We start from the raw sequence: 72,089 nt of genomic DNA on the forward strand, positions 1-72,089 counted from the left end.
TCAAGCAAGGTTTTCTTTTCTTTCCTTTGTTTTCCTCTTTTGCAACTCTTTCAGTTTGTGCATTTGTTCATTCATTCATTCTTTCACTCGTTCATTCAGAAAATATGTATTGGACACTACAACATACTAATCACTGCATAAACATAATATTTAAAATTTAAATTATTAACCATCATAACAATAATTATTATATTTTAATGTAGTATTGATCATTTTCTTCCAGGCATCTTGCTAAGCACTTTACATGCATTATTTCATATGAACAACCATACACACTATTATTGGCCTCTATTATTGGCAGATGATAAAATTAAGGCTAAAGATGCTACACGGCCTGCCCTAGCCACACAGCTAGAAAGTAGAGATGAAACCCATGCTGAGGCCTGTTTGACTCCAAACTCTGTGCCATACCACTGCATCTTGTCCCTGCTCCCCACTCTTTCTTTTTCCTTCCCGTCTCTGGGATCAAACCAAATGGCCCAATCGAGGTGGCAGGAGAGTCAGCCAAGGTCACCCCGAGCTGAGCCCTTTTGCGGCTGCACAATCCTGCCACTCCACTGGCTCCCTTGAAGCTACCTCTCCCTGTTCCATCTGCTCTCCTAGTCCCAGCCCCAAGCTCCAAGCCCCATATATGAATGCCGGTATGACTCACAGCACCAAGATCGGTCCCTGGGAAAAAGGACTCATAAAACCTTACAGCAGTGTTATAACGTATTCTTAGCTTTCACAGGCATCCTGGGCGGCCGAAACTGGGCAGATGGGCAGGCCCCATAGACCCAGAATTGATGAGAATCGCTACAACGTTTTTGTGTGTGTGTGTGAAGACAGTACCGTCTTTTAGCTGCCTGATAGGGGAAGGGCAATACAAGAAATGAGCATTTCTTCAGCTCTTTACAGTTTAAAAAGCACTTTCACATGTAATGTCCACCAGATAAGGTAGGTATAATTTCAGAGTCACAGATAAGGAAACCAGCAGAGAGCCAGAACTCAGAATTGGGCTTTCCTTACTGAATTCAGATTTGGTGCTCTGTTCCTGGGACCAGCTGGCATGGTACTAACTCTCAGTGACCTCAGCTACATCTGCCCACAGAGACAGATCCTGGCAGCATCCTCCTCAGGTAAGGGGGCACAGTCACCTAAAGTGGACATTGACACAACCACGGAGTCTCAGTCCAGGCCCTGTTACCAGCATATCCCAGAGCAGCCTCTGAGTACATTTCTGTGACCGACACCCAAGGATAGGGGCTTTTCCACCCACATCCGTGCTGCAGAAGTCCTAGCTTGACTCCTTCACCTCCCTTCATGCTCCCTGACTGTGCTCTACAAGCCATCCCACCTTTCATGTCCAGTGCAGACCCACATTTGTGCCAGGCAAGGGGGCTCAGGGCAATGATGCGGTAACGATGCCTCACAGTTGTAATCACCCACACTATCTCATTTATTTGGATATTTCTGAGTTCCTAATGAAAAAGAAGTAAAGTGGGTCTTATCATCCCTGTTTTACAGATGGGGTAACAGGTTCAGAGAACTCAAGCAATTTTTCACATGTCACACAGCTAGTGAGTAAGAGAAACAGGATCTGAATCAGGTATTCTGATTCAACTCCAAGTTTTCCTCTCTTCTCTTCGGTAAGTTTCTGATAGTCCCAGCTTGCCCCTAATTGTTCAGTTTGCCAATATTTCCAGTTCAATGGGTTTCCTGTTTCCTCCCAAATTGAAAGCTGGAGCTGATTCTCTTAGCTACTTTGGTCCAGAATGGGCATTTTTGGGCTTGTGAGTTTTTGAGAGTGTAGCTGAGCAGTATTCCTTACGTATCCATTTCCTTACCACTGACACTAACACCAGCCCCCAGTGAACACAACAGGCACCTCTAAGATCGTCTCACTTGGCCTAATTGAGGGACCCAGTTAATTCTCCTTCATCCTCCATTTATAGATCACTAGCCATTCCACACAAGAGAACACCTAGCATGGTGTATTAGTCCATTTTCACAGTGCTGTAAAGAAATGCCCAAGACTGGGTAATTTATAAGGAAAAGAGGTTTAATTGTCTCAGAGTTCTGCATGGCTGGGGGGACCTCAGGAAACTTACAATCATGGTGGAAGAGGAAACAGGCACCTCTTACATGAGGCGAGAGAGTGGAAATCGCCACTTATGAAACCATCAACTCTCGTGAGAATTCACTCACTATCACGAGAACAGCATGGGGGAACCTGCCCCATGATCCAGTCACCTCCCACCAGGTCCTTCCCCCAACACATGGAGGTTACAATTCGAGACGAGATTTGGGTGGGGACACAGCCATACCGTATCACATGATTTCAATGTTCTTTCCCTGGAAACGTCACCATGAGGCTTCTCCCGCACTGGTTCCTTTACGGCACCCAGCTCCTTGTGTGGTAAACAGGACCCTGCACTAATCTGGCCCCTTCCTGCTCCAGGAGCCTCATGTCTCTCTGTGCCTTGCCTCCCACTGTGCCCCAGTCACTAGCACTGCCTGCAGCCTCTCCAGGGACCCTGCTGTCTCATCCTCCTTCCACACTGCTCCCTCCCACCTGGACTGCTCCCCTACATGGAAGGCCCTACCCAGGCCTCTTGGCCTGGCAAGTGCCTACTCATCTGTCAGGACACAGCTCAAATGTCACCTCCTCTGTGAAGTCTTTCGTGGTACACACCCCCATCTCCCCTGCCGTAGAAATCCATCACCCCTCCTCTGCACATTAGGCTACTCACTGAGCCCTAATTAAAAAACTAGCTCCCCGCTAGGTCTGAGAGCATTTTGAGAGCAGGAGTACTGTTTTATTTCTCTCATCATCTACAAAGCTTATCACAGAGCTTAGTAAACTGGAGATGCTATATGTGCCCTCACTGAATATAACAACACATGAACCGATAAACAGTCAATTCTACTTTACCTGTGGAAAGGAAGGAAAGCTACACCAACACGGAGCTTAAAACTTCACCTACGTCTCCATCCACAGATGCCTGGATAAGCAAAATGTGGTAAATAACATACAATGTAATTTTATTCAGGCTTAAAGAGGAAGAATATTCTGACACATGCTACAACATGGATGAAACTGGAGGAACTTGTGCTAAATGAAATAAGCCAGTCACCAACAGACAAACATTATGTAATTCCACTTATATGAGGTACCTACAGTAATCAAATTCAGAGATAGAAAGTAGAATGGCAGTTGCCAGGAGCTGGAGGAAGGGAGTAGTGGGGAGTTGGTATTTCATGGGTACAGAATTTTAGTTTTGCAAGATGAAGAGTTCTGGAAACGGATGGTGGTGATGGTTGCACAACAATATGAATGCACTTAACGCTACGGCACTGTACACTTGAAAACACTTTTTTTTTCTCTCTCTCTTTTTTTTTTTTTTGATGGTGGGGAGGGAGTCTCACTTTGTTACCCAGGCTGGAGTATAGTGGTGCAATCATAGTTCGCTGCATCCTTGAATTCCTGGGCTCAAGAGAGCCTCTCACCCTAGCCTCGCAAGCTGGCATTGCAGGCATGTACCACCATACCTGGTTGATTTTTTTTATTTTTATTTTTTAATGGGTAAGATGGGAAATTTTATGAGATATGTATTATGCCACAATTTTTAAGAATGAAAAATGATTTTCACCTATGTGTCTGAGGTCTTAGAGGGTGTGGGGGTCACCTGAAGAGCTGGAGTAAGCACTGTTTGCTCCCTGGGCCTGCTTGCTTTTCATGGAGAGAGGACGTTCTGAGGGCAGGAGAACAAAACTAGAGGGTTAGTCACTGGGACTATGTGAAAAACTATTTGTTTCTTTTTTTCTCTCTCTCCCCGGTTTTTTTTTTTGTTTTTTGTTTTTTGTTTTTTTTTTTTTGAGGGTGGGGAGTGAGTCTCACTCTGTTACCCAGGTTGGAGTACAGTGGTGCAATCATAGTTCGCTGCATACTTGAACTCCAGGGCTCAAGACATCCTCCCATCCTAGCCTCCCAAGTAGCTGGGATTACCGGCGTCTACCACCATACCTGGCTTTTTTTTTTTTGTATGTTTTTGTAGGGACAGGGTCTAGCTATATTGCCCAGGCTGGTCTCAAACTCCTGCCCCCAAGCAATCCTCCTGCCTTGGCCTCCCAAAGTGCTAGGATTACAGGAGTAAGCCACGGGACCCAGCCAGAAAAAACTATTTGGAGCAGGGGATGTCTAGATCTTAGTGGCAGCATTTTCTAGGAACTGGTACCTGTACCAAGCTGGTCAAAACTTTACAGAGCAAGGTGCTAGGGGCTTGGAGATCAGGATAGATAAAAGGGGTAGGGATCATTCAGATAGCATCTCCCCTGAGCTGCAGAGAGTGAACAGGGAGAAGGAAATGACTAACAGTTACACTTGTAATATTCATTAACTCCCCATGGTAACTCTGTGATGTATGACCTTAAACCTAAAGCAGCTAAGACTCAGAGAGGTTGATTAAGTTGCACAAGGTCACACTGGTTAGTAGCAGAGTCTGGATTTGAATCCAGGTCTAAGTCATTGTTCATTAACAGCATTCACTGAGGTTCCTTGCCTGGAGGAGGAAAATGAGCAGGACTTGACCCTTGTCTGTTGGAGAAACACATCCTAAAAGAGTACATTGTCATTCTGTGTACTGACAGATGTGTGCCAGGCTGCACTGGGAAAGAGCGGAAAGGCTTGCTAATTGGGCCTGGGGCAATCAGGAAAGTTCCCTGGGGGCGGGGGGAGGGGTTGCAGGGGGAGGGGGAGGGTGGATGGTAGGGACAGGGAGGAGTGTAGCAGTCTGCCCCTCCCCAACAACTACAGACCATGAGGTCTCAAGTCATCCCATAGCATTTAGCACCCCAAAGTGGAATTAAACTCCATTCCAGCTCTCCCCTTCCCCATATAACCAAAGAAAAGTTGCCTCTGGCCTCTACCTCACAGAACAGCATTTGGGAGATATATACATACATACAGGTTTGTTTCTGGACTTGCACAAATGCACAGCTCTTTGTCAACTTGCAGACTGCATTTCTGGGCTGTTTTGCTTTGAACGCCTTGTGCCCTTTGGCCCCTGAGAATGCTGGGAAACCAAAATGGCAGCAGCTTCCTTGGCCTGAACCTTGAATTTTTACCAGGACTCTCACAGACATCCTCTACAACCCTGCAGTGGATAGCCAAGGTGCTGGGGGGCACCAAGCAAGCCTCCTATGCACAAGCACCAGGGAGAGAGGGTTGGCAGGAAGTCAGCCTCCCTTCTCCAGCACAAGCCGTGAGGGGGTAGGACATTTGAGGATGGAGCCTCAAATGCAGGCTGATTGTGAAGAATGTTTCACACATGGAGCTCCTGCCAGGAAAGCCTGACTCTAAAAACTCCAGTCAATGTGGTACTGTAGGGCTTATTTGTTTAGCACCTATTATTTGCAAGCTCTAGACTACCTGCTTTGGGGTTTCTAGTGGTGCCTATACCCTAGGAGGTCAACTGACAAGAACCCAACTAACTGTAATAAGGGGAAGGCTCAAAATGCCAAGAGATGCATCTCAAATGCTGTAAGAGTTCAAGGTGGGGTGGAGGGAGCAAGATGCTCCAACCCTGGTAACATCTCCAGCCAAGCCAGCCTATAAACGCAAATAGCCTAGGGGGCTGCTTTTACAGGAGAGTTGGTAGCAGATTGGATTCGTGACAGGAACCATTATTCTTCTGAAACGGAAGAGGCTATCGCCATAGACTGACCACTCCTCCCCAGGCAGGCAGCTGAAGCTGTCCCAAGCCTTGGAATTAAAAAAGAAAGAAGATGCTGATGCCCCAACTGGTCTGGAAAAACAAGATACAGGCTGGGTAGAAACAAAGTCAGGCTTCAGGATGAGATAGGCCTGGGACCAATCTTGGCTCTTCCACTCAAAACCTGCATGATCTAAGGAATGACATTGAACCTCTCTGAGCCTTAGGTTCTCCTTCTATAACATGAGGATGACAATCCTTCCATCACAGGGTTGTTATAAAAATGAAACAAAGAGGTATACTATGTAAAGTCTTTAGCCCAGACCTGGTATGTAAGCACTAACTTATTGATAGCTTGTATTATTATTAGTGTTAGTAATAGCAGCATCTTTAGTGTTATTATTACTAAGATGTGCCTGGATGTTCCTTTTGAGCCACTCATAAATTTGTTCCATATCCTAGTAGGTCCTGGAGCCTTGGAAGTCTCCCAGGACTGTGGGGAGATGCCTTATTTCTGAGCTTGGGACATTGGTGAAGGAGCCTGTGGTGCAATGTTGTCATTAGTACCTGATACAGGGTTGTCATGGGGATCAAATGAGCTAAACATACATGAAGAGCGTCTAGTACTTCCTGGCACAGAGGAAGTGACCGTGTGGTGTAGAAGTGAAGATTGAAGACTCTGGAGGCAGACTCAGGTTTGAACCCCAGCACCTATCATTCCTAGCAGTGTGACCCTGAGCAAGTTATTTAAGAGTCTATCACTCAGTTTCCTCGCCTGTGAATTGAGGAGGGAAATAATAGTGCTCATTCCATAGAGTTGTTGTGGGGATTCAACGAGGTAACACAGAGTATTGGACTTGAATCCAGAATACCCAGCTTTGAGTTCTGACTCTAGCAGTAAACAGTTGTGTAACAGTAGACAAATGACTTCACCTTTCTGAATCTGTTTCATTGCCTGAAAACTAGAGATACTAATGCCCATTCTGGCCAGGTGCAGTGGCTCACACCTGTAGTCCTAGCACTTTGGGAGGCCAAGGTGGGCAAATCAATTGAGTCCGGGAGTTCAAGACTAGCCTAGGCAACATAGTGAGATCCTGTCTCTTAAAAAAAAAAAAAAAAAAAAAAAGCTGAGTGTGGGGACAAGCCTATAGTCCCAGCTAATAGGGAGGCTGAAGCTAGAGGACGCTTAAGCCCAGGAGGTTGAGTCTGCAGTGGATCATGATCCCACCACTGCACTCAGCCTGGGTGACAGAATGAGACTTTGTCTCAAATAAAAATAAAAATATATAAATAAAAATAATGCCCATCCCACTTACCTTGATGGGTTAATGTGAGAATTAAAGCATTTTGTAAACTGTAACGAATAATAGAAGTATAATAGACAAATGGAAAAGTGAAGTTGTAAAGCAGCATTATAGTTTTCTTAGAAATACTATAATGTATACATCTTGAGGAAAAGACATATAGATAAACATATGTGCTTGTACAAACATGGAACATTTTCCAAAGACTTTTTATCTTAAACTCTTCTGTAATAATTGAATATTTAAAAACAAACAAACCAAAAAACAAACACGTTTTCCTCCCACAACTTAAAACTAAAGCAAGATCGGGTGCAGTGGCTCATGCCTGTAATCCCAGCACTTTGGGAGGCCGATGTGGGTGGGTCACCTGAGGTCAGGAGTTTGAGACCAGCCTGGCCAACATGGTGAAACCCCATCTCTACTAAAAATACAAAAATTAGCCAGGCATGGTGGTTTATGCCTGTAATCCTAGGTACTCGAGAGGCTGAGGCAAGAGAATGGCTTGAACCTGGGAGGCGGATGTTGCAGTGAGTTGAGGTTGTGCCACTGCACTCCAGCATGGGTGACAAGAGCGAAACTCCATGTCAAAAAAAAAAAGGCAATATCTCTCTGAACATTATGGAGTATTAGTAGATTGCCTAGAACTTCAGATACTTTGGGTTTTTACCTTGACTATGATGTCAAAATGAACAAGGCTGGGCATGGTGGCTCACACCTGTAATCCTTTCGGAAGCCGAGGTAGGAAGATCACTTGAACCCAGGAGTTCAAGAGCAGTCTAGGCAACATGGTGAAACTCTATTTCCACCCAAAATACAAAAATTAGCCAGGTGTGGTGGCAAGCACCGGTAGTCTCAGCTACTAGGGAGGCTGAGGCGGGAGGATCGCTTAAGCCCAGGAGTTGAGGCTGCTGTGAGCCACAATCACACCACTGCACTCCAGCCTGACAGAGTGAGACCTTGTCTCAAAGAAAAAAACAAAAACAAAAACAAAAGAAGCAGCACCCAGCCACATCCCCACTCTTGGCCTCAGTTTTGTTTTGTTTTGTTTTGTTGTTTTACATTCTCAGAGAGGGGAGTGTGGGCTGACCTCTGCAAGATGATATCAGCCAGCCTCAGTGTTTTTCATCTGAAAAATGGGACAGCCATTCCCTTTATACCACCAGCTTTATGAGGTTAGGGGTAAGATAAGGAAGTGATACCTATTAAAAATAAAAATGAAGACAAACAAAAACAAAACCCTTTTAAATCAATGTATTGCCTCAAACCTAAAATAGGTGAGCTTCTATACCTGTCTCAGGGACAGGTATTGGCCCCCACCCACAGCCCAAGGAAAAGATTAAAAACCACAGGCAGACCTCCCTTTACGGCACTTTGCTTTATTATGCTCTGCAGATTAGATTGTTTTACAAATTGAATGTTTGTGACAACCCAGCATTGAGCAGGTCTATCAGTGCCATTTGCCAACAGCACGTGCTCACTTCATGTCTCTGTGTTAGCATTTTTATCAATAAAATATTTTAAAATTAAGGTATATACTCTTTCAGACTTAATGCTATTGCACACCTAATCACCTATAGTGCAAACGTAACTTTTATACACACTGGGAAACCAAAAACTTGTGTGACTTGCTTTATTGCTATATTTGCTTTGCTATGGTCTGGAACTGAACCCGCACCACCTCCAAGGGTATGCTGGTACTGTTGGTTTTGCCCTGAGGTTTTCCGTTGGGATCCACAGTGCCTTTGATCCTACACACAGCCCCAGCAAGCCTAGGCCCCACCCCTCCCACCCAGACAACCAGGAGAAGAACCAAACCCACAGACGAGTCCAAGGATCCTGAGCCAAGGACTTCCACAAGAAGCAAACCCTCCGAGGACTGGGGACTGATCTAGGACTTCCCTCCTCAACCAGACAGCCCTGCACAGCCAAGGCGGGGGAGCCAGGAACCCAGGCTGGGAAAATGGCCTGAGCTCCCTCCTGCCTCGGTGCCTCCCTAGCTAGGGGCCACACGCTCAGAAGTCTCCTGCCCTGTCCCCGCTCCCCTTCCCTTGGGCAGCGGCTGCTTGGTATTCAGGCCACATCACCCTTGCCTGTCTCCATTTGGAAACGGCTGTGTGTGACCTCTCTCTGTGTCTCTCAGTTGCCTTTGTAGGTTGGGGGAGGGAGGGAGAGGTGTCTCCGCATTTACCTAATTAGTGGTAATTAGAAGGCAGGGCCCGGGTGCTCTCCTCGCAGCTGCTCCTAAGGACAGAAGCTGGAGGCTGGAGAGTAGCTCTAAACGGACATTGGACACACTCTGTCCCAGGGCGCTCTGGCCGGGCACCTCCCTCGGATCCCCGCCGCACTCCCCACGCAGCGGACACGCTCGTATCTCTTCCCATAGCTGCTGCTCCCAGGCGTTACTTCCGGGGCTAGCCCTGGATTCTCAGTCCCCAGAACCGCAGCCTTAGGCTATGTCAACCAGGCCTGGTTCCCATGGTAACCCAAGTCACGCCCCTAGGAGACAGCCTCTCCGGGTAATGGGCAGGCTGCCTTCCCGGAGAGCAGAGGCTTTGGTTCTAGCTACCCTTGGAGTACGTAGATCCTTGCAAAGCCGAGAAGCGGGACCAACTCCCACCCTCTGGTTGGGTCCCGATTCCTTTTCAGCTCCCTTGAGCCCAGGCAGCAAGTCCAGAACTCCAGTAGAACCTCACTCAGCTCTGATGGCGTCTCAGCACATCTATCCCTCTTCCCGCTCATCTCAGTAGGTGGAGCGGAATTAAGACGCCATGACCTGCCCCACCCCAACATTAGGCACCAGCTGTTGGGGACTGTCCATCCTGTCGATGCTTATTACTGATTCTGATCAACCTCTATGGAGATCCATTATCTCTAAACCAGGGAATGTACTATTAATTCCCATCTGTGCCGGATTACTTACAGTTAGTGGTTGGTAGTTTTCCATGGTCTCACAACACATCTTAATCAGATGGTGAGTGGGTTTAATTAGCCGAAGTATAGGTTGTATTTTTTTTATTCATATAACTACTTAATCTAATGGAAGCCTATTATCTGTGGCTTTTTCCCATGCATAATTATTGCTGTTTTTAATTGATGGTGCATCAGGGGTTGCAGCTACAATATGGCAGCTGGAACACAAAGTCGCCTCTCCCCAGAATGAAGGTTGAGAAAATGAGTTGTCAGTGAGGCATCAGATTTCTTGTTTTCATTGAGATTTGAGCTCCCATGTGGAAGCTGCCGGCTCCTGCCAAAAGAAAGGAAATGTGGTTCTCAGCTGGGCGACCCCTGGGCTTCACTGCTGCAAAATGCCCTTCAGGAGCCCTGGGGCTGGAGCCAAATCAGGAACAGATGGGAAAGAGAGCTATTTGTCAATCCAACCAGATCATAAGCAACCCTAGGGCAGGGACCAGGTCTTTTTCTTGTTCTACTTTCTCCAATTCACAGGCCCTGGGATAGGCTCGCGTACCCTGTGTGTTCTCCATACGCATGCAGCGCATTAAACACAGAGCTAAGATGGTGCAGGAAACCTGGACGCTTGCAGGGAAAGTCATTTGTCTTCAACATGAGGATGAATCTGAAGCTTTCCCTGCAGAGAGCGGGATCCACTTTCAAATTTGGACAGGGGCTTTCATCCAGTCTGCAGAAGATCCTGGCAGTTCCCATATAGAAATAAGCTCCTGCTCTTCAATAGGATGAGTTGTCAATATTTCAGTGACCATCTGGGATAGAGGGAGATCTCTAAGAACAAAAGTGTCCCATTTACCCAGATTTATAGAAGAGAGAAGCAGAAGGGCAGAATGATATCTGGTCAAAAGTAAGAGCCAGCAATTTTCTAATAACTTTAGAAAACTTTGGTTTCCTACAGATAAGCTATTTCTAGGGTTTGGTATGGGGAGCTGCCAGTTAGCAGAGCTCCCAGTTGACCCAGAATGGAAGGATTCCAGGGTCTTTGATCAATTTTCAGAGTACCTTGGGCAGAGCAGAACAGGGAGCCCTGTTCGCCCCTAGAGAAGCTGAGATATTCACAGGACAGAGCGTATCATCTGTCCTGCTCTCTTAATCCCCCCTCCTTCTTGCCTCCAGCTCTCTCCAGACCCTTAGCGTCAGTCAGAGGAAATCTGCATAGCTGGGTTCAAAGACTTATTTCCCCTCCTGCTTGTCTCTTCTTGTTAAATAATGTGACACAGAAAGGAGGCCACGGGAAGAAAAGGTGCTGGAGCTTTCTGGTTGAACGGTCTTTTCCAAGAGAGCCTGAGTTCCTGAGGCAGGAGGCCTGGACTTTCTCTCCCAGCTCACAGCCATGGTGGGCTATTGTTGAAGGTGGCTTTGGGTTGATTCCTTCTGTCCCATTTTGCAAAAATATTTGTACAGAGACTTCTGCGCCTGACCCACAGTCAGCAGCAGACAGGAGCCACGGATTCTTCTTGCAGCGTTTTACAGGGTGACGGATCAGATAATGTACACTTAGCGAGTGCACAAATAATGTGAATCAGGGTTGGCATAGTGCAGTGAGGTGTAAAAAAAGCAATTTGAATTGTTCTAGGGAAACGCCAGAGCCGCTCTGACATGCTTGCTTGCCAGAACGCTGCCCTGTGCCCCTCCAGAGGGCTGAGCTCCAGGCTCTGGCCAGAATGGCAACGAGGCTGCCCAGTGCTGCCGGCCTGGAGGGGAGCTCCCCTAGAGATGTGGAGAAGCTCCGCATTCACAAGGGAAGGGAGAGGGCATGAGTGGCCCGATGAAACAGCGCTCCATTTCACACTGGAGGGGATGGTTGGACCCGTGATCCGTTGAGACTCTCATCAGAAGGAGGGAGGGAAAGAGAGCAAGAAACACCAAACTCAGGATCTTTGGACAGGGCCACACATGAGCAGGCAGATTGATGCTGTACACCTACTTGGGGAGATCTATCCTTAGTCTCTGTGAACTCCCAGAAGTCATCTAGTCCATCCCTCTGCCTCCAGACAGAACTGTGTCTCCTCTCCCACACAACAAATGGATTTCAAATGTGTTTCAACGACTCTCCAAAGGAAGGAGATTTTGCATCCTCTCTTAGTCACCTGTTCTGGTATCTCACAACGCCCACCTTCCGGAAGTTCTTTACATCCAGCCTAAATCAAATCTCTCAGGCAGCCTTCAGCTTCCACATTTCATGAGGGACTGGCCACACTTGGCAACTTGATAGTGCCTGTGTACCATACGCCTAAGTGCAGCCCTGGACACAGTGCTCTCCTGGCCAGAGGAGGTTCTGGAAGCAGGTAGCCAGTTCCTCCCTCAGGTCAGCCCTTCCTTCTGCTGTCATTTCCTCTCCAATTGAAGCCCAAGCTTTGCCCTGCTCCCCTTGCTCTCTGACTCTGCAAAGCCATGGACTACCCAATGATGACACCCCGCAGGTTGATGAGGCTGATCCCCTTCTCGTGCCCTCTCTGTCAGCCTCTGCCCTCACAGCCCCTCCTTCCACCACGCAGCTTCCATGAGGTTTCCTGTCCAGAGTAGGAGACAGGCTGTTTATCACCATGACACCTGCTGGGCAGCCTAACCTTGCAGAGCTGCAGAGTTTCTGCCATCCTCCCAGCGCTCGCTTCCCCAGCCCTCGCAGTGGTCTCCCAGCTCTCTGGGGAACCAAGGCTGTGCACACAGAAGATGCTCACTGAATTGGTCTGGATTTATTTTTCAATAACCACAAGCAGACACTGCCAATCTCCTCTATTAAGTCCCTTTGTCCAAGTCAAGTTCCAAACCTGAAACTCACCATCTGGGTGTTTTCTGAAACCTGGTCGTAGGGAAAGTGGTAGGAAATCTCTTGATTGTTTCCAATGAAAGCCGATTATAGGGAGTGAGGGAGTTTTCTGGTGGCTCGGGAAGCTGAGAGGTTTCAGGATAATGGATGGCCAGGCTGCCACCTGCCCACCTGCATTACTGACCTCAGAGTGGCCAGGCAGGAAGCCCAGCACAGATTAAGAACCCAAACAAAAGGGAAGACAGGACAGGCCTGGGAACAGGCAGCCTGCTGAGGGACTGACTGAGGCCTCCAGATTTTTTTTTCCCAGGAAATCTTGGGGCACATTTCCATGTTGTCTTTGCATAAATTTGTGTGCTGATTTGCATATATTTGCATTTCCCCTGCAAAACACCAAAACTTCCAGAATATAAAATAAAAAGCAATTAATTAATTGGTACCATGGATGGCAAATGTAGCCATACTAAAAAAATACAGGATCAGTAGGGGGCCCTGATCAAGAGACAGATTATCTAGATTGTCCCCCTAAGACAGTATGGTTTTGGGGACATAGTACAACCTGTTCTGAAGTTGTCTGTCTCTACCAGTAGACAGTGGACCCTTGAGAGCAGAACAGACAGAACTCTTTGATCTCTACATCCCTGGGCTTAAGCACAGGGTTTCTCACATATGAGACTATTAATAATACTGTTAGGAGAATAAATGAACCAATAACTAAGTGACTAAATGACTCTCCTATAAATTGATGACCAGATGATAGGTCAAAAAGAACTGAAACTAAACCCTCTTAAAAACTGAGTAGATAAGGTTCAAATGAGCCTTTAGAGGGAAATGGGGAAGACAACCTCACAGACCTGCTGATCAAGGACATTGTTCTTCTCAAGCCCACTTGGGAAGGAGGTCTGGAACCAAGTCTGGATTGAGTCCAGAGATTGTGGGGCTGTCCCAGTCCAGGGGCAAGGGCTCCTGGACCTGAGAAAGCATAGACTTTGAGATATGGACCACACATGGCAGAAACAAGAGGGAAAAGTAGAGGCCATCAATCTGCCCTCCACCTGCCCATACTATGAGGCTTTAAAGTCTTCTGAACCTGGAAAGAGCCCAAGGAGATGACCTGGCTCATCCTTTCTTGGTGCCTGACATAAGGCCTTGCCCATAAAAAAAACTCAGCAAATTCCTATTTAAGTACCCTATTCATAATACTCAACAAATATTGATTGATTGATCGATTCTCTGATCACTTTCCAGAAGTCTTTAATCCTCTTCTCAGTCCCAGCTCCTCACCTACAGACATCGCCTTTCCTCTACACAGAGGGACATGTGGTTTTTGCAGACTCTAAGAGAGCCACCATTTGCTACCAGGGTATCACACGATGCTACTAGCCCTGCTATCAATTCTTGTAAGTAAAAAGTTCTACCTGATGTCTCACCTAATCCCACTTACTACAACATGACTCTGTTATTTCTTATCCCAAACTTGGAAACCTTCATTACTTTTCATTCCGGACACATCTTACCTACATTAATCCACTGTGACAAGTGGTTAAGAAAATCGAGTTTGGAGCTGACTGGCTAGATTAAAATTCTGTCTCCGCCCTTCCTAGCTGTGAAACCTTGGACAAGTTTTTAAACTTCTTAGTCTCGTCTGTAAAATGGGGATATCTACTTCATAAGACTGTCATGAGAATTAAATGAAACCATATACATAGGGTGCTTAGAACAGTAAGTGGCACATAGTAAATGCTGCTCTAGCATTAGCTACTATCATTTTACAATACAACTCCTTGCCCTTGCTTCAGAGACAAAGAGAAAACAAAAATGGTTGACTGAAATGGATGAGGAGATGGGAGGAGAGTTTCACAGAAGTTACTTTTCAGGATGCAGAGTAGAGATTTAACGATTTTCTCCTTGCTATACATCTCCCAAAATACAAACTCTGAAGCCAGTGCCTGGAGAGATGCCAGGATGCTGTTTGGATAGAGAAGCAAGAGGTTCTCGGAAGCTGACCCAAGCATCTTCATCAGGGACAGTGGTGGAGCCGGGGATTTGGGGATGTGCCCCAGGCTTTGGAGATCAGGATTCTGTGAAGCTAGGAAGCTGCAGAAAAAGCAGCCTGCCCTGCCCTGGGATTAAGAACCAGGGCATCCTCAGGCTTCAGACACTGGGGAAGAGGCATGAGAAAAGCCCTCAGTTAGAGGACACCGGAAGATCTCCAAAAGGAACACGGCTGCTCACACTGTTTCTCCTGCCCTTCTCCTGGTTGTAAATGCAGCTTGGACACATGACCAAGAAAGATGACGATTTAAAGAATCAACTGGCTTATCCATCAGTTCCAAGAAAAATACCAACTCCAGCTCCGCAGTTTCCCTGAACTGATATAGAAGGCATGAAAAGAGAGCTGGGACCAGAACTGGCACAACTTGTCAAGTTCCTACTGCAGGGCCAGGTGCTTTATGCTAATTTAATTTAGTTTATTCTTTACAACAACTCTGAGACATAGATGTTATTGTTCCCATTTTACAGATGAGCATATGAGAGACCACAGGTTTGTTGAGAATCAAAAGACAGCTACACGGAAGAGCTTGGACAAAAGTGCAATTCTACCCAGAACCAACGCTGTGCTCTTCATACTACTTTGTAGGACGAAGAGCACACAATAAGGAGAAAAAACTCATGGGGTGGAGGAAGAGGTGTTGAGAAAGGAAGGAGACAAAGGCACTAGGTGGGGGTTGGGGAGGCGAAAAAGCAGAAGCTGGAAAGTTGTGCACATCTGACATTAAGTGAATATATGCAAATGAGATGCAAATACCACATGCAAATGAGTAAGCAGTTTGGTGTGTGTGTGTGTGTGTGTGTGTGTGTGTTTTAAGCCAACCTTTCAAGTCCACTTGGCACAATTGCAGCACAAGGCTTACCTGCCCAAAGCTAGCAGTATCCACGTGCAGAAAACAGGCTGGAAATGCCCCTTTCTCACTCTTGCTGTGGTCTCTTTCCTCCATCCTGCTACTCTCGTCCTTTGCCCCCCTCCTGCTCCCATCCCAAGACTGAGGTCAATCACACCAGCACCCCTCCCTCCAGACACTCCAGAAGACAGCTGGCCGTGTCAACCTTCTAATGGAGTGACCCCTCACCCCTTGATCTATCTCCACTTCTGTTTACCTTCACTGGGAGGCTTTCTCGCCACCTGGGATCAACAAATGCCATTCCCCTGACCTCACTTGTCAAATGATTCTCCAGCCCAGTGCCTCCCTTTACCAAACGGCAGCAGAAACAAAACATACACTTTGAAGGGACCACTTCTGACCCTGGCCACACTCAGCAGCTTCTGAAGTTAAGCATGACAACTGTTTCTCAGCCTTGTCTCTGGAGAATCTTGGATCTGGAAGAAATCTTACAAGGTAACCTTATGAGGCACCTGCGTTAGGTAGACAGTAGTTAGTAGCCTCTCCCATTCTTGAAGACGTCTGAAAAAGAATCTCAGGCTAGCTCTGGCTATCCAGTCCAATTTTAATCCCTTCTTTTCTATCCCAAAGTTCTTGCCGATGACTACTATAAATCTGTACTGCTGTAATGCCATCCTATTACACCCTATTGTCTTTAGTGGGACAAAGTAGCAAATCCCTACTCTTTTAACTTTTGATGTAAGAAAAGAATAGGGAATTGGAAATAATAAGCTTAGCAATACAGAGTTAAGGCACTATTGACAAAATACTGGAGTTTTATTTTCTTCTACCTGCTCAGAAACCATAGCTTATGTTCAGGCCTCGGTGCCAATGGCTCTGGAGACCTCCTGACTCTTGGCATGGGCAAATCACAAGAATCTGAGAAAAGATTCTCAGAAAGATCTCTTTGCAGTTTGTTTTTTATGTTTCCAAAAGAGGCTCAGGATAATAATTTTATTTTTAAAGTCAATATCAGAAGAGTCATTTGCAAGATGGACTGTCCATGGGGGAAATCCTTAAAAAGCAATATCCTATTGGCCAAAATATTCTTAGAAACGTACACGGTCCAGCTTAGAGGCTGCCTTCTCTAAGAAGCCTCCCTTTCCTCTCCAGGAATCATATTCAAATTCGAGATTCAACAAGTATTAAGTGCTTATTATGTGTCAACCACTGTGCTTGGGGCCCTCAGATCCATTATCTCTTTAAATCCTGTCATTATAGCCACCTTCAAGATAGGTATTTATCCCAATTTAACAGACGAAGGAACCAACGGTCATGGCTAATTCATTAACTTTTCAGTCTCTTTGGGACCTTAGAGTCAGGAAGTCCTCCCAAACGTCTACCTAAATTCTTTCTGAATGCTACTTTCCTCTCACTGTCCTCTGTTTAGTTGTGGACATCAAATGATTGGTAAGCCTGAACTGCCTTCTGTGGCCCAGAGTTGGAGATGACTGCAAACGCCACTCCTCAAACCATCACCACCCAACCCACATCTCCACCCCTGCTAGAAAGAAGTCAGCGCCTCAGAAAAGGTAAATGGTGGCAGAAAGACCCTCTGGCAGGATCATGGACAAGGTGACAGCCCCTCCCAGTTCTGTGGCTTCACTCCAGAATGACTCACTATTCCAACTTAAGGCACTTTCTCTTTCTTTGATGTTGCTGTTCCTGGCATCCTCAGCAAGGAGACTCGGGAAGTAGGCTAGAATATTAAGGGGACACGTAGGTTGGTGACTACATTAAATGTGGCAACTCTGGCATCTAAGTGGGCTGCTGTTTTGATAAATAGCATTTAACCATCCAGATCCTTCAGTTATCCACCTTCTGCTGAGCTAGTACTGAGATGAACTGTGCATGAAGTCAGCAAGACAGACACGGTTCTGCCCTCTGGGAGCTGAGGTCTGACCCCCTCCTCGTGATGAGATAATCTCCGTCAGTGGAGCCACGTCCCTCAAATGCCATGCATCAAGAAAGTTCCAAAGAAATCAGATAATAAACTGGGGAAAGGCAAAAATTACAGGGTCTCCTCTAAGCCATTAGAAAAATTCCCAGTTTCCTCTGAAAATTGTTCTACATTGGATTCTTCTCTGTACAGATGGTCTCAGGACATAGAACAGTGTTGGGTACACAGTAGGCAATGACTATGTGTTGGATAGATGACCAGATGAGTAGATGTCAGATGAATGGATAAATAAAACTGGATCAAGAAACAGTATGGGCTGGGCGCGGTGGCTCAAGCCTGTAATCCCAGCACTTTGGGAGGCCGAGACGGGCGGATCACGAGGTCAGGAGATCGAGACCATCCTGGCTAACATGGTGAAACCCCATCTCTACTAAAAATACAAAAACTAGCTGGGTGAGGTGGCGGACGCCTGTAGTCCCAGCTGCTCAGGAGGCTGAGGCAGGAGAATGGCGTGAACCCAGGAGGTGGAGCTTGCAGTGAGCTGAGATCCGGCCACTGCACTCCAGCCTGGGAGATAGAGTGACACTCCGTCTCAAAAAAAAAAAAAAAAGAAACAGTATAGAGAAAGACTCTCCTGATCTCCTTAAACTCACCAGCCACACTAGGGGCAAATGACCTTGTCTCATTGTCTAACGGCCATCCACACTCTGCCTACACTAGCCCCTAGGGAGCTTAGATGTGCCTTCCTCGTATCTCTGTGGAAAAGCAGTTCAGACACTTCACTCTGCCTGGGGAAGCTTCACTCCAAACCCAGGGACAGCTGGGATGATGCCTGGCCCAGAGTTCTTTATAAAGAAGCCTTAGACAATGGGAGCTGAGCTCCTTGGGAGACAAGAAGCTTTGTTAAAAAGACAGCTAGTTAGAGAGTGGACAGTATTTTTAAATGCATGAGTGTGCTGAATAATTAAGCAAAAACTTTTGTTTTCATGGAAAAATTTCCTCCAAATGCTGCATCAAGCCGGGTACTGAATTTGCCACAGGCAGTTGTTGGCAAGATAGTGAGACTGTGTTTCTTCCAGTCCAGGGAAAGGGAATTCGGATCAGACCTCCAGGCTATGGCCCTCAATTCAAACATAGCCCATGCTTCCTGATGCAGAACAGTCACTCTGGGCGTGTTAGGAAAGGTCATTCGAAGGTCATTGTCTTTCCCCTGCCTCTGTACTAAAATCACTCATGCTCTTCCCGTGTCTAGATTATCTTTTCGCTGGATCATAAAGTTTTACAGCAACCAGGCCAACTCCCATTCTACAGAAGAAAGCATTGAGGATAAGAGAGGTTAACAGTTTTGCCAAAAGTCCCCCAGTAGCTAGATGGCAGAGCTGATACTCTATCGAAAATGCAAAATTTTTTTTTTGAGACGGAGTTTCACCCTTGTTGCCCAGGCTGGAGTGCAATGGAGCGATCTCAGCTCACTGCAACCTCCGCCTCCCAGGTTCAAGCGATTCTCCTGCCTCAGCCTCCCGAGTAGTTGGGATTACAGGTGCCTGCCACCACACCCTGCTAATTTTTGTATTTTTAAGTAGAGACGGGGTTTTACCATATTGGTCAGGCTGGTCTTGAACTCCTGACCTCAGGTGATCCACCTGCCTCAGCCTCCTAAAGTACTGGGATTACAGGAGTAAGCCACTGTGCCCAGCTGAAAATGCCCAATTCTTAACCTTTATCATTTTCTCTGCCAACACAAATGGAATTCATCCTTCAATACCCTGCTCAAGTCCCCTCTTGCCCAATTGTTTCTTAATCTATCCCCCTACAAACATCTTTCTCTCCTTCTCTAAATTATTTTTCAAAGTATTTTTTCTTTTTCCCTTGTTTTTTATTTTCTCTTTTATAATTGACATATAATCATTGTACATATTCACAGGGCACATAGTGATGTTTTGATATATATGTTATGTATAGTGATCAGGGTAATTAGCATATCCATCATCTTGAACATTTATTACTTCTTTGTCCTGGGAACATTCAATATCCTTCTAGCTATTTGAAACTATATAATATAAACAGTTACTTCTTAGAATGTTTATCCTCTGCATCATTCATGGTATAATTGGCTTCTGCTAAATCATGTTGCTAGTTAACTATCATATGCCAACATCGTTTTTTATTTAAAAAAAAAAAAAGATGATAAGGTCTTGGAGGGCAGGAACTCTCCCTTACACTTCTTTTGTATCTCCTTCAGCATCTAGCACGTAAGTGATATTTGATAAATATCTGTTGAAAATACGAATCAATGGATAGATGGATGGACTGAAGGACTGAGCGATAGTGTTTACTAGGTACTTAATGAGTGAGATTAAATAAAATGATAAACTCATTAAATTATATCATGTCTATATTTGCTTAAAGCCTTAGCAGCAGCCAGGCGCGGTGGCTCATACCTGTAATCCCAGACTTTGGGAGGCCCAGGTAGGCAGATCACCTGAGGTCAGGAGTTCAAGATTAGCCTGGCCAACATGGCAAAACCCCATTTCTACTAAAAATACAAAAATTAGCCGGGCTTGGTGGCCTGAACCTGTAATCCTAGCTGCTCAGGAGGCTGAGATAGGAGAACTGCTTGAACCCAGGAGGTGGAGGTTGCAGTGAGCTGAGATCGCCCCACTGCACTCCAGCCTGGGCAACAGAGCAAGACTCCATCAAAAAACAAACAAACAAACAAAAAAACCACGTAGCAGCAGCTTAGAGTTTACACACACACACCCCCCCCCCACACACACAGGGTTTAGGCAGGCCATTTCACTTCATATTCATTTTATAGATGATGAAACTGAGGCACAGAGAAAACAGAAGAAACCAGCCACTCTCTCATGGCTAGGAGAAGGCACGGAGGAATTAGAAGTCCCAGTAGAAGACACACGGTCTCATTCCTTTTCAGTGGATGTTTGTGCCTGTAGACTAAGGATGAAGAGAAAGTGAGGTCTCCTGGAAAACCTAGGGCACCTTCCAGTGGCTTTTCTCAGGCCCTGGGAAACTGAAAGAAAATAATTCCACTCTTCAGAAAAAGGAGAAACAAATAACACATAGTAAACGTTTCTTCTTCATACCCCAAATTATAGGTGTGACTAGTAGCTTATTAATTACAAAACTGTCTTATTATGCTCTAATGAAGGCATGGCCTTCTTTTTTTAAATTCTCAAAGTACATGTAGCAAATTTTAGCATTAAAAATTACTTGAGTCAAAATTACTTACCAGTATGGTAATTCTTTCCGAGGCAACTCTAGACTTAAAGTCATTTTCCCTACCAGTACCACCCGATAGAGTAATTGGCTGCAATTAGCAATGACTTTGTCATTCCTCTCAGAATCTGGCTTCAGCGTCCGTGAAACATGCGGATCTTCTTCTCTTTCCCAGCAGGGACTCAGAGCTTCTGCGAATCCTGTCCTCCATTTAGAAAGGAAAAGGAAGGTATTCCCCTGTGTAAAACATCATAGAATCACAGAGATGGGGGAGGAGTGGACCACGATCACTTGGCCCAGAGTTCCTGAATGGGCAACATAAAACAGAATTTTAGGTGGCCCACAGATGAGCCTTAAATGAACTTAATAGTTTGTTTCAATATACATTAGAGAAAGTATGACTTCCACAGCAAACCCATTAGTATGTTTAGAGAGAGGACAAATTTTAAAAGTAAACCAATTGAGGCTGGGCATGGTGGTTCACACCTGTAATCCCAGCACTTTGGGAGGCCAAGGCAGGTGGTGAGGTCAGTTCGAGACCAGCCTGACCAACATGGTGAAGCCACATCTCTACTAAAAATACAAAATTAGCTGGGCGTGGTGGTGCATGCCTATAACCTCAGCTACTTGGGAGGCTGAGGCAGGAGGATTGATTGAACTCGGGAGACGGAGCTTGTAGTGAGCCAAGATTGCGCCACTGCACTCCAGCCTAGGCAACAAGAGTGAAATTCCATCTCAAAAAAAAAAAAAAAAAGTAAGCCAACTGAAAAAATATATATTTGAAGCTCTGATGAAACTTATGAAAATAGTGTGTGAATAAATTGGGGTTTGGAAAATTCTGATAACTGTACACCCTCTTTTTATGGGACCAGAAACTGAAGCTCTGAGAAACAGCTGTGGCACCAGAACTCAGCTCTGGTCATTCGCACACCATTTTTGCTTTTCTCTGCACTATGTAACATCTCCCTTCACCCCAGAGCAGTGGTCATAAACAATGTGAGGTTGGCCACGCCTCTTTTGTGTGTAGAAAGACACACTGTAGGACTGCCTTTCCCTTCCCCAAGCCCTCTCCCATTCCTCTCCTTCTCCAAGGTCCTGATTCCCCACTGAAGAAACGAATTTATGCTCAGATAATTTCAAAATCCACCCTTTGCCCCATGGCTAACAACTCACACACCTACCAAACCATGCTTGTCCTGGAGCCCCAGTCCTTCATGGCTCCATATCAAACCAGTTACACCCATGGCTTAGCATGCTTTTCTTTACCATTAATAGTTACATATATGTTTTTTTAGAGGTGCTTCCTAGAATCAAGAAAATGGTTCTAATGGTGGCATCACAGGACGACAAGGAGACAGGAAGGCTTCTTGTCACCTTTCAGACATGAAACTGGGAGATGTTCTTTCAACTGCCAATGTTTTGGGTCCCCGTGTCCCACTCTTATGAAAGAGTTGGTTGATTTACACTGCTTTGCAAATAGTCTTCAGCTATGAGACCTCCTTGCTGACATGATCCTTCCTGCCCTCCAGCCTGAGTTGCACAAACGTTGCATTGATGGTATTTATAAGGTCCTGTGCATGTCACTGAGCCCAAATGATATGAGCAACCAGGTCATCTGCTCCCCAAGACCTGATCAGGTACCCCAGGCCAGGGAGCCAGAAGAAAGGTGGCACTTGCTAACCAGCCCTATCCACTGACCAAAAATGGGTACCTCTTTTAGGACTTGAGGCCACGGGGACTCTTACCCTTTCAGAGTTTAGAAGTCTAGAAGTGTTACCTCATGACTGCTCATTTATCCTGAAGCCTCTGGCCATTGCTGGCCATCCTACGCCCCTTCTTTACCCTAAGTCTCCTGGCCACCCTGGGGTAACCCCTAGGTGGCTTTCACATCTCTCTCCAGATGATGAAGGAAAGATCTCTGCAGGTTCAGCAAGTCTTAGCGCTGAGCCAAGTGGAGGCAAGAGTAAGACCCAGCTCCTTGCTAGGCCTCAGTTTCCCTGACTATAAAATGAAGGGACTTGGTGTAGGTACATTCCATTCCCCATCCATTAGTCCTTGACCTCTTCATAGCACTATGCTTTCAAATATTTTTCTCTTGTGGTTTTTTTTTAAATTTTTGTGCCTGGTCATCTGCATTCTCTACCAAAGATAAAAGAGCTCAGAGATCATCTGTTAGATACCGTCATAGAAGAGCTCTTCATAGTTCCTTCTTGGCCTTGACAAAGACTTTAAAGCCACAGGAGTGACAGAAATCCTTTCTCTTGAAGGCCTGGATGTCAGAGAGTGAGGGATATGAAGCAAAACCTGGATTCAAGGCCTGGATGTACCCCTGCTGGTCGAGGGCTGTGAGCAAGTTTCCCAGTCTTTCTGAGCCTCAGTTTCCTCATCCATACAATGGGGAAACAGTAGCTCCTAGGTCACAGGGTCCTCATGAGAAGTAAATGAAATAATTTACATAGCTGGCATTTAGAAGGCATTCAGCATGCGCTAATGGTTAGGATTTGAACAACTGCTTTCTGAGAACAAAACCAGTTCCCTTAAAATCAGCCTACTTCCATTAATGACTTTCTCCCAAACCCTGGATTTAAAGTGTGCGTTCAGTTTTACTGGAAAACAAAAGAGAGGAGGGTGGAAGACTGGATCTGTTGCAGACAGCCAAAAATCACAGTCAGCATTGCCCCTACCCAGATGCGCAAGGAACAGAGAGGGTCGCTGGAAGTCTGGGTCACTGGTTTCAGAGTTGCTAATTAAAGCCGGAATCCTTGTTCCCGCCACTACCAACCCCCATCACCCCATCCCTTTCCATCCCCTCTCCTTTCAATCAAACACTTCAAAGAGGTGCCCAGAGAAGGGAACTGTGAATTCTCTGCTCACTAGTTTACATGAGAGGAAACCAAAGAATGTTTCTTTTCGAGACTGCGTCTGCTCATCCACACCAATTTTACTAGCTGGGGGGACTTGAGCTCAAAGGCAGGCTCAGGGGCTGATGAAATTCAGATGTGAGGCCGCAGAGAGCTTGCACCACGGACAGGAAAATGAGAGGCGCCCAGCAATGCTGGGCTGGGCAAGAGCCAGGACAGCAGGAGAGGGCGCAGGAGAGGGACAGAAAGAGGGGATCAGAAGAGGGAGAGGGGGCGCCCGGGGCAAAAAGCAAATAGTGAGAAGAAAAGAGCCGAGAAAGGCAGAAAGAGAAAAGAGGAGAGAAGAGAAGAGAAGAGACAAAGCCCAAGAAGGCATTTTATTTTTCTTCTTTAAAGAGTGAAAAAAACAAACACTCCAACTGTTTCAACTGACGGGGAATGTTCATCTGCCGAAGGCATTATTAGGACGGGAGATAAGGAAACCACGGAGATAGGAAATAATTATTTTGTATCTGTCTTTATAAATGAAAATGAAGGGCATTAACTTAAATAGGATTTAGATTTTCAGGGACAGAAGGGAATGAATTAGGAAATAATTCTGATAACAAAGGAAATGTTTATTAAAAGGTCGGGGAGGGGGGGGCACTTGAAACTGACAAGGCCTCATGGGCCAGATTTAAAACCCCTGCTAAACTGCCAGGGAGTTCCAGCAGGGCCAGAGCTGCGGGGTCCAGTGGGTACCACTTGTGCGAGATAACTCAGCTCAAGGCAGAGGATCGGTGGAAAAGATGACTGACCTTCTGGCCAGACTTGGAAGTCAGTGGCCTGTAACTCAACAGATGGGAGCCAGGCAGCTGTGCTGAGAGCAGAGCAGAAGTGGACAGAGGCATCCTGGGCTGGACTCAGCTTCCTGCAAGGATCTTTCATCCTTACTTCCACGCTCCTGCTAGCTTGTGGAGGGGCGCTACATGGATAAATTGGGTGGGAAGGGAAAAAAGGAAGGAGCCACATCAGTGACAATGCCATATTCACAGATTCCCACAGCCTGAACGCCCTCCATGAAGTCCTCTGTCTCCTGGATGTGTACCCAACCAGGCCAGATGGCGCTCTCCCCAGCATTTCTTCACTCTTTCTACAGAGGCACCTGGAAAGCAGCAGTCAGGAGCCTACACTCTGGCATCAGATTGCCTGGGTCTACATTCTGATTCTGTCTCTTTCAAACTGCTAACCTTAGATGAGTTATTTCAATTATTTAGACCTGGCTGGACGTGGTGGCTCACACCTGTAATCCCAGCACTTTGGGAAGCCAACGTGGCAAAACCTCGTCTCTACTAAAAAGACAAAAAATACAAAAAAAAAAAAAAAATTAGCCAGGTGTGGTGGCACATGTAAACCCAGCTACTCGGGAAGCTGAGGCAGAAGAATTGCTTGAACATAGGAGGCAGAGGCTGTTGTGAGCTGAGACTGCACCACTGCACTCTAGCCTGGGCAACAGAGCAAGAATTCATCTCCAAAAAAAAAAAAAAAATTACGTGGACCTCAGCTTTCTCAGATGTAAAATAGAAATCTAATGATCATACCTCTCTTATAGGGTAGTTGGAAGGATTAAGTGACATAATATTAAAAAGTTCATTGGGAGGCCAAGGTAGGCAGATAATCTGAGGTCAGGAGTTCGAGACCAGCCTGGCCAACATCGTGAAACCTTGTCTCTACCAAAAACACAAAAATTAGCCAGGCATGGTGGCACTTACCTTTAATCCCAGCTACTCTGGAGGCTGAGGCAGGAGAATCGCTTGAACCCAGGAGGCGGAGGTTGTAGTAAGCCAAGATCACGCCACTGCACTCCAGCCTGGGCCACAGAGTCAGACTCTGTTTCAAAAAGCAAAAAGAAAGGAAGACCAAAAAAAAGTTGATAGAACAGTAAATATAGTAAATAATAAAATTATAGTTATTATAACACAATTATTAGAGGTATCCTGGCTAACCTTCAAAACCAAGTAAGTTCTTCTTTATGTCTACACTTAGTGCCTCCTCCTGTCATTTGGGCCTCTCCTGATTGAAAAGAATTGCCACTCAAATCCACCTACCTGTCTGCCTGCCTTGGCCTTGATTTCTGTCACAGAAATGGCTCTTCCTCACCCCCTCCTGTCCTTCTCTTCCACCCCTAGCAAGGTTGGAGTTGGAAAGCTTTTCAACAGCCAAAACTAGTGTCTGTAGATTGACCGTGTTAAAGGCTCCAACAGGAGAGGGAATCAGAGGCTCAAGTTCAGGAGTAAGGGAAGGGAGATTTGCCACGGCCTAATCTCCCAGAACCATGTGGCAACGTGAAGCTTGGAGCATGTTTCGGAGCTGCAGGATCTGCCTCCAATGCTGATACTGTAAGTACCCAGGACACCTTCCAGGGGCAGAACTTCACACGAGGACTCCTTCGCAGGTGTCTAAGCTTAGCGTTTCTATGAGGAAATCAGGGGGCTGGCTCTGTGGCCTCACTGAAAGCTCTCTGCTGACAGAATCAGATAATCAGCTAATACCTGACCCCGCCGTGTCCTGAGCCCTGGACTGATACACAACAATGTCATCAGGCCTGCCTTCTAAGAGCCTTAGCCAGCTTACCTCCTCTTTCAGAGAGTCTGCCCTGGGTAATTATTCCAAACTCGTGCCTGTGAGGAGGGCTAAGTGTCCGGTCCCTGTAATCCTCTGGGATGATCTCTCGTAACACCCCCTTCTCTTCACATTTAGCACTCCCAAAGTTCTGTGCTGGCTCTTGGAGATGGTAGCTTACTCCCGCCAGTGGGTAGCTACCTTAGATGATGAGTTCCTGAGAAAACAGTTTGGGACAAAAGATTGGCCCTGGGATCTGCAGAGGTGGAGGCCCGGAGGAGATCCCCAAGTGCACCTGTTCCAGGAATCCCAAGCTGAGAGCCAACCCTTCCCAACCAACCTTGCAAATAGTCACTGGCCCACCCATTCAGGTCAATGGAAAACCGGTGCAAATGAAGTAGCAGAGACCCAAGATGTCCAACTGCCTCCGGTTTAGGAGCATTCCAAGGAGGGGGAAATATTTGACATGTTGGTAAATCAATATTTGTGTTTCTGCACAAAACCAGGGGAGTTACCTGCTCCTTAGTCTGGAATGGGTACCTGCAGAGGGGGAGGGAAGAGACAGCCTAGACTAGAATCTCAGCTCTGGACTTCCCTTAACCACCTCGCTAAGCGTCCTGAATTTCCTCATCTTAAGAAAGGGGAGGTCCTTTTGTAGTTGATAAGTGAGATGATCGGGTGTTCAGGCACATGTGTGAGATGTGCCTCCTTCAAACCTTGTTACAAAGTCAGCACATTACCCGCCTGACATGAAAGAAAAAGGAGGGGAGGGGAAATAATAGTATCAACCTCACAGGGATTTCTGAGAAGATTAAATGAGCAAGTAAGTGCCAATTGCATAATGGCAAGCACATCGTGAATGCCTAATACACTTCGGCCTTTTTAAATTGCTTTTATGCTCATTCAGTATTTTATAGTTTACAAAGCGTGTCCACATATATGTATTAACTAATTCAGTCCTCACAGCATCCCTGTAAGGGAGTCATTATGGACTCCAAGTTTGGGGGATGGAACATCAAAGCTCAGGGAAATCTAATGATTTGCCCAAGGTCAATAATTCATATTTTTAAACAATCCAATCAAGACCAGTTACTTGCTTAGGATTTTGACCATTTGGTACAGGTATCAAGAACCAGATACCAAATGCGAATCGTTACCCACTTCCTTGAAGTATCTTGCCAAAAGGGTATGACTGTAGTTTCATGCTGACATGACTTGCAGCTGTACCTGAGCTGGACCAGAACTTGGCCCTGTGTGGGGCGTTTGCAAGGTTGAAGATAGATCAGTGTCATCGTGCAAATTATTTCAAAGCCATGAGGATTCAGGGCTCTGTTGTAGCTCAGTGGAGAGTGTAGAGAAGAGGGTGACGATGTCACACATGAATAATGCATAGAGGGTGCTAAGCTTCAGTTTCAGCAAGATCCAAATGCTCATTTCATCTTTGATTTCTCCTTCTGGCTGTGCCATTCCCCATAGCCACTGATCCCGGGGCCTTCTGCTGGAACTGTATGGCCGCCCGCTAAATTGGCTGTTCTTGATAGTGAATAGAAAGAGGAGGGGGGCTGGAGGCAGAGAGAAAAAAAAAGATAAGTCGAGGGGAGGGGATTAGGGAAGATGAAAGAGGGAGATGAGAGAAGGAAGCTCTTTCACTGTACTACTCTTACACAGACTGCCACGGACCCCGAGAACTTGGTGAGGTTTTGTTCCAGGAGAACTTTTCCGGTCTTTTCACTGTGTGGCTGTCACAGACTGAACTCACTTCTCAAGAAGTGGGAGCGGTACAGGGCCGGCCCCAGGCTGATGGGGAGAACAGCAGAGGAGTCCTGCCATCATTTGTAGGTGAGTGAAAGGAGACTTTCAGACAGGGCAGAAGGCAGACTTTGCTCAGCATGACCCAAAGTTCAGCCTCAGGAGATGAATACAAATATGGAAATGACAGCACAGATTCTGGGGATGTGGCATAGGCGGCTTCTGCCCCAGCTGCGAATCTGGAAACAAATGAGAGCTCCAAAACTGGCTTGTTTGGTTTAGCGAGAGGGCAGGTGCCAAAACAGCAAATGTCACCCTCCCCGTTAAGCCTGGGCAATTAAGATTCCCATTAGTCCTGGAAATGGGATACGGCCTCTGTGGGGTCAGAAGGCCAGAGGCTGCAGCAGCGTCGCAGCATCAAGGAGGAAGAGAGGACACAGAAAGACTTGTGATGTCAGTCCTAGGTGGGGCCGGTCTGTTTTAAGGAGATGTTCTAAGTTCAAACCCAGGGTAGATGGGCTTTGGCAAGCACAAGTAGAAAGATTTCCACCTGTCCGCTTCTTAAAAATCAGCAGGTAGACTGACTACTCTAGGATAAACCGCCAAGAGCTTTGTTTTCTTTGGGGCAGCCATCTGAAGCAGTTGCAGCTGATTTTAATGAGACATAATAATATTCTATCAGTTCTGTGAGCTATAGACTGAGCCCACTGAGGGAACCTGCTCAACCCCCAAAATGATCAGACTTGTCAAAATATGATCATTTTGTTCCTTATTATAAATGAAAAGAAGATATGATTTAAGTGTCATCCTCTGGGTATGGGAGCTGGATTCCTATAAATCAATCATCCAAAATAAACTCTTTGGAGTGATTTCACTACAAATATGCTGCAAACAATTTCTTTAAACAAAGCATAAAAGTATTACTGTATCTCTGCAACGTCAAAATGGCTTTAGACATGCATTATTGGGTTGCTGGGGTGTTCTTTGCTTAAAATACGTTATTTATGGCGTTGTGCTTGACAGGTGAAGTCAGTGCTGACTGCCTGCTGGAAAAACCTCCCTCTTGGTTGCCTGTCAGTCCCCAACAGTGAAAATGGTGAAAGAGGACAGGTGCCCAGGGTAGGGAGAGGTCCAGGGGCCAGACTGGGGTCCCCAGACTTTGCACATGTGACATTTTTCATCTTCATAATGGCTCCCATTGTATTGAAGGGTGGTAAGAACATAATTTCAGGCTATAGGATTCCCAGGTCTGTTACTAGCCATCAGACTTAGAAAATCACACAATGCCTCTTTCATTCAGTTTTCTTTCTTAAAATGGGGACAATGGTGACAACAGTAACATCTAACTCATTTGGTTTTTGTGAGGATCCAACAGGGGCAAACATGGGAAAGCACTTAGCATGGTGTCAGCCCACATGGTTGCACCAGGTCATGTTAGTTAGCTATTGTTGTTATTATCAGAAACCCAGGGAGTTGCAGGGCATGGTGGCTCATGTCTGTAATCCAGCACTTTGGGAGGCCAAGGCGAGTGGATCACGTGAGGTCAGGAGTTTGAGACCAGCCTGGCCAACATGGGGAAACCTCATCTCTCTACTAAAAATACAAAAATTAGCTGGGCGTTGTGGTGCATGCCTGTAATCCCAGCTACTGGAGAGGTTTAGGCACGAGAATCGCTTGAACCCGGGAGGCAGAGGTTGCAGTGAACCAAGATCGCGCCACTACGCTCCAGCCTGGGTGACAGAGTGAGACTCCTTCTGAAAAAAAAAAACAAAAGAGAGAAACCCAGGGAATTTTCTGTCCCAAGGAGGTGCTATGGAGCAAAGCTATGCTCATAAACTGTAATCTGTCTTAATATGATGTCTTCACTTTATTCTGTCCGGAAAACTAGACTTGCAGAGGACAATGAACAACCCTAGGCCATAGAGTTCTGGAGCCCCATCTTCCCCTAAGGTGCCTGTATCACCAGTCTCGGAAAGAAGGCAGTGTGCGGAAGGAGGTGACGTACTAAGAGTTTTTCTACAAAGTAGATTTGTCTATCAAGCCTCATGTCACTGGCTTTCCATCTCTCTCCACGCACCTGGACAGGCATTTCTTCCATGCCACATTTTTGTAGCGCTCCAATCTGTCCACATTTTAACAACCTTGTACCTCAGTCGAGATAGAGTCTGAAAAGTTTAATATCATGTCAAATGAGAGAGCCAATAAAACTTGACATTATTAATATGATGTCAAGGGATTTTTTTTTTCCCAACTGCTTAGGGAAAAAACATTGTGTCCCATTAAATGGAGCTCCTTGCCCAGAGAAATATTAAGTGACTTTTCAATGACTACCAGCTGGAACTATTAGTTTTTCTTCATAAGCGTTGCTGCCGTCGATTCTGAGAGGCCAGTTGAGAACCTTTTATGAAGATGCTGGATAAGCTGGTGCAATCAGAAAAGCTTTTAGGTTTCCCTGGGATCCCTCTTTAAGTGGGGCTGTGTAGGGAAATGGGGATATGAATTATTAAAAGGCTTAAATACACTTGGCTGAGAGAGCATGGGCTTCATACTCCCTCTGTCCATTTATCCCCAAAGGACTGCAGTAGCCTTTCAGGACAATCTGCTGTGGAGTGGAAAACCAAGGCAAGAGTCCTGGAAAGAGGAGAACACAGGCCTTCCTCTCCCTGCCTGGCACCCCTGCCCCAGCCATCAGTGGCATCACGGTGGGCACAAGAGCTGCTGGTGTGGTGTGGCCCACTGTTCCACCCTGGCAAGGGAGAGGGGCATGAGTGCCCACAGCTGCTCCTGGCCCTTGCTCACACTGGGCTTCTGGGAAGGACGCTGTCAGGAAGCTGTGGGGGGGGCCTCTGTTTCCCTTGGCCGGGGTCCATGGTTGCTTCACAGCACGTGGCTTTCCATGTCGGAGTCCCTTCCCAGGAAGAGGTCAGGACTTAAAATAAGCTGGCATGACTCATGTCTGAGTTGGGAGATGCCTCGCGCAAGTGCCGGCTTTTCAGGAATGTGCAGCTGGGGCAGCTGAAAAGAAAGCTCCAGAGGCTCAGACCTGGATTTCCAAGGAGTCTTTTGGCTGCTCAAGCCCAAATAAGATTGTTTCATCTGTTCCTACCTCTGGACTGTTTAGAAACCAGCATTTCTCCTAGGCTTTCTTATCCCCAGGGAAGCTGTTTCTGTAGCATTTACCCCATTTCCGACCGCACTCCAACACCATTTGCCTGCCCATGCAAGTATCTCATCACTTTCATTGTGGAGGACTTTTGTAGTTCCTAGCTGTGACACCTTCTAAGGGCTAGACCTGTGTTCTTAATCTCAGGAATCCAGTGAGCTGGCTACAGAGGCAGTTGCAAGCTGGTGCTTATTTATGTAAGGCTGGAGTGTTTATTGTAGGGTTGTATTCCTTTAGTGAGATCAAAAAAATAAGACATGGATGGCAATCAGAACAGTCCTTATTTAGACTTCTGTGATGTTCCAGTTGACATACTTCCCCTTGCCCTTTGCCCCCACTCATCCTGAACCATCTGGAGGCACATGACCCCAGGGATAGCAGATGGAAGGCAGCTTGCTCTTCTTAAATTTCACCCAACTCTTAGAGACCTCTAGGGAAAATATCCTTGGGATGGTTCCTTGGGGGCACCTTAAGTACTCAAACCCCAACACTGGTCAGGAGCAGCTGATGAGGAAAATCCCTGTCCATGGACTTCTCTCTTCTCCATGGAAGTTAAGGATTGGATGACTCAGCCAAGGGCAAAGAGGTTGGGTGAGAAATGTGTCTTGTTTAGGTGTAGCATAATTGACAGCAGCCATTCCTCTCTGCTCCCGTTGATCTCAGGATAAGAGGGAATACAATTATTATTATTGTAGAAGGGACTTAGTTCAGATGCCAGAAGCATCTCCCAACTCCCAAGATGGTGGTCTTCATGAAGCTGTGAAATCTCTAGTGCAGTGGGTCCCCCTGTTCTGAGCTCTTAGCTTCACCCCAGCTCAAATCTGACAATTCCTAAGCAGCACCTTTCCTTTTCTGGGACATGATCTGGAAGGTTCATATAGCTGACTTGGGGTTTTGAAGTGATAACTCCAAGAAAATTAGGAAAGAGTTAAGTGTACCTTGAATAAAGAATGAAATAGAGGCTGAGTGCCGTGGCTCATGCCTATAATCCCAGAACTTTGGGAGGCTGAGGCAGGTGGATCACTTGAGGTCAGGAGTTCAAGACCAGGCTGGCCAACCTGGTGAAACCCCATCTGTACTAAAAATACAAAAAATTAGCCAGGCCTGGTGGCCCATGCCTGTACTCCCAGCTACTCAGGAGGCTGAGGCAGGAGAATCGCTTGAACCTGGGAGGCAGAGGTTGCAGTGAGCTGAGATCATGCTACTGCACTCCAGTCTGGACGACTAAGTGAAACTCTGTCTCAAAAAAAAAAAAAAAAAAAGAATGAAATAGAAACAGGTCTGCAAACCTGCAAACCTGGGCTACTGTAGGAAAGGATGGAAGACTAGAAAACAAGAGACTCCATCACAATTGCTCAGAAGCAAATTCGACTCTACCTCTGGGCTTTGGTTTCCCTCTCAGTAAAACAGGAAATAAGACCTACCTGGACCTACATTAGAATTGTTGTTAGGATCCAGTGAAATCATAGATACAAACATCTCAGGAAAAAATGTAAATTACTTAAAAAATATGGAGGATTACCACTCTTATCAGTCCACCTTCCCGCTCAGAGCTGACAGTGAGGATGTCCCCCAATGGTGGGAGGTAGAATCAGATGACATTTAAGATCCCCTTCAGCTCTAAGAGTCTGTGGATATATTCTCATTTTTCCCCCTATAGGTTTCACTTAGCCCACTCTTCATTCTGAGGCAGGGCAAGGGAGCAGAGTACATGAGCTGGCAACTCTCAGTCTACTTAGAGCAAAGACTGACATCAAGGACACACGCTACAACACAGACAAACCCTGAGGACAGTGTGCTAAGTGAAATAAGTGAGGCACAAAAAGACAAATGCTGTATGATTCTCCTTCTGTGACATACCTAGAATGGACAAAGCCATAGAGACAGAAATTAGAATGGTGGTTACCAGGGGCTGTGGGGAGTGGGATGAGGAATTAGTGTTTAATGGGTATAATGTTTCAATTCAAGAAGCTAAAAAAGTTCTGGAGATGGGTGGTGGTGATGGGTGCACAACAATCTGAATATACCTAATGCCAGTGAGCTGCACACTTAAAAATTGTGAAAATTGGCCGGGCACGGAGGCTTGTAATCTCAACACTTTGGGAGGCTGAGGCAGGTAGATTACTTAAGCTCAGGAGTTTGAGACCAATCTGGGCAACATAGAGAAACCTTGTCTCTATAAAAAACACAAGAACAACAAAAATTAGCTGGGTATGGTAGCATGTGCCTGAGTAGCTGAGGTGGGAGGATCACTTGAGCCCGGGAGGCCAAGGCAGCAGCGACCGTGATCATACCACTGCACTCCAGCCCGGGGGACAAAGTGAGACCCTGTCTCAAAAACAAAATGGTAAATTTTGTTATGTATATTTAACCACAATTTTGAAAATCCCTGACATCAAGTCATACAGTTATTAAGTAACAAATTCCAATTCAAACCTAGGAGTAAGGTTTAGTCACCAAAATGTACTGTCTCTCATGACAAACTGACCTGCCACAGTCCCCTATGATTTGGGAAGCCTATCTCATTCACTGTACCATTGGTGAGGGCAGCAAGAAAGGACTCCATGATGGTGTGGGGTTGTCATTAGTGCCCCTAAGCACCCAATGTTGTACATGTCACAGAATCTGGGATTCTAAGAAAGCCCTAAGTTTGTGTCATCCCAGCTGGGGTAGCTCAAGACCATTCTTGGGCCCAGCAATTGGAGGTGTTCTCCCAAGCAAATGGAGGAAATTGTCTCTCTATTCCTTTTACTGCAGCTCAACCTTTCTTCACCTTCCTGCTTTAATGACTTAATCAAGGGGCAGATGAGAGGAACTGATGCATGCAAAGGACAGAAGGTTCAACAGAATGTGTGGAACCCACTGCTGCTCCCTTCCCCTGCCCCAGAGTCACCACCCCACCAGAGAAAGATAGGGGAGACAGAAAAAGAAAAGAGAAAAAGGCGAGAGAGATTTTGTACCCTTAAGCCTCCACTGCCGCAGTTCAAAAGACCAATCTTTACTGAAAATAAATTTAAAGGAGAATTTTTGATGTATATTATGGTCTCTGGTGGTAGACAAGAGCGCTGCCGGCAGTGTGTGGAGTTATGCAAAGCCAAAGTGGGATTACTTAAAAGTGTCTGTAGTGCTTTGATTAACTGGTGTGTATTTTATTTTTTATATGACACAATCACAGACCTACATTGATAATATCTTGCTATTATTGTTTGACACTTGAATCTCCCTTTTTCCTATCACTTGGAAGTGGGCTTTGTGCAGTTCGGGGCAAGGGGCAGAGGATCAAGATGATCCCCAAAGGGATAAAAATGAGATGTGGTCCCAACTTCACATTTAAAAAAAATAAATAAAAGCAATGTATGAAAACCCCAGGACCTGTCGTAGAAAACGAAGAACTGACAGATCAGACAATAGAGACTCAAACAGATGGCCAAGTGCATGGGCTGAAAGAGAGTCCAAACTACCTTCTGAGGTTCCTTATGCCTGTCTGGAAAATATCCCCACGATGAATACATCCTCTGGGAATCAGAGGATGCCCCCACCTTTCTCTGTTCTGCTTTGGGACACAGGCTCTGAAACTCTACAAATTGCATTTCTACTTTGCCAGTTAGCTCTTGCTTGATTCTGCATCTAGTGGGAGCTAGAGGAGATTAGAAAGCTGGAGGAGATGAGAAAGGATTTGTTGCTCCCTATTTGCCTGGTGCTTCTGCCAGTGTTGTGCCCACAGAGAAGCACTGTGTCCCCACAGCAGCAATTGCTTCCAACCGACAGCTTCGTTGGCTCTCCCAGTACCAGCCTCACTGCATGCCCCCCAAGAGGTCACAGCACCAGCCAGGCAGTCCCCCCTCCTTGGATGTCTGAGTCCCCACTCCACAGAGCCCCTTCCTAAGCTCCTAAGATATTAGCAGCAACTGGGTCACACCTCAGAATTCTGAGCCTTGGGGCCCCTCCTTCAAGCTTCAGAGGCAGCAGCAGCACCCAGGCAGCACCCCCAGCTTTAAGGTGTAGCTCTAAGCTCTGCAGGGTTCCTCCCTGGAGCTTCTAGGTTCTGGTAACCCCAGGTTCTCCTCATTGTTCATCCAGACCTAAGTAAGAACTGCTTCCTTCCATTTAACCAATCCCCTGTATAAAATCTTTTCTGTTGAAATGCCTAGAGTGGTTTCTGGTTTTCTGACCATACTCTGAACAGAATATGCTCCTTGAAACAAAGTTGTCTGAGCACTTGGGGCCAAGGGATGGAGGATTGCACCATCCTCCTTAAGGCAAAGATGATGCAGACCAGGACTTGGGCCTGGCTGGGTAGCATTCCTGAGGCTCACAAAGCCCAGGAAGAGAGGCCCATCAAGCCAGTTCACCACCTCACAGGGCAGGAATAAGTCAAATGGAGGTAAGGATACCAACTGTGGTGGCTGAGAAACCTGGAGAATCCTCCTCACTCCACTGGGAAGAAAATGAAAGGTGAGGCAAGGAGAAAATCCGCTCAGGGCCAGACATGGTGGCTCACACCTGCAGTCCCAGCCAGCACTTTGGAAGGCTGAGGCAGGAGGACCACTTAAGCCTGGGAGGTCGAGGCTGCAGTGAGCCATTGTCATGCTGCTGCACTCCAGTCTGGGTCACAGAGCAAGACCCTGTCTCAAAACAAACAAACAACAACAACAAAAAAACCCTCACTCAGGCCTTGCCTTGGAAACTCTCTAGAATGAGGAAATAGGCCCTTGGGATGCATCCTCTTCATTCATAGAATGGGCAGAGCAGCTGTTTTCCTGGCTGGCTTTCCCCAACTGAGTCTCTTGCCATCCCCCTCTGGAGCTCACAAAAACAAACTCAGAGATTTACTTTTCTTTCTAATTTCCTGAGATCTCATAAGTACTAGTCTGACTCTCCCTGCACCCTAGTTCCTTACGTCCTCTGCTCATGCACATACTGCACCATGGGGGGTCTTGTCTAAAGCCTGAGCTGAGAATTCCATCATTGACCCCATCCTCCACACCCACTGGTGTCTAAAAATAGAAGCCAAGTCTCTATTGTCACTGTGCCAGGAGGTTATGTGTTTGAAGGCAAAACATACACTCTGGTGTTCATGGGCACAGCCCTTCTGCCCTCCCACCTGCCCTGGTATAAGCTTGAGGCTTTGGGGAGTCATTTTATTTCCTCCCCAGTCAGATTCTCTATCTGAACTTCCCCCAAGCATAGTGGGGAGTCTTCTATTCTTAAAAGATAACTATGAAATTTCTTTATCCTTTAGCTCTGTACATCCTCTGGTTCATTCAGGTAGATCTCCTTTTAGCATTGTAAAGTCAAAAGACCTGGCCTCTCACTAGCTGTGTGACTTTTGGTGAATTGATTCATCTCTCTGAGTTCCAAACTCTCTCATTTGAAAATCTGGGCAAAGATTGTCTATTTCACAGGGTTGTTGTGAGGGTCAAATACAATAATATATGTAAGAGCATTTTGTGCACAGTAAAGTCCTGTACAAATGGGAGGTAATATTATTGCAACAGTTGCTGCCCAAGCCACTCACTGCATTATTATTATCTAAGTCTTCCTTCTGGTGCTTTAAACTCATTTCTTTTTGCTCTGTCTGGTTGGGTTATGGCTGTTGATTTCTCCCTGGGGCACCAGCTGCACAGACAGGAGAAGGCTAAATCAGCCCTGTGTTTCCAGTCCTGATTCTAAGAACTCTCTCCAGGCCTCTGGCCCCACCAGGCTCCCAAGAGCATGGCCCAAGCTGTCCCTGGGGGGCCATATTTTTAGGCCTAGCCAGTTCCAACTGTGGAGCTTCTTCAGACCAGGCTGGCAGGAGCCCAGGCAGCGTGCGCATGAATCATAACTGCCTGTGGTCCCATTATGCAGGTCAGGGTGGCTGCGGAGGAGGCAGGGCCCTGACCTCAGAGGTCTGGGCATTATTTATTGCCTTTAGCCTCATGGGCTAATTTGGGCCTTTGTCCAGCCCGGGGGAAATGGCTTCACCTTCTTTCTTCCCCAAGGGCAAGGTGAATTCAACTCCCCTTATTGTCTACCTCACAGGAATAAAAGATGGGGGCTGGCAGCGAGGGGAGAAAAAATGTAAGCACTCCCACGTACAATGTCCTATACTAAATTCTGCAGTTTAAAAAAAAACAACAAAAAAATTGGACCGGGTGCAGTGGTTTACGCCTATAATCCCAGCACTTTGGGAGTCCAAGGTGGGCAGATCGCTTGAGGTCAGGAGTTCGAGAGCAGGCTGGCCTACATGGCAAATCCCCACCTCTCCTAAAAATACAAAAATTAGCTGGGCTTGGTGGTGGGAGCCTGTAATCCCAGGTACTCGGGAGGCTGAGGCATGAGAATCACTTGAACCTGGGAGGTGAAGGTTGCAGTGAGCTGAGATTGTGCTACTGCACTCCAGCCTAGGTGACAGAATGAGACTCCATAAAAAACAACAACAACAACAAAAACTATTTCATCATTTTTTGTAAATAACACTTTTCTCCAGACCTACCGTAAAGTTTCTGTGATGTGTTGTCTTCCAGTTGCAATAAAAATTACTGAGTTGCATCAATTAAAAAAAATTAAAGGGAGGACCCCAGCCCTCGAGGAGTTTATAAAGGAATGAAAATCACCTATGGGAACAATCTTAGGCCCTTACAATTGAGCCTACAGCACGCATGCTAAAACAGTGCCAGGCAGTGGGAGCATCAGATCTAGGAAGGGTTAAGGAAGGCAAGAGGTAATCAGGAAATATTTCTTAGATAACATTCCCTTTTTCTTTTTTAAACAAGTGTTTTGCAGAAAATTAGAAAATGAATACATAAAAAGAAGAAAATAAAAATCACCCATAATCCCTACCTGAGGATAACCGCTGTCTACAGGTTGATCTATGCCTTTCCAGACATTTTTCAATACAGGTATTTATATTCATACAATATTAATAAAAATCAAATTATTCTGGGTGTACTATTTTATAACCTACTTATTTCACTTAATTTCTTGTGTCAATAGATATATATCTTCATTATTTTTAATGACTGCCAAGAATTCTCTTGCATGGATGTAAAAGAGAATGTGTATAAATTTTGCCAGTCCTCTGTTATTGGACATTTCAGAGATTTCCAGTTTGTGGCACCTTAAACAATGCTTCAGTGAACATTCTGGTGCTTAGCTCTTTATATACATGTATGATTATTTCTTTAGGATAAGTTCCTAGAAATAAAAGCACTGAGCCAAAGGATAAACATATTTCTAAGGCATTTATTATCCTCTGTCAAGTCGTCCCTTACATTTTGCACCAAGGTACACTTATAATCAAATGAAGAATGTGAAGATTTAAGTTAGGCTTCGAGGCCAGGCATGGTGGCTCATACCTATAATCCTAGCAGTTTGGGAGGCCAAGGCAGGCAGATCACTTGAGGCCAGGAGTTTAAGACCAGCCTGGCCAACATGGTGAAACCCCGTCTCTAACAAAACTACAAAAATGAGTAGTCCCAGCTACTTGGGAGGCTGAGGCATGAGAATTGCTTGAACCCAGGTAGCGGAGGTTGCAGTGAGTCGAGATCGCGCCACTGCACTCCATCCTGGGCAACAGGCTGTCTCAAATATAAATAAATTAGGCTTCAAAAGTGGGGAGAGATGTGGATTGGAAAACAGGTAAGGAGACAAACTTGGGATAGGGAAAACAAGTACAAGATGTGGTCTAAACAAGTCATTTCTTTATTATTAATTTTTTATAGAGAGACAGGGTCTCGCTATGTTGCCGAAGCTGGTCTTGAACTCCTGGCCTCAAGCTATCCTCCCACCTCAGCCTCCCAAAGTGCAAGGATTATAGATGTGAGCAACCACGCCCAGCCAAGTCATTTCTTTATTCAGCAAACATTCATCTAATGTTGACTGTGAGACAGGCACTATGCTCGACAAAAAAAAAAAAAAAGCGTTTGAAAAAGGAGATTATAAGGAATATGGGTTTGGGCTTGGTTAAACATGTGTTGGGAGTAATGGAAAGTAATGGAAAAATGCCTCATGGGTGCACTCGGAAGGCTTGGCTGAGTAGTGGGACGAGGCCTGGCTCTGACCTTCTATGGAGTGAAGCTTAGGGGTCAACACTGAGTTCTTGAGAAATAGACACCTACATTGCAATCCTGGCTCAGCCACTGTCAGTGTTTAGCCATATAACTTAACCTTGAGTGGCTCATGTCTTTAGCTTCAAATATGGGGACTATAACCTACCTCATTTGGCTGTTGGGAAGGCAAAATAATCTAAGTCATGTTAAGGGCTGAACAGAAATGAAGTAAATGCTCAATAACCATTAGCCATCATTACTGCATAGGTGGGAGGTGGACAGGTTGGTGCAGGTCTGAGAAGACGTAATGGACCCCACATCCCCAGCTCAGTGACCCATTGGGTTCTGGTCTACCTACATTCTCTGTGTAGCCATTGGGCCCCCCCTTTAATGGTGACCTCAGGGGATGATGTGGAGTGGTCCAGCTGGCTCTCATAGGGCAAAAAGAAATAAAGCTGAAGACAAAAACAAATAAGAACATCGCCCACCCCCAGGGGCCATGAGGTCCTGAGGCTGGATCACTTCTGTTCACCCAACACTATCCCTGCCTGCTGTTGCAATGGGCCTGCTGGCCAAGTTTGCAAGAGCTGCTGTGGAGGCTTGCTCCCGTCTCACACAACAGGTGCCACAGGAAGTCTCTGTGAGCCTATGATCTACCTATTTGTCCAGTGACTGCCTGTCAATCTCCCTCGGTGTCACTTCCGATAAACAGCTCAGAGAGAGCGACACCTTGATACATCAATTCCATCTGAGATTCCCCTGACAGGCCTCCCAGTGTCTGAATCATCTGGGTGATTCATGGCCAGCATAAGCACCGATGAACCCTTTCAACCATGCTGGGCGCTGCATCAGCCTCACACTTGTCAAACAGACTCCAGGCTCCTCCTCAGACCAGCCTCATTTTACTGTCTCCTACCCACTTCCCAAGGATGAGGGGAGTCTATCTGTCCATCCTTTTAGCAAACATGAATCAATCCAGGGCTAGCAGAGGCTAAAAGAGAAAGGGAGCGGACTGAAATCATCACACAAGATCCAGGTTCCGGAACTGTTTCTGCTACCAGCATTCCTGCAGCTCCTAAAAAGTCATTTAACCTCTGTTAGATGGGACAACTGCAAACATCTCTACTCCACACATAAGAAGATATACCAGTAAAGAATCGTAGAATGTTGGCCGGGCGCGGTGGCTCAAGCCTGTAATCCCAGCACTTTGGGAGGCCGAGACGGGCGGATCACGAGGTCAGGAGATCGAGACCATCCTGGCTAACACGGTGAAACCCCGTCTCTACTAAAAAATAAAAAAAAAAAATTAGCCGGGCGAGGTGGCGGGCGCCTGTAGTCCCAGCTACTCGGGAGGCTGAGGCAGGAGAATGGCGGGAACCCGGGAGGCGGAGCTTGCAGTGAGCTGAGATCCGGCCACTGCACTCCAGCCCGGGCGACAGAGCGAGACACCGTCTCAAAAAAAAAAAAAAAAGAATCGTAGAATGTTAACCTCAAAGGAGAGGTCTTCAAGATCATCAAGTTTAACTGTCTTTATATTTATTCATTGAACAAACACTTACTGAGTGTCTATTATGTGCCAAGAACCATTCTAGCTTTGGGAATATATCAGTCAACAAACAGACAAAAATATCCTACACTCATGTGGCTTACAACCTTTATGAGAAGAGACAGAGAGCAAACTAAATAAATAAGTAAAACAGATAGTATATTAGATGGTGATAGGCGCTAGGGAGGAAACTACATCAGAATAAAAGGAAGGGAGATTATTTGGGTTTAATTTTAAATAGGGTAGTCAGAGATGGCCTCCCTGAGGAGGTGATCTTGGAATAGATCTGAAGGAGGTTAGAGAGCAAGCCATGGGGCTCTCTGGGGAAATGTGTTCCAGGCAGAGGAAATGACAAGTGAAAAGATCCTAAGGAAGGAATTGCCTGGTGTGTACCAAGAAAAGTGAGAAGGCCCACGAGGCTGGAACAGAATAAAAACAGAGGAAGTACCAGAGGTCAGCTCACCTGGGGCCTTGTTGCCTTTCCAACTTTGGATTGTATCCCAAGAGAGATACTGGAGGTTTTGAACAGAGGAGTAACATGGCCTGATTTATGTGTCAACAGGTTCACTCTGAGGCTGTGCTGGGAATAATACCAACAGTAATAAAAGCTAATGCTTACGTAGCACTTCCTATGTGCCAGGTACCATTTTAAGTCCCTTCTGCATATTAAATCATTTAATCCTCACAACAAGTCTTAAGACGTAGGTCCTAGCATTGTTCCCATTTTACACCGAGAAAAGGAAAGCACACAGAGGTTATAAGTAACTTGCCTAGGTCACACAGGTAGTCAGCCACAGAGCCAGGTTTTGAATGGAGGCAGTTTAGCTCCAGATACTGTGCTTTTCCCACCCTACTCTGCAGGTCAATCAGGGCAAAGGGGAAGGCAATTAGTAGCCGTGATAGGGGTCTAGGAAAAGGTGGTGGTAGTGGAGAGAATGGATCAGATTCTGGCTCTCTTTAAAGGTAAAAGCAATAGGTTTTGCTGTCAGATCAGATGTGGGTGGAGTAGAAAGAGAGGATTTAAGCAACTGGATGGACAGAGTTGCTTCTAACTGAAGTGGGGAAGATCAGAAGAAGAGCAGGAGTTTGGTTTGGGACACACTGAACTTCCCATGGAACATCTGAGTCATAGAGATAGGAGCTTGGAAGAAACTGAGGAGCCAAGAATCTCAAATATTTGCTCAATGCCATAGAGCCAGTTAGGAAAAGGAGATTCAACCTTCTAGGTAGGAGCTTTTCCCCCTTTGGTGTTTCTAAGCACCTTTTCCATTCACCGTGGGGAACCCAATCTACAGTCACGCACCATTTGTCTATCAAAGTGGAAATCAGGCACTGGCTCCAGAGTGAAGAGCCTTCTCTTCACATCCTCATCCCTTGCTTGGGGTGACAGTGTATGCATGCTAAGGTCTGCAGTGGGAAGGGGAGTTCAAGGGGGCTGGTAACCTAGGAGACTCTCTCCAAGTGGTGAGGAAGAGACAGCTTTAAATGTTTACAAAAGTCTATCGTTTCTCCCACTACAAAGGGAAGGCCCCCAAGACCTGCTGGAGCTGGGGCATTTGGCCACCACAGAAGGCCATTCCATGTAGCCTGGGAAGGCAATTACAGCCTCTGTCGTGTGGAGCTGGATGGAGCTGCCGGTGTTTATTTGGGTGGTGAGCTGCTATTTAAAATCAGGCTTTGTTTCTGAAAATGAGACAGCTGGGGCTACATTTGGTGGATAAAGACATTTTGTTGAACTTTCAAAATGGGGTATTATTTTCCATTTACACTTATTTCACGGAGAATTGTAAGAAGATGAGATTGTAGACGTGTCTGTGATATGCAGTAATGAGTGATGGATCTTTGAAGGTAAAAATATCTCTAGGATATTTCTTTTTCTTTCTTTCTTTCTTTTTTTTTTTTTTTATCTCCTCTCTCTCTCCTCCAGGCCTCAGGTTGGGTGGGTTTAGGTTTTGTTTTGTTTTGTTTTTTAATATCAAAATGGAGAGTGTCTCCAGTGGGAGTATAGACTGTTCTCTGCTCAATGTTTGTCTTAATAAAGGTTAAAAGAAATGAAATAATATTAAAAAGGCTCTCAGGAGACAGGAGCACCAGATGCTTCCAATTCCCCGGACTGTTGCGGAAGAAGGCAGGATAGCAAGACTGGGGAACCTACAGGGCAAACGGAGCAGCTGATCCCTCCAGACCACCCAGCCCCAGGCTGAAAAACTCAGGAAACAAAGGAACAAGCGAAGGCAGAGAGGGCTGGAGAAGAAGACAAAGGAAAGGAGAGGAATTCAGATGCCAAGAAGATGCTTCTCTCTCTCTCCACATTCAAGGCCCTCTCTTTCCCTAGGGACTGGCATCGGGAAGGGTATGCATCCCAGAGGAGTCAAATTCGATATCTTCCCCTCTCTCTACCTTCTCTTAATTGCTTTGGAAGAAAACCAAGAAAAGAGATACCAGAAGGAAGAAAAACATTCAGCTTGATTTTCTTGGATAAGGGCTTGTATAAAGAAATCCAATGATGTTTATTGAATAAATAAATGAATTAATCATTAATCTATCAGACAGTATATCAAAGAATCAATACATGAATCAGGAATGAATTGGGGAATCAGTGAATCTGGCATAAATTCTCAGATTTCTTAACCTCCTGCTTTAGCACACAGACCTCTATATCTTTGTGTATTGACAAAGGTCAGTATCCTCCATTAAAAAAAGAAAAAAAAAAAAAAAGAACTCACCACTGTCAAAAGCCTGCATCTCGCTATGTACTTACGAAAATACTGGAGAGACCCCCTACCCTATGAGTCCTTTGTGCATAAGTATTAGGAAGTAGAAACCAATTTTCTGAAGGGAGGAAAGGAAATATTTTCTAATAGACTGAGTTCAAAGCAGACACTGCATGCTTGTAGCTTAACCCTGCTGAAGGGCAGGGTTAAACTTTCAGTGTTGCAACTTTTGAAGGTCTTTTTAACTGTGCTTTGCTTCTCTGAATGTTTCAGGTACAACTACCCTGCACCCTATCACTACTAACTGGGCAGGGTCTATGTCTTCTTCCTCTTGATGTCTTCCTGCATCTGTAGTGGCCAGGACTGTGGTGGAAACATAGTGGCCATCAGTAGATGCCTCTTCAATTGAATTCAAAGTAGTCGTGTCCAGTGTGGCAATCCCTCAAGGATCTAGAACTAGAAATACGATTTGACCCAGCAATCCCATTACTGGGTATATATCCAAAGGATTATAAATCATGCTACTATAAAGACATATGTACATGTATATTTATTGCGGGACTATTCACAATAGCAAAGACTTGGAACCAACCCAAATGTCTATCAATGATAGACTAGTTTAAGAAAATGTGGCACATATACACCATGGAATACTAGGCAGCCATAAAAAAGGATGAGTTCAGCTGGGCGCGGTGGCTCACACCTGTAATCCCAGCACTTTGGGAGGCCGAGGTGGGCGGATCACAAGGTCAGGAGATCGAAACCATCCTGGCTAACATAAAAATTTAGCTGGGCATGGTGGCAGGCACCTGTAGTCCCAGCTACTCGGGAGGTTGAGAGAGGAGAATGACATGAACCCGGGAGGCGGAGCTTGCAGTGAGCCGAGATCACGCCACTGCACTCCAGCCTGGGCGACAAAGCGAGACTCTATCTCAAAAAAAAAAAAAGGATGAGTTCATGTCCTTTGCAGGGTCATGGATGAAGCTGGAAACCATCATTTTCAGCAAACTATCACCAGGACAGAAAACCAAACAACGCATGTTCTCACTCATAGGTGGGAGTTGAACAACGAGATCACTTGGACACAGGACATCACACACTGGGGCCTGTGGTGGGGGGCAGGGGGAGGGATAGCATTAGGAGAGATACCTAATGTAAATGATGAGTTGATGGGTGCAGCATGCCAACATGGCACATGTATACATATGTATCAGACGTGCATGTGGTACACATGTACCCTAGAACTTAAGTATATATATAAAACAACAACAACAAAGTAGTCATGTCATGTCATGTCAAGATTTCCAGCTTTTCTCCCAAAGACCATATTTTACGAAGCTACAGCAAATGCTAATCAATGGTCAATTGTGAATAGCAATTCTATTGTTTAAGGCCAAATACCCGGGAGTCATCCTTGAGGTCTACCTGGGATAAAACTCATAAATTCCCCTGGCATTGGAACCAGGCTAAAAGAGACAACAGCAACTTGCCAATTAACTCTTCTTAATGACTTGAAGTAGCTGAGAACTTGGACGCATAAGATTCCATTGAGAGAAAGTGTCCTGCATTTTGAGCTGGGGGCAATAAGATCATAAGAAGCAGGAAGGGAAGAGATAGTTGTCTCTGAAAGCATAATTTATATTCAATAAATTAAGAAGGGCCACCCGGGGAATCCAACAGTCAAGTACGGAGTAGGAAGCTAAAAGAAATTCTCCAGTCTGGGAAGAAAGGACTACATGAAAGCAGAAAATGGCCCAGATGTCCTGAACAACACAGAGTAGATCAGTAGATGATTTTCAGGGGCTTTATTTGGACAGAGGGTGGGGTGATCTGCTTTGGGACCCCATCTTTTTTAATGGGGATGGAGTGAGAGATGAAGTGGGAGACAGAGATGGAAGAGAGGCCAGAGAGACTCCTGTTGTGCTGAGGAGGCAACAGGCTATGCTGTGAGTGAAACATAGGGTGCTCCAACTTCTTTTCCACACCTAGAAGCTGAAAAGTTCTTCCCTGATATTAGGCCATGGGGGAATGTTTGGCCTGAAGACTGGAGAATCCTAGAATTCTAAGAAGGAAGGGCTTTTAACGATCGCCCTGACCGATCCCTCTATCTTACCGAGAAGGCGACTCAAGCTCCGGGATGGAAGAGTGAACGTCTGTACCTGAGCTCACCTCCCTTTCCATAGTGCTCTCTATAAGTTCACACCTCCCACATTCATCCTCCCCCAGGCAAGTAGGCAGATGTTAAAGAAAAGCCTGCCACATTTCAGATCACTCTTTTTTTTATTGCCTCGCAAATGAGACCTGGATTTTGAAAATACCATCTCCAGCCCTGACAAGTTTGAAAACTTGCAGAATGAGGAGGAGGGCACAGGGATGAGGAGGCTTCCAGGAGGTAAGGAGTTGGTCTCCCCCTGCTTAGAATGTAAGGACATGCCTGGTGCAGTGATTCCCAAATGCCAGTCCCATAAGGGGGACGTGGGAAGCCTGTTAAAAATATTGAAAATCTTGACCACCCCTGAGAATTCTGATCCCACACATCTATTCCATACATCTAGTGTGGGAATCTGTATATTTAACGAGCACCTTAGGTGATTCCTATCCATGGGTTTGGGAGAGGAGATTGCTCAGACAAAAGCAGAGAAGCATGGTCTCCTACCTGCTGCATAGATATACATGGTTTCTTTTGTCCATCCATAAAATGGGAAGGAGACTCCCCACTCACACCTTCTGGCCTCCCTAATGGGTCAGTGAAGACAAACAGAAACCAATGACTCAGAAAAGGCACTGCACTCCTCTGAGATGCTCTATGTGTCTGGGGTACTATTAATTCAGGTTTTGATTATTGTCGGTTCTATCACTGAGTCCTGGAAGGAAGGGCTGGTCTGAAATAGCCCCATCCACGTGTGCCCAAAAGTGACCCTCTAACCCCTCGCCCACCTTTTGCCAGCCCACCCGAGACACATACCCCAGCAGCTGACCCCCATTCTGGACTCACCCTTGAGTTAAGGCCACCGGGGAAGTAATTAAAGATAATTGAGGCTGCAACTTCTAAATGAAGAAATACTGCCACCCAGGCGGTAATTAATCACCTCCTCCACCCTCCCCCACCCACCACCCAAACCCCCCTTTGGTTCAGACGAAACTGGGTCTTTATATCCACATGTTCAGGCAGACTTCCAATTCTCCCAAAACCCTTGTCATGATTGGCAGTCTTTCATTACCAACATAGCCCAGCCACAATGCTTAACATTCCATTTTGCTCCCTACTTAACATTTTCTGATGTGCATTGAAAGCAACAGCCCCCACCCAGGGCTTCTGACCATCTCACTTCCCCAAGTCTACTATGGAACATTCCAAAAAAGATAAACAGCGACGCTCCCCAGTTGGTAAATGTCAACCATCTAGGTTTTCTGCACAAGCGCAGGGTTTTACGTGCCCCACACTATTCTAAGCTGATAACATAGATAACCCATCTGGTCATGGCCTGCTTTCCCTCCCAGGGTGGGCAAGGGATTATAGCTGTTTTAACGCTGGGAGACTCAGAGCTTGTAAAGAGCCTGTGCTCTGAACAGGGGGACAGTTACATAAGTCCCCGGAGCTCTGGCACTGCAGGACAGCGGGCTCCACGTGGCTTCTAGTTACAGGGAGGCTGATGGCCGTGGTTGAAGATACTGTCACAGGACCCGGGTCTCAGCCCACTGATGTCCCACCAGCCATTGCACTAAAATGGAAATTAAGCACAGTGTCATGGCCATTTAGGACATTAGGAGCGGAAGGCACCCAAGAGCTGTTTCCTGGCCCTTTGCCCACCTTATTAACAAGGTGCAAACGAGGACTTCGGCTGGGAGAGGGAAACAGCTGGAGAAAAGAGACCTTCTCTGCAGGTAGAGACATAAGGAGAGGAAGGGGATGCAGGGAGGCTGTGTCCCAAATCACCTTGGCTGAGAAGAAAATTGGCTTGATAAATGAGAAAAAAAATAATCAACTTCTGATGAAACCGTTTAAGGAATATTTTCTAGGTTGCAAAGTTTCTCCAGTTCCTGAATTTGCACTCTGCCCTCCGAACACACACACACACACACACACACACACACACACACACACACACAATGGGGGGAGGGTCATAAGGGGGTCTGGGGAAAGAAATAGGACCAAGCAACATCCGCATTCATTGACTTCCACCTCTCATCATTTGTAATTTGTTTGAAACCTTCAGGCTAGTGGCTCTCTGCAAGGCTTCACCAGCCTGCCAAGTTCTCTAGCTCAGAATCTGGGGAAATCCTGGCCTTGGCTGGAATCCAACCCTGGATACCAGGGCTATCTGCTAAATAAAGACCACAATCCCCAGTGCTGAGGGATGGACGGGGAGCTGCTGTGAACTCACCCCCAGTCCACTTCCACCCTCCCCTACACACTCCCTATTTCCTCTCTCCTCAGTGACCCTGACCTTTATTTCTGGCAATTGTCCTGGCTAAATGACTGACAAGACTTCTCTTAGAAAATGTAAAAAGCCACAGAGATCTGGGTAACTCGGCAAAGAGAATAAATGCCATGGTTGCCCTCTTCACCTCCTTCTCGTGGACATGGACACACATTCCAAGGTGCTTTCTTCACTTCTAGCCCAAGGCAGGTCAGGGTCAGGAGGACCCTGGGAGCTGCCACGCAGCCAGCGCAAACCTTCTGCGCAGGGCCAGGCTTTCTCGCTTCTTTGCCAACAGCTGCAGCAGAGGTGAACTGGGACATGGGAAACACCAACTCCCTTTGGAGAGAGGAAAAAAATTAAGAAGCCCGTTTTTCTGTCCTGTCAGGTCTATTTAAGTATTTAATGAGGTGAGATAGTACCAATAAATTTAACATGGCACAATAACTCTGATGATGTGGGCCACAGACTAATAAGCTTCCATCCCAGGGACAGAAGAGTGATCTTGCCTTCGCTAGATCTTATCGGGTTTGATTGCTTTGTTCAGATATTAAAAAGGTTGAGCAAGGACTTTCAGGCACTGCCACAAATCCATGCGTATCCTCCCAGCCAAGATAGATTGAAGTCAGGCCGTGGAATACAAGGCTGTTTATTTTAATTGACAATTGAGAGGAGTGGAATAGGTGGAAGGTGGAGGGTGGAGGGTGGGTGAGGAGCCACAGGGGCCCCTGTGATTGGGTGGTTTGCGTGTGTTTTCCCCTTCTCTTCAGAGTCTATGGCAGACCTTCAAATTCCAGGCACTGTCCAATTGAGTGTCTGCTCCTGAGGCTTCAAAGAGTCTCTTTCTTGTGTGTCTTGAGTCAGGAGACGGGCCATTGACCCATGTGTCACCAGTAATTTTCATCCTCGCCTCTCGGGGAATGAGACCTGCTGTGGACGTTTCCCAGCCACTTGTGTCCAGCCCCGAAGCTGGTCCCATTTTCGCAGTCTGTCCTCTCCTTCTGCAGATTGATGGGATGCATGCTGGAGTCCTTTGAGGTCAGGGAACCACATGATTCACTTCTAATTCCCCCATAGCACCAAACACAGATCAGAACCTCTAAAGTGTCATATGCATATATTAGAGGGTAAGTGAAATAATTGTACATGGCATATGTGTGAACATTTAAAAGTTAATGTTTAGATATATTAAGTGTATTGTATTAAATATAACTAATGTAAGACACTTAATTTCACAGATATTATTACTCAGGATAAGGCTAAGGTAGAACATAAGTTTAAAAATGAGTTACGTGGCTGGACGCAGTGGCTCATGCCTCTAATCCCAGCACTTTGGGAGGTCAGGAGATCGACACCAGCCTGACCAACATGGTGAAACCCTGTCTCTACTAAAAATACAAAAATTAGCTGGGTGTGATGGCACACGCCTATAATCTCAGCTACTTTGGAGGCTGAGGCAGGAGAATTGCTTGAACCTAGGAGGTGGAGGTTGCCGTGAGCTGAGATCACGCCATTGCACTCCAGCCTGGGCAACAAAAGCAAAACTCTGTCTCAAAAAAATAAAATAAAATAAAAATGAGTCACATTCAGATACACTATTAAATAAATAATGGTACGGGGAGTATTCAAATGAGTAAAGTTTGGGGAACACTGTTTTAGCTGACTTACTAATTGATTGGTTAGCTATTTGGTCATTTAGTCGGTCAGTTATTGGTTTCAGATCGACAGATACTTTTCCCAACATTTTATTATGTAAGTTTTAAAGCATAGCAAAAAAAGTTGAAAGAACTGTATAGTGAGCACCCATATACTCGCCTCCTAGATTGGCCAATTATCATTTTTCTATATTTATCACATAGCTGTCCATCGACCATCTAGCCATCTCTCATATCCCCCATCAATCTCTTATGTTTTTGGATGCTTTTCAAAGTAAATTGCAGACATCAGTGCAGTTCACCCTGAAACACTTCAGCATGCAAATCATGAATCTTCAATATTTGTTTATGGTTATTTTTGTTGAAGAAAAATTTACATACCATGAAATGCACAAATCTTAAGTGTATCGGCTGAGTGTGGTGGCTCACGCCTATAATCCCAGCACTTTGGTGGATCACTTGAGGTCAGGAGTTTGAGACCAGCCTGGCCAACATGGCAAAAACCCATCTCTACCAAAAAATACAAAAATTAGCTGGGCATGGTGGTGCGTGCCTATAGTCTCAGCTACTCAGGAGGCTAAAGTGGAAGAATCACTTGAACTCAGGAGGTGGAGGTTGCAGTGAGTCAAGATTGCTCAACCACACGCCAGCCTGGGCAACAGAGTGAGATCCTGTCTCAAAAAGAAGAAAAAAATCTTAAGTGTAACATTCAATGAGCCTTGATAAATGCATACCCTTGTGCATCCCAAAATCCTATCAAGGTGTAGAACACGACCATCAACCCCAGAAGTTTTCCTCATGATCCTCCCAATTAAACCCCACTCCTGTCCTCCAGAAGACACCACACTGTTGTGATTTTTTCACTTTATATTACTTTTGCCTATTATAGAAGTTCATATAAATAAAATAATGCAGTGTGTACTCTTGGTGCCAGTCTTCCTTCACAATGTAAGGCCCAACGTTTTTGAGATTCATCTGTATTGAGGCATGTATCAGTACTTTGTTCCCTTTTACTGCTGAGTGGTATTCTTTTGTTTGTATCCATTCTCCTGTTGATGGGCTGTTTCCAGGTTGGGGCTTTAATCAATCGAGTTGCTATGAACCTTCTACAAGTCACTTTATGGATGCCTGTCTTTACTTTTCTTGGATAAATAACTAGGAGTTGTATTGCTGGGTCATAAGATAGGTGTATGTTTAGTTCAAAAAAAAAAAAAAACTACCAGACTGGCTTCAAAAGTGTCTGTGTACCGCAACTCATAATGTATGAGAGTTACAGTTAATCCTCATCTTTGCCAACATTTGATGTTGGCTGTCATTTACATTTTAGCCATTCTCACGAATATGTAGTGGTATTTTATTGTTGAGTATATTTTCATGTACTTATTGGCCATTTGTAAACTTTCTTTAGTGAAGTATCTGTTCAATCTTTTGCCCATTTCTTGTTAATGTTGTTTGTCTTTTCATTACTGTGTTGTGTCAGTTCTTTTTTATTTTTATTTATGAATTTATTTATTTATTTACATTTTGAGATGGAGCCTTGCTCTGTTACCCAGGCTGGAGTGCAATTGCACGATCTCGGCTCACTGCAACCTCCGCCTCCCAGGTTCAAGAGATTCTCCTGCCTCAGCCTCCCAAGTAGCTGGGACTATAGGCTCATGCTACCACGCCTGGCTGATTTTTTGGCATTTTTTGTAGAGACGGGGCTTCACCATGTTGGCCAGGCTGGTTTTAGCACCCGGCCTTTTTGTTTTGTTTTGTCTTGTTTGAGATAGCTTCGCTCTGTTGCCCAGGCTGGAGTGCAGTGGCTCAATATCTCCTCACTGCAACGTCTGCCTCCTAGGTTCAAGCAATTCTCATGCCTCAGCCTCCGAAGTAGCTGGAACCACAGGTGCGTGCCATGATGCTCAGCTAATTTTTGTATTTTTTTAGTAGAGACGGGGTTTCGCCATGTTGTCCAGGTTGGTCTCAAACGCCTAACCTCAAGTAATCCACCTGTCTTGGCCTCCCAAAGTGCTGGGATTACAGGCTTGAGCCACCACACTTTGTTTTTTTTAGGACAGGGTCTCACTCTGTCACACAGACTGGAGTGCAGTGACATGATCATGGCTCACTGAAGCCTCGACCTTCCAGGCTCAAGTAATTCTCCCACCTCAGCCTCCCTAGTAGCTGGGACTACAGGCGCTTGCCACCAGACCTGGATAATTTTTGTATATTTTGTAGACACGGGGTTTTGCCGTGTTGCCCAGGCTGGTCTGAAACTCCAGGACTAAGTGATCTGCCCACCTCAGCATCCCAAAGTGCTAGGATTACAGTTGTGAGCCACCACACCTGGCCTAGAAACTTTATAGTTTTAGCTTTTACTTCAGGTCTATAATCCATCTCAAATTAATTTTCATATATGGTAGGGAACAAGGAAAAATTTTTTCCTTTTAAATATCCAGTTGTTTTCAGTAAAAATTGTTGCCAGTGTGGTGGCTCACACCTGCCATCCCAGAATTTTAGGAGGCTGAAGCAGGAGGACTGCTTGAAGCCAGGGGTTTAAGACCAGTCTGGACAACACAGCAAGACCCAGGCTCTACAAAAAACAAAACAAAATTAGCTGCGCATGGTGGCTTGTACCTGTGGTCCCAGGTACTCAAGAGGCTAAGGTAGGAGGATTGCTTAGTGACAGAAAGAGAGCCTGTCTCAGGAAAAAAAAAAAAAAAAAATGTTGAAAGACTTTTTTTCCCCTCTTTATGGCTTTTGCACTTTTGTCAAAAATTAAACGACTATATAAGTGTAGGTCTATTTCTGGGCTTTCTGTTTTGCTCCATTGATTGATGGATTTTTTTAAAAACAGTCTTAGAATGTTACAGCTTGAAGGAAACAAATATTCTTTATTGTTTTGTAAACTTTCTTAGATTACAGATCCCTTTAAGAATCTGATGAATATTTTGAATCATTTCTAAAGAAATTGCACATAGATATAAATGTTTGCATGTGATTTTAGAGATCATAGGCCTTTGAAGCCTTTATCCCAACACTCATATTTTACAAAAAAGAAAACTGAGGCCTAGAGAAATGACGTGGTTTGTCAAAGGCTACAGACTTTAGCAAATGACAGAGCTAATGTTAAAACCCAGGGCCTTTTAACCTATTACACTGGCCCCCTCCAAAATGTGTATGTCACAGTCCCTATTGACCAAGAGCTTACATTTCAGGAGGAAGTTAGACATGTTTACAGCCAGGCATAATAGAAGACATTACAGGATAAGAACCAAACCAGAATAGATTTGGGCTTATCAGGAAAGGCTCCGTGGAGAAGGGACGCTACAGGGTGCGGTGGCTCACGCCTGTAATCCCAGCACTTTGGGAGGCTAAGATGGGCAGATCACTTGAGGTCAGGAATTTGAGACCAGCCTGACCAACATAGTAAAATCCTATCTCTACTAAAAATATTAAAAAATTAGCCATGGTGGCACTCGCCTGTAATCCCAGCTACTCAGGAGGCTGAGGCAAGAGAATCACCTGAACCCGGAAGGCAGAAGTTGTAGTGAGCCGAGATCATGCCACTGCACTCCAACGTGGGATCTCAAAAATAAATAAATAAATAAATAGGATGCTATGGTCTAAAACACTCTAGAATGAGCCAAAGCTCTGCAGTAGAATAGATTCAGAAAAGACTAAGCTCCTCAAAGCTAAAATCTGGGCCTGTGTACAGATGGAAAAATAGACATTGTATATTTATAAAAGGATTTGGAAGATCATAACGATACCTCTTACATTTTTTTCTGATGGGAAAAAGGTGAATAGCTGGAAAGAAACTTCCTACGAGTTTTTTGTTGTTGTTGTTGTTTTTGCTTTTGTTTTTTTTCACTTTGTCCCGGAAGCCATCGCTATTATAAATTGAAAACTGTGTTTCTGGGTGTATTTAGAAAGGCAGGCTGAACTATCCTCAGGGCAAAAAAAAAAAAAAAAAGGGTGGGGGAGGCAGAAAACATTGAGCAGAAAGAATTCATAAGCTGGTATCAGCAGTCCCCAAATTGAAACATGTCTCTAAAATTTACTAATTGTGTGATCTTGCACAAGTCACATATCCTTTCTGACCTCTTGTTTTTTCATTTGTGAAATGAGATTAATTATAACACCGACCTCACTAGTTGTTGTGATGTGTCAGAGAAGTAAAATATGTGAAAGCACATTACCCCGGGTAGAAAACTGCAAAGGAAAGTGGCATCATTATTATGGAGTCACCGTGGGACCCATTTGGAGGAACCCACACACTGATGCTGGGCACTGGCTCAGGGAGGCAACTGCTGCCAGGGAAACCCAAAGCACCATGCTTACAGCCAATCCCTGAACAATACCTTCCCTCCCCAAAGGCAAAGCGTTGGGTGGGAACTCCAACTGCACACACATGGACAGGCTTCATTTTTGACATTTCTCATTCAAGGCTGCCTTTGAAATTCTTTAACTCTGCCCTATGTCTTGAGAGTGAGGGTGGGTCTGAGAAGGGGGGAAAAGCAAACCACATATTGCTATTTCTTTAAGCTATATTTACTTGATAAGTCAGAATAGAGTAGGTTATGCTGCAGTCACAAACGACCTCAAAGTCTTGCTGACTTGTAGCAATAAGAGGTATTATTCTGTAAACAATACAATACGGAATAGAACAGAACTAGGGAATCTCTTCTGTGTCTCCTCCCTCCACACCTACTCTAAGAGAACAGCTGCCATCTTAAACATTACCAGTCACTGTAATAAAAGAAAAGAGAGTTTGGAAAGTTTTCATGTCAATAATAAAATGCCCTAGCACATGTGACTTCTGCTCACTACTCATTGTCACATGGCCACAGAGTGGAACCCAACTCTAAGGAGGGCAAGAAGTACAAGCCTGAGACTGGGTAATTTATAAAGAAGAAAGGTTTAATTGGCTCACAGTTCTATAGGCTGTACAGGAAGCATGGCTGGGGAGGCCTCAGGAAACTTACATCACGGAGGAAGGCAAAGAGGAAGCCAGCACATCCTGCACGACAGGAGGGAGAGAGAGCAAAGAGGGAGGTGCTACACACTTTCAAACAACCAGATAGCATGAGAACTCTATCACAAGACAGAACCAGGGGGATGATGCTAAACCTTTAGAAACCACCTCCATGATTCAATCACCTCCCACTAGGTCCCACATCCAACACGGGGGATCACAATTCAACATGAGTTTTGGGTGGGGACACAGAGCCAAACCATGTCACCAACAAATACTTAGAAAGTAGAAAACTGGGCCAGCCTCAGTGGCTCACACCTGTAATCCTTACACTTTGGGAGGCCAAGGTGGCTGGATCACTTGAGGTCAGGAGTTTGAGACCAGCCTTGCTAACATGATGAAACCCTGTCTCTACCAAAAAATACAAAAAATTAGTCAGGCATGGTGACACGCATCTGTAGTCCCAGCTGCTCAGGAGGGTGAGGCATGAGAATTGCTTGAACCTGGGAGGTGGAAATTGTAGTGAGCCAAGATGGTGCCACTGCACTCCAGCCTGGGCAACAGAGTGAGGCTGTCTCAAAAAGAAAAGAAAGTAGAAAACGAAATAGGATAAATAACTTTTATTACTTCCCTCTTACATCCCCTGGACCCCTTGTGCTGTTACATATTTGATGGTTTTGTATGTTCTGTTTCATCTTCTGTTTGGAATGCCAATATCTGTTCCTAGGAGCACCTATTCGTCTTCTAAAACTCATTCAAACATCTCCTTCTCTAGAAGCCACTGCAGAACCCCTTATCACAGGGCCTCACAAGTGTAAGTTTTTCTGTTTGTTTCCCTACTTCATTGAGGATGCCTTGAAGGCACAAAATAAAAGCTCATGCAATGGATGAATGGATGAATAAATGAATTATGATACTCCTTGCCCAAGATAACCTGACCTTAATCCCCCACCCCACTCAACCCCGTGAATGGCCCTGAATGGCCCAGAAGGAGAAAAGCAAGTTTTGCCACACCCTTTCCCGATTTCTTCACCATTAATAGTTAACATTTAGTAAGCACTTACTAAGGGCCAGGCACAATTAAGAGTGCTAATTATATTATCTAATTTAATCTTCACAACAACATTACAAGCTTCCTGTTTTAGAGATTATGTATTAGAGATTATAGTAATCAGGTTTAGAGAGTTTCCATGATCTGCCCAACACCACACAGATAGTAAGAGAACCATGCCTGAACTCAGGTTTATCAGAGGTTAAAATCCATACTCTTAACTTCTCAATGTGGTGCCTCCACAGGTTACAGAAATAGGCCACTGACACATGTGACTCAGATTGTTCTACTTTCTGTAAGCACAATGCTGACAACAAAGACAGGAGAATCTCTCTGTCCATAGCCCCCAAACAAATGTGTGCAAAGGTTAGAGAACTAGAATACAATAGAAGCCCCATCCTATTGTAGTTCCTTTTAGCCAGAGAGCCCACAGTAAAGCCCACCATTGAAACTCGCCTGCTCTGACCATGACAAGAGAAGACTGATATGAATAGTTCATTGAATGGAGATTATTTAGCCAGAGAAAAGAAAACTATGAGTGATTTAATAGATGGTAGTTGGTCACCAGATGTTCACTAAATCCACCGAGGATAAAAAAGACAGCACTTAAAATTCAGCTTGGGGGATTTCAATTAGGCAGCAAGAAGGCTTTCTCAACAGTAAGAAGTATTAAATATCTTTGACTAATGAGCAGTGATGGAATGCTTCTTTAAGTCTAGGGTCCTTATTCAGGGATTTATTCTTTTATGTATTTAGCTACTTACTCATTCACTCTTTCAGCAGTCGTTTATTGGCCAGGCACTGTGGTAGGTACAGCCATCCCTTGGTATCTGCAGGGGATTTGTTCCAGGACCCCCACCCCTAGATACCAAAATCCACAGATGCTCAAGTCCCTTATATAAAATGGTATAGTATTTGCATATAATCTACTCACATCCTTCCATATACTTTAAGTCATCTCTAGATTACTATAATACCTAATGCAATATACACACTGTATAAATAGTTGCTATATTGTATTTTTCATTTGTATTATTTCTATTGTTGTATTTTTAATTTTATTGTTTTTTTTTTCCAAATATTTTTGATCTGTAATTAGCCGAATCCAGGAATGTGGAACCTGTGGATATGGGGGGTCGACTATACTAGAAATACAAATGTGAATGAAAACACTTCTGTTCTTCAGGCTGTCTTCCTGAAATCTTTTTTTCGTGATGTAAAATTTCTTTGAAAGCTATACAACAACACTTTAATACAAACAAATTTTCCCATTTCCTAGGCAGGCCCTGGTTACCAGACTTGGTATATGTTGGTTGGATGGTAGAAGCTAAAGAGAAAGGGAAGGAAATGTGGGGGTACTTAGGACTCTATTTGGTTTCCTATTGCTGCTGTAACAGATTATCACAAACTTAGTGGCTTAAGACAACACATACTTTCTTCGGGACTGAAGGTCAGAAGTCTGAAGTCAATTTCACCTGGCTACAGTCAAGAAGTCAGTAGGACTGATACTTCTGGAGGCCCTGAGGGGAGAATCTGTTTCCTTGACATTTTCAGATTCCAATGGCAGCCTATATTCCTTGGCTTGCGGCCCTTTCCTCCATCTTCAAAGCTCATCATTCCAGTTTCTTCCTTCTGTTATCCTATCTCCTAGTATCTTTGATTCTGACTCCTCTGCTCTCCTCTTATAAAGACTGTTTTATTTATATTGGACCCATGAAGATAATAAGATAATAATCTCCCGATCTCAAGATCCCTAATTTAATCACATCTGCAAATACCCTTTTGCCAAATACCCGATGACATTCACAGGTTCTGGGGACTAAGATATGGGCATATTTGTAGAACCATTATTCAACCTTCTACAAGGACAGAAGGCCTATTACAGCAACTTTACCTATGTGGCAGTTGTGCCCAGGACTGGCCTTGACGTTTACCCTTGCTGAGGTTATTATAAACTATGGGAGAAGGCCTCACCAAAGTCACACAGATGGTTGATGCTGGCAGAGTTACTGGATTTATGCAATGATATCACCAGCCCTGCGTGGGAGTTTAGCTGTTGGCCTGACTAAAGGCAGGGGAATGTACAAAATAATCTTTTCCTACACTAGTTCTATAATGATGGTTAATGTTTGTTTGTTTATTTATTTATTTATTTATTATTTTTTGACTCAGTCTAACTCTGTCACCCAGACTGGAGTGTAGTGGTGCCATCTTGGCTCACTGCAACATCTGTCTCCAGGGTTCAAGCAATTATCCTACCTCAGCCTCCCAACTAGCTAGAATTGTAGACATATTCCACAACTCCCAAGTAGCTGGAATTACAGGCACACTCCACATCCAGCTAATTTTTGTATTTTTAGTACAGACAGGGTTTCACCATGTTGGCCAGGCTAGTCTCGAACTTCTGACCTCAAGTGATCCACCTGCCTCGGCCTCCTAAAGTGCTAGGATTACAGGTGTGAGCCACCGTGCCCAGCCAATAATGATGGTTAATGTTTATTAAGACTTTAATATGTGCCAAGCACCATGCTAAGCACTTTGTATGTACTACCTTTCTAAATTAATTTTGTTTTTATCAGAGTAATCCATATACATGATTTTACAAATTAAGTCATGCTAAAAGACTCATATCAACCAATAGGTCTACTCCTCCTTACTTCCTCAGTCCCACATAGGTAACCTCTCTCAACTCTTAGCAATTTCTATTGGCATTTACCTTTAACATTTTAAATAACATATTCATATTGCTATTTCTCAAGTTATCCATTTTAGACAGTTTCTACTAAATTCCTTTTATTGCAATTGAGAATTTTGTTCTCTAATACACTGCCACCTTCTTCCTACTATCTCTCCCCTATCCTTCTAGTGTAATTTTATCACATTTGGTGTTGAATCCATCATCTGTGTTTATACTATGATGACTGTGTAAGTATTGCTCTCTGCTGAGCCAGGTTGTCCAAATCCACACATATCTAAGTCCCATAGTCAGCCCTGAGCAACCTGCCTGTGTGAAAAGTCGACCCTCCACGTACACGGGCTTCACATCCTGCAAATACTATATTTTCAGCCAACGTTTAGTTGGAAAAAATACCTGTGTACAAGTAGACCGTGAAGCTCAAACCTCTGCTGTTCAAGGGTCAAATGGACTCCTCACCACCACTAACAAATACTCCAATTGATCTATCGCCTAGCAATAATTTTTAAAACATTTGTATTCATCAGATAATCTATTCACTTCTTTTCTCTCCATGATCCTCCACAGAGTAGAATTCTACATTTTCTCTTGAGGCTAGAAGCAGGCTGCTTCCCCAAGACTGTTTATATCATCTTCCTACACTAGATGACCCAAGGCCCCACACCATTGTATCAGACCTGGGATTTGAACCCAAGTTTGTCTAAATCAAAATTCCTCATCCTCAACTGCCATCATATATGGCTTTTATAAGTTAAGAATTTGAAAAAGTGGCTATAATGTTTGAGTGGGACGTAGTTGCTACATAAAAGTAATTACTGCTGATGGCTGCATTGCGTTTGAACTCTATCCTTATACACACTTTCAAAACAGACAACAGTTCTCTAAGTGCTGGGACCTGCCTTCACACCTGGGAGAAACAACATTCAAACAGGGAATTTGTTTTTTTTTTAATCTTGCAGACATTTCCATGTGGGTTTGTTGACACTTTGGGAATCCTTTCCTATTGTAAGGCTTGGGTGGCTGTGGCTGTGGGGTTTTGTTTTGTTTTATTTTGTTTTTGTTTATTTTGTCTTTCTTCCTGATTTATTTTCTCTAGTTGTTCCTGAGGTCTGGGAAGACTCCCAGTGGGCATATAGCCTGCCAACCCCAGGGACAATATAGCTTCTATCTGAACGTATACCCTTCCATCCATTGACCCCCACTCCTTGCACATACATATCCACACATACACACACACATACATTCACATACACACACACACTCTCTCTCTCTCTCTGAGCCCACAACTCCAACCCTGCTGAAGAAAAGAGTCTAGTCTGTGTCACAAAATATGAGTCTCATCAACCCATTTGGACTGGAATCATGAGGATGAGGGACACAAGGAGGGGGAAAAAGGAAAGGAGATATGGGTAGACTTAAAGGTGTTCCAAATATTCCTCAATGCTGTTTGCATCTTTTCCTCTTCAATTCTCCCAACTCCTCTCAAACATAGACATCCACCATAGAGAAGTTAAATTACCATCAGATTTTACTCTCTGCCTAGGTGAAACCACAAGTCCCCCAGAGGGTATAAATCTTTTCAGGAGCAATGCTCCATTGATCCAGTTCCACTAGAATGGTCCTGAACCATAGCCCTCTTTCCTACTTTATCCCCTTCTCTTTTTTTCCTTTTTCTTCTTCTTTTTTTTTTCTTCTAGACAGAGTTCCACTCTTGCCCAGGCTGGAGTGCAATGTGCTATCTCGGCTCACTGCAACATCTGCCTCTCAGGTTCAAGCGATTCTTCTGCCTCAGCCTCCCCAGTAGCCGGGATTACAGGCACCTGTCACCACGCCCGGCTAATTTTTGTATTTTTAGTAGAGATGGGGATTCACCCTGTTGGCCAGGCTGGTCTCGAACTCCTGACCTCAGGTGATCTGCCCGCCTCAGCCTCCCAAAGTGCTGGGATTACAGGTGTGAGCCACCGCGCCCAGCCCCTCCATGTTTTTTTTTTTTTCTCACTCTCTCCCTTGTTTCTCTGGTGCTTCTTCCAAAACAAAAAACAAAACAAAAACACAGCCACCCTCTTGTTTATCTGTTTGTGTTCTGTGTGTGGAGCTCAGGGACCTCCCAGAATAGTTTATTATGGCTTTTCTGTTTAGCTCGACTGCAATATAGCAGAGGTAATACAATCATGTCTCAGCTCCATATGGTCTTGGAGGCTGACAAGCAGAACAACCTCTGCTTTGTTTGTGTTTTACTTATGGTGTTATGTGAGCCATGTGGGGCTGCTGTGCTAGGTTCCTCCCGCAGGACAGATCAGAGAAGGAGCCAGGCGCCATGTTGTCGCTCCCCACCCCCTTCCACTACCACGCACACAACACACACACACACACACACACACACTCCACAACTCGGGGCATAGTGGAGATAAGGGGCGATGATCAACCCCAGAGAACATTAGGGACACACAGGAAAGGTCGTGTTGTGGGGAGGAGGAGGGTGAGAAGAGGAAGGTGAAGGAATATTTACGGAGGCATGCGACACGTCTTACTATAGACACTTACATAATTCTCATACAACTCTTTGGAATATATATTGTTGCCCTATTTTCTCTTGGAAAAACCTGAGGTCAGTAAGTTATCAGGCCTTTCCCCCAAGTGATATACCTGGAATTGAATGCTTATTTGTTTGATCCCCAAACTCACACACGGTCTATCACAACCTTTTTGTCTACAATGTGGGGCTGCAGGGGTTGGGGAGGGGGAGTCTTACAAACTCTTCTAGGCAAAGAGCATAGATGCTGTAGATGATGACAAAGGATAAACCACTACGCTCCCAAACTTGAAACACAACGTGGTTATGACAGTTCTCAGGGGCTTAGTGTCACCTTTATCCACACTCCAATCAGGCATGGGCGTTCCTGGGCACTGGAGCCAATGAGGTACTGTATCTTAAAAGCATTTTCAAAACAGTGAGATTTCAGTACAACATACTTACTAGGTAATATCTTCATTGCTGCAGTTACATTAATGAGGTTTTACCTAAAAATGCAGAGAGGAAGATTCAGTGGGGATGAGTTAGGTATATAGTACAGCTGGAATAACGGAAGACCCAAACCACAAGTAATTGTTGTACCTTCAAGGTGCTTAGGTGCAAAAAGTTGCAGGGAAGCATATATTGGACAGATTCACTGACCATATAACCTAAGTTTTTCTAGACAATTCCAATTCCATACATTCTCTCTAACAAAGAGAACCAATGACAAGTCCTGGATATTCCAAAATGTTGGCATCTAAACCATGTGAAATAATGACAATAGCTAACGTGTTCCACGCTTTCTAGCTGAGTGCAATTCATACATTATCTGATCTATTCCATGCAGATCCTCATCTATTGACCTGTGATGTCAATGCCTTTAGGAAACTGTACCTGGTGCACAGAGGTGATTACTAAAAATTTGTTGAGTAGATCATCACTGCTGCTTTCTAGACTAGAAACTGACCCACAGAGAGGTTTCATAACATGTTTGGCATCGCACAGCTGATGGGGGTGGGGCAGGAAGGTGAGCCCAGGCTAACTGCCCCTGCCACTTGCCTGCTGTCACCACCCAGTACAGAAACCTCATCCTGTTGCTTCCCCAAGGCTCCCACATTGGCCTTCCCACCTGAAAGCAACCCCAAATCTTTCATTAGATCATGCGATCCAATGTCAAATTTGAAATATAACACCATACATGCAAAACATGGCAGGGGATGCTGGGAGAGTTAAAGCAGCACTAAGTGGTGAGACCCCGCTCCCAGGGAGAAGTAAGGGGTCTCACTGGAGGATACTGAAAACAGGGCCAGGGCCGATGGCTCACGCCTGTAATCCCAGCACTTTGGGAGGTCAAGATGGGCGGATCACTTGAGGTCATGAGCTTGAGATCAGCCTGGCCAAGACGGAGAAACCCCATCTCTACTAACAGTACAAAAATTAGCTGGAAATGGTGGCACGTGCCTGTAACCCCAGCTATTCAGGAGGCTGCAGTAGGAGAATCACTTGAACCTGGGAGGCTGAGGTTGTGGTGAGCTGAGAACGCACCACTGCACTCCAGCCTGGGTGTCAGAGTGAGACTTCATCTCAAAAAATAATAATAATAAATACTGAAAACAGCCTGTGCCCTAGGCACCACCATTTGGAGAAACCCAATGGTGGCTCTCGATCAGTCTGGGCCTTGAGAAAGGACTGGTAGGGAATCTGTTATCAGAAGAGGGAGACGAGCCCTCAGGAAATATGGTCCTAGTCATGAAGAGCTGTCTTACCCTTCCTCTTCCAGCCTCAGGCCTGAATCACACAGAGCAATCTTAGACTCACATTTGTGTTGAGCGGCAATAATTAGTTTTAGTGGTAGAAGCTGTGTGGCACGCAATGGTAACACACATGGGGCAGCCTTTACGTGCTAGGGGCTTGATCATACATCGATTCATTTTCTTGACCACTTGAAGAGATCAATTTTATGAAGCCCATTTTGCAAATGAGAAAACTGATATATAAGAGGTGAAAAATCAAAGTTACATAAATAGCCAGCATCCAAATAGGAATAAGTAATGTTATGGGTAGCCTTGAAGAAGACAGGAAGTTTTTTCTGTTTTTTTGTTTTTTAAATCATATGCTTGGGGGTTTAATTGTGGGAGAAAGCAGAAAAGGAGGTTTCTGCTCTTTATCTTGGTAACAGTAGAAGGGTACAGGGTGGGTGATATATATATGAGCATCTGTATTTTTTAGTACAAGCTAATTGAACTACCTGATTTTCCTCTACCATCTGTCTCCCACTCTCACTATCATCCTCCCCATCCACCCCCAGCAGCAGTCACTATAGCAGCCTGGAGCCCAGAATAGCTCCTAAATTCACCAAAGCTGAGAAGAAATGATCTTGTACTCTATGCACCCCTGTCAGGGTGGCCCTAAAAACAAGGATGCCTAGCCATTCATTAATTCTACAAATACTTAATTGAATGACTATTGTATGCCAGGTACTTTTCTAAACATCAGAACAGATGAGTGAACAAAGCAGACAGAAAAAATCCCTGCCTTCATGGAGATTATGTTCTGCCAGAGAGGTTTCTAGTGCTCAAAACTGTCAGTCCATTCACCTTCCTAAGAGAAAAGTCAATCCATGGAGGATCCCAGAGATCATGATAGAAGTCCTAAACTGAGCTTCACAGTCCTAAGCTCCTCAAAGGAGACCTGTGGTCACATCCATCCAGCACCTGCCCTTCCTTCATCAGCCTTTTGTTCCAACATTGAAAGACAAACAGGGGTGAGCTACTCCCCTAAGGCAAACCCCACCCCACCTGCGCCTCAGGCCCCCCTCTCCAGATCCTGCACTCCGAGCCCTTGCTTTTTCATTGGTTTGCATCATAAATGTGTAATGCCAGGCTAAGAAAAGCACCCAGCCCAACCCGCTCTGCCTTGCATCCATAACAACCTTATCAAAGGGTTTTTTTCTGAGCACAGAGAACAGAGAGCCCTCCAGGTTTTGATTCATAGCAGGTGAAGGCTGGATGTGCTGAAAGCTGATTGAAATCAGCGAGGTCAACAAAATACAGCTGAGAGTGCACAATAATTGGGAGAGAAGCATCGCTTCCTTGTTTTTTTGTGATCCCCTGCACTTTCAAGCTCCCACTTCTAAAGGAAAGTCTTTGTCTTACACACTTTATTGCATTGGTGTGGGCTTTATTTTATAAACTTGGGATTTTGCTGACCCACAATTTCCTCTCCTTTTGCCCTGTAACTATCTAGATATTTTGAGGTGGGAGGGTGGGGGTTGGAGACTGAAGAGGAGAGGCTTTAGGACCCTCTGGGTTTTCCTGCCTCGAGGAACCCCCTCTCGTGCATGTGTACGCAAGCACACACAGACACACACGCACAGACACACACACATACATAGACACACACGCATACACCTGCAAGCCCTTCCATTTTGTTTCAGGAGAGGGGAGTCTGCCCTATAGCCCTACAGTCTTTTCATGCTGACAGGAGTACTGTTTTGCCAAACAATTCTAACTAATTCAAGGGCAAGTGACTGCATTCTAACTAAAGCTTAAATTCTCACATACACATATTCTTTCTCAATGTCGTGTGTGTGTGTGTGTGTTTCTCTTCCTTTATGGAGATTCTGCCTGAACTGAAAGTTACATGAAGGTAGGGGCTTTGTCTTGTTCAGTGTTCAAGAGGACTTAGCACAGAGCACAGCGTGTGGTTGAGAATCAATAAATATTCATTGAATGAAAGCAGGCTCACTGACACTGAGTGTTACCGCTCCAAGTCTCCTGGGCCTCTGCTCTCTCTTCAGGACAAGAGGAATCTATAGGTGAGCCTTGGCCTTCCTAAGAAAACAGAAAACCATCGTGCGGCCACTGCCCAGAGACGAGACTGGGACTAATACAGGACTTTGGAGAATACTGGTAGTGTGGCAAGGACTTAAATGGAAAAATGACATTCTTGAAACTGTCACGTCAGAAAGTGTTTTCGTTAGCTGAGCTTCGTATATCGGAAGGTGGTGCTGGTTTGGAGTCCTGACTAGGCTGGCCCAGAGAATTTTATCCATTGGATTCAATCCCATAAGAAGGAACTCATTATCCTGCTTTCCAGAGTTAATGATTGTTGTTCCATCTCATTCGCTGCCCAAAGACGTTTTTGTCTATTTTGAGTACCTCCCTGTGAGAACAAGGCAAAATTCCTTAATCCCTGTCACATAGCTGAGCTAGAAAAGTCCTCACGACTACCATGGAACCGAAGAGAACAGTAGCAGTAAACACCAGAAGTATATTTCTTCTTGGATTGAAATCCTTTCCTGCTGGCTTCAATGGAACCCCACGGAAAGGGGGAGGAGACTTCTTCCTCACAGCAGATTGCTCATGTCCGCATTTGTAGATCCAGAGGAGAGAAGTTGGATCAAGAAGTCTATACAGTCAGTAACAATATTAGCCAGATTGGCAGCCTATTCTGCTATCATCTCTCACGTGGGTCACTGAAACGGCCTCCTAAGGGGTCTACACCTGTCTACCCTTCACACTGATGCCCTAGCAAGCCTCCTGTAAAACAAATAGGACAGATAATAACAAGAGTTGGTGAAGATGTAATGAAATTAGAACCTTTATATATTGCTGGTGAGAGTGTACAATGGTGCAGCTGTTTTAGAAAACAGTCTATCAATTTCTCATAAGATTGTTAAACATAGAATTACCATATGATACAGCAATTCTACTCCTAGGTATATACCCAAAAGAAATGAAAACCTAGGTCCACACTAAAACTTGTATATGAATATTAACAGCAACCTTATTCACACTAGCCAGAAAGTGGAAAGAAACTAAATGTTCATCAACTGATGAATGGATAAACAAAATGTGGCATATCCAAAACAATGGAATATTATTTGGCAATAAAAAGGAATGAAGCACGGTTAAAACATGGAGAAATAATTATGTTAAGTGAAAGAGGGCAGTCACAATAGGCCACATATTATATGCTTTCATTTACAAGAAATATACAAAATAGGTAAAGCTATAGAGACAGAAAGTAGATAAGTGGTTATGAGAGAGGAGAAAGAAAAAAAGCAGGCAGGCAGTTAGGGTGGGTCCTTAGTTGAATATTTCCAAACAAAAAAAACAGCCTGCAGGCACAGATAAGGGAACTTGCACAGGAGGGCTTGCCTAAGACGTGTCCACAGCTGCACAGATAAGAAAGGCTACACAGGTGACTTGCCTGGAAATGCCCACAATAGAAAATTCCATCCCCCGACACATGCGAAGTAAGGGGAACAAAGCAATATGGAGTAACTCTAGCTAAGGGCCGCCATGTGCGTTAGGAGGATGGGATGGAGCTACCAGAAATTTGTACCTTATGCAAATGAGGCACCAATCCCTCATCAGTTTCCTTTAAAAGCCTTTGCATTCAACTGTAAAAACTTCAACCCTCTTCCAGGTCCCTTCTCAGAAGCAGAGAGCTTTCTTTCACTTCTGAAACTTTCACCTCAACTTCACTTTTTGGTGTCCATGCTCCTGGTCATGAGACAAAGAACTCTGGGTGATACCTCACAATAAGAGACTGCTACATCCTGGTGCACAGGCGAGACTGTAACCGTTACCTAGAGCTGGAGAGAGATTGGGGGAAGAGGGGGTGGGTGTGCTTACCATTAAAGGGTATGAAATTTCTTTTGGGAGTGATGAAAATGTTCTAAAATTGATTGTAGTGATGGTTGAACAATTCAGTGAGTATAGTAAAAACCACTTAATTCTACATTTTAAATAGGTGAATTGTGAATTATATCTCAATGAAACTGGTACCTCCAAAAAGAAAAAAAAAATTAAACCTACTCATTCCTCTACCAAAGGCTTCTGCTGGTTTCTCATCACCCAAAAATAAAGCCCAAGCTCATTGGCCCGCCACGAAACTGTCCCTTGACAATTTGGCCCCAACCCGTTTTTCAGCCTCATCTTCCTCTCTTCTTACCATGTACCCCAAATGCAGAGCTTTTGAGCTTGCCCTGTTCCTGAACATACCATGCTGTGGCTGCCACAGGAGTCCAGGCCTTTGCATTGTGTTCTTGTCTCCTGCAATGCCTTTTCTTTGATCTCTATCTGACAAATGCCGATTTATTCTTCAGGATCCAAGATGAGCATCACCTGTTCTATGCAGCCTTTCCCAGCTTTCCCAGGAAGAGTGTCTCACTCCTGGGCTGCCACAACACTCTGTTTATAGTCTATTTTTGTGCTTATCACATTTTATTTTAATTGCCTGTCTGCATAGTACCTTCCCCAGTAGCCTGGACCATGGGCACTTCAAGGACAGAATCTGTAACTTATTTATCCTTGTACCCTTCTCTCCAGCCCACTCCCACCACATGTGATTAAACGCATAGGAGAGAAAGAGAGAGAGACATGCATGCACACCTTGGACTCCAGCCTTTAAAAAGTAGTTAACAAATGTTAAGAAGGGAGAAGGAAAGCAAGTGAAAGAGGAGTCTCTGGCATTGGAGAACTAGGTTTGATTTCATCCCACTCCATACTGGCTGAGCAACCTTGGTTAAAACTTAACCTCAGTCAGGTGTTCGAGACCAGCCTGGCCAATATGGTGAAACTTCATCTCTACTAAAAATACAAAAATTAGCCGGTCGTGGTGGCACACAACTATAGTCCGAGCTACTCAGGAGGCTGAGGCAGGAGAATCACTTGAACCGAAGAGGTGGAGGTTGCAGTGAGCCGAGATGGCACCACTCATTGCACTCCAGCCTGGGTGAGAGAGTGAAACTCCGTCAAAACAACAACAACAAAAACACTTAACATCAGTTTTCTCTGGTACAAAAGATGGTTAGCTGGGCCATTTGTGTTAAACGCATTAACTCCTACAATGTCGCTTTGAAGGAGGTATTACTTCAAAGTAAGAAGCTCAAGGTCACACTCCTAGCACCCTAAGTGATCTAGATGTTCCACGTTCAGAGGTTTGTGTCTCTGACCCCAAGGCCTGAGCTTTCAGCCTCCTCAACAATCTGCATGTCATAAGCTGATAGTTGCTACCTATTATTTAACTTTCTTCCAACTATCAGAGGACCCTGCAGGCAAACAGCGCCAGGTCCCACCCTCCCTTGACGTGAACTGTATTCGGTTCAAAGTGCTCTGCCTCTCAAACTCATTTTACTACCCTGGGGATTTCCAGAATGTTATCATGAGGCAAATGCATGCCTGAAACTTCCATTCACTGCTCTCCACCAACCAGAGTGCACCCATTTTTTAGGACCCAACTCAAATTCAATGTCCTTTAAGACATCTTCTTAACTCTTTTTTGTATTCTTCAAGGTCTTACATTCTGAATCACTTATTTTAATCACACATCTCTGTTTTATTTTATTTTTATTTTTATTTTTATTTTTTGAGATGGAGTCTCACTCTGCCACCCAGGCTCGAGTGCAGTGGCACAGTCTTGTCTAACTGCAAGCTCCGCCTCCCAGGCTCACACTATTCTCCTGCCTCAGCCTCCCGAGCAGCTAGGACCACAGGCGCCTGCCACCACTCCCGGCTAATTTTTTGTATTTTTAGTAGAGATGGGGTTTCACCATGTTAGCCAGGATGGTCTCGATCTCCTGACCTCATGATCCACCGGCCTCGGCCTACCAAAGTGCTGGGATTACAGGCATGAGCCACCGTGCCTGGCTGACCACACATCTCTAAACTTCACTTTCCATTCACAGACAAAATTGTCCATTTATACCCCTACTCTCGTCTCTTTCCTGCCCAGTCATTTGGTGACACCCTGTGATATGAACTCCATCCTCACCACTCCATTAGAGCTACATTCTCGCTGTTACCTACAACCCTATCTCTGTGCCAGATTAAATACATTTTTCAGAGCTCTTCTGCCTCATCCCCTGCAGCATTTTACAGCATTCTCTCCTCCCTCCGCCTCCTCCTGGACACACTGGGCTGTCTTCTTCACTGGCCTTCCCTATCCCCACTCCCTACTCCCTCACTCCTTTTCCTCACTGGGCCTGCCTGAGGCTCAGGTGGGTCCCTTGCTTCTCCAGCCTTCACATCTTTTTCCTTGAAGTGTGACATCTCTCATATCTCAAGCAATAGCCCTGACTTCCTTCCTTAGCTCCAGTTGAGTGTCTCCAACTGCCTTCTGGGCTTTTCTACTTGAATGCCTCACTGTCACTCAGCATTTAATGTGTCTAGATCCTGGAAGTGCTATTAATACTTATGTACAAAATGAGCTGTGGATACCAATATCCTGATGAACTATAAAATACCTCTCCCATTGTTCTACGCCCCCACCCCAACCCGGTCCCTATCAGAATGGCACATGAATTTGTTTATCCCACCAAATGAGTCATTGAGAGCTCTGAGAAGAGAATGTTCACATACACACACACTGCCTGAGATATTAGGGCCTGGATTTGTCACCAGGACCCTTGCAACTAATAGTCAACCCATTATCATGTACTGCCCGTTCTGTGCCCAGCACCGTGCTAGATGCTTCTAGAGTACAATGATGATTCCTGCATAAAACCTATCATTAAACAGATTACAGCACGTACCTTCTTAAAAATAGCATAGTATAAAACCACACTCATCCTCTTCCCCCACAGTTAACAATCATTTTAGTCATCCATGTTTATGACAGTAGGGGGTCCCCCCCGCTCGTTACTTCTTCCTCTTCCATGCTTTCCCCCAAATCTGATCAATTCCAAATCCTGCTAGTTCCTGTGGGGGCTCAGAAACTGATACCACAAAATATGGTACTTTGTCATGACAAACTGAAGAAGGCTCAAGGTCTGTCTGACCTTCCCCCTGGCCCCTAGCCCCAGTCGTCTCTCCCAAAGCTTTTATCTAAGGCCCAGACCCATCAAAAGAAGCAATTGTTTTTTTCTTCCCCTCCCTCGAAGACCAAGAATATCACCGCACCTGAACAGACCCTTTCGCAAGATTACGTACAAGTTGATCTCTGCTCCCTGACCCGTTCAATTAGTAATCCCCTCCACAGAATTCTTCTTCTCTCTCCTCTCTCTCATAACCTATTTTGCCAGGATGTTGTATAAGCTTCTGATCTACCTTGAGGGGTGGGTAATTATTCTGTGACCCTTCCTGTGAATACTCTGTGCCTACATTAAATAAATTTGTATGCCTTCTCTCTAATTATTCTACCTTTTGTGAGTTGATTTTTCAGAGAACCTTCAGAGGACCCAGGAAAAAAGCTCTCCCTTGATCCTTACATTCCTCTTCCTTAGAACCCATTCACCCCCATTCTTTCTGTCTCTGCCTCGGCACATACATTTAGGTCCCCATGATTTTATGACGCGGTCTCCACAATGAGGCCTTTCCTCTGGGAGCCTTTCTACCTCTTTCAATGGGTCTCTCAGAACTTCCAGATTAATTCTCTTAACGTGCCCATTCTAGGAACTCACTTCCTTGTTCAAAACTGGCATTTCCTACAGCAGCTTTCACAACATTATGGAACCTCAAAGTCAGAAAAAAAACATGTGGGTCTTTGAGTCAAAATACCTACCCATTGTTGTCTTCTCTTCCACAACACACCCTCCTCTTAAATTCATTCAGGAATGAGAAACATTCAACCAATCCATTCCACGATTGCCCTGATTGTTACAAAATCCTTCTCCCGTTGACTTGGCTCTCTTATTTCTACCCACTGGTTCAAATTATCCATTTTTACCTCCTCCTAGCTCCTTCATCACTTTGTTACAGTAGGTAGTTAGGCATGAGCAGGGCGGGAGAGGGCCCCCTACCACCAGGAATGTCAGGTGACCATTAGGTGATGGTCAGGCCATTGTTAGCTGTCTAAAGTAATAATTGGTTACAGCCAATGCCAGGGAAAGGCAGTTTCTCAATAGATAGAAAAAACCTGAAACTGGGGCCAGGCACAGTGGCTCATGCCTATAATCCCAACACTTTGGGAGGCCGAGCCAGGCAGATCACCTGAGGTCAGAAGTTCGAGACGAGCCTGGTCAACATGGTGAAATCCCGTCTTTACTAAAAATGTAAAAATTAGCCGGGCGTGGTGACGGGTGTCTGTAATCCCAGCTACTCAGGAAGCTGAGGAAGGAGAATCGCTTGAACCCGGGAGGTGGAGGTTGTAATAAGCCAAGATCATACCACTGTACTCCAGCCTGGGTGACAGAACAAAACTGTCTCAAAAAAAAAAAAAAAAAGAAAGAAAGAAAGAAAAGAAAATGCCTGAAACTGGTGATCAGCAAAGCTACCCGATAAGATCTCAGGAGTTGGGTGAGTGGGCTCAGGCATGTATGCCAAGAGGCAAAATGGCAGCATTTAACTGGTATATGACCTTCCTCTAGGAACACTAGTCTAGGAAGAACGCCTACAACTCCAGTAAACACACTGCGCAAGTTCCCCTCCCAAGCGCTGGCAGGCCACTGAGCACGTGGTCATCCCAACCCAAGGGAAGAATCGGGGAGAAGTAATCCAAGACCCCAGAAGTATGCCAATGTATAAAACCCCAAATCAGGCTGGGCGCAATGGCTCCCACCTGTAATCCCAACAATTAAGGAGGCCGAGGCGGACGGATCATCTGAGGTCAGGAGATGGAGACCATCCTGGCTAAGGTGGTGAAACCCCATCTCTACTAAAAATACAAAAAATTAGCTGGGTGTGGTGGCGGGTGCCTGTGATCCCAGCTACTCGGGAGGCTGAGGCCGGAGAATTGCTTGAACCCGGGAGGCGGAGGTTGCAGTGAGCTGAGATCGCGCCCTGGGCAACAAGAGTGAAACTCCATCTAAAAAAACACAAAAAACAAAACAAAAAAAACAAATCAAAGGTCAAACCACGCACTTGATCTCTCAAGTCACCCGCTTGGCTCTCTTCCAAGTGTATTTTTCTTTCATTCTTGCTCTAAAGCTTTTTAATAAACTTCCACTCTTTCTCTGAAGCTTGCCTGGGTGTCTCCTTCTGCCTTATGCCCCTCGGTCAAATTCTTTCTTCTGAGGAGAACTGAGGTTGCTGCAGACCCATGCAGATTCGCTGCTGCTAACAACTTCATTCTAGTTCCCTAATAGTCCAGGGTGCTCCTGGTGCTGTAACTCAACTCCACACAGCTTCCTCACCTCCAGACCAGCTCTTGTCCACCCCGTCTCCATCTACTGGGCAAAAACGGAAAAGTGCAGGAGTTTGACAAGGAAAGCGTGCTGGCTTGCTCACGCTCCCTCTTTTTGAAGATGTTGGATGTATGTGCGTGTGTTTTGTGTATTCACTGCAGCTGGTTCAGTTTTCTGCGTTTACCTAGTGTTTCTGGAGGACAGAATCGTGCATGAGCAAACGTGAAATCTGCTTTATGCT

General features: G+C 45.1%; 1 long non-coding RNA gene and 1 other non-coding gene across 2 annotated transcripts; one reads left to right on the forward strand and one right to left on the reverse strand.

The window, feature by feature from the left end:
- Positions 1-26,921: 26,921 nt before the first annotated feature.
- Positions 26,922-27,025, forward strand: LOC116269920. Its single transcript, XR_004177729.1, has one exon. It is a non-coding gene; the product is annotated as a small nucleolar RNA U13 (small nucleolar RNA).
- Positions 27,026-64,481: 37,456 nt separating this feature from the next.
- On the reverse strand, positions 64,482-70,692 carry LOC108582054. The gene is made up of 3 exons (XR_001895172.3): positions 70,288-70,692; positions 66,127-66,379; positions 64,482-65,318 (listed from the first exon to the last, which is right to left on the reverse strand). It is a non-coding gene; the product is annotated as an uncharacterized LOC108582054 (long non-coding RNA).
- Between the last annotated feature and the right edge of the window lie 1,397 nt (positions 70,693-72,089).

Source organism: Papio anubis, chromosome 12, assembly GCF_008728515.1.
Source record: "Papio anubis isolate 15944 chromosome 12, Panubis1.0, whole genome shotgun sequence".
In the NCBI taxonomy this organism is placed as follows: Eukaryota; Metazoa; Chordata; class Mammalia; order Primates; family Cercopithecidae; genus Papio; species Papio anubis.